The sequence below is a fragment of the Pinus tabuliformis genome, chromosome 8 (genome assembly GCF_031772625.1).
Source record: "Pinus tabuliformis cultivar Carrire ecotype Pingquan chromosome 8, CPIR1, whole genome shotgun sequence".
Classification (NCBI taxonomy): domain Eukaryota; kingdom Viridiplantae; phylum Streptophyta; class Pinopsida; order Pinales; family Pinaceae; genus Pinus; species Pinus tabuliformis.
The window spans coordinates 26,825,733-26,897,821 of NC_142294.1; the positions used below are offsets into that span (position 1 = coordinate 26,825,733).

At 36.7% G+C, this 72,089-nt stretch overlaps 1 pseudogene; it reads right to left on the reverse strand.

Moving 5' to 3' along the window:
* Nucleotides 1-25,206: 25,206 nt before the first annotated feature.
* Nucleotides 25,207-26,413, reverse strand: LOC149233969 (transcription factor ABORTED MICROSPORES-like; annotated as a pseudogene).
* Nucleotides 26,414-72,089: the final 45,676 nt, after the last annotated feature.

The following is a 72,089-nucleotide window of genomic DNA, read 5'->3' on the forward strand; positions in this document are numbered from 1 at the left end:
CAATTAGAGGCTGCCACACGACCCCTTGGAGGAGAGATAAAAAGGCCTTCCCAACCCTATTTTTGCAGGAATTTCATTTGTTAATGAATTTCAGTCCTCCCCATTGATTTTGCACTAAATCACAATATCGCAATCCTGCAAGGTTATTTGGGAGGTAGCCCCTCTATTCTTACAATCGTCGATAAGGAGGGATTGTGGGATGCAGGATACCACCACGTGGAGGAGAGAGAAAGGGGCGACCCAACCTTTGTTTTGTCAAGAACTTCCTTTGTTAATGGTTTTTTACCCTCCCTCAAAACTTTTACACTATACCGCAGAATTGGCCCCTGCATGGTATTTTAATTTTGTAACCTGCCAATATGCCTATCTTGCGAGACTACGCGATGTAGGCTGCAGGATTCACTGTATTTCACCACAAGGAGGAGAGAGAAGGGGGGTCACCCACCCCTATTTTTCATGCATTTCCTTTGTATTTAGTTTCGGCCCTCCCCGGTAATGTCACACCATATCACAAGATCGGTCCCCCACATGGTATTTCAAGTTTAGAACCCACTGATCTCTGGGACTGCGGGATTGCCGAGATGCTAGATGCGGGGCTCTGCAGGATTATGGGACTGGGGGACCTGCAGGATTGTGGTACTGGGGGACCAAAGGGATACGGGGTCTTGGGGATGCGGGATACCACCACGTGGATGATAGAGGAAGGGGCATCCTTGACTTGGTTTTGTTCCACATTTCTGTCGTTAAACTTTTTCGGCTGTCCCTTGGCGATTTCACACTATATCGCAAGATCGACCCCTACAAGTTTTGGAATTTGCTATGACTGTGGGACTGTTGTGATAGCCGATTTATGGGATGCCCTCATACTTAGCCATTTTTTTGGTTTTCTAATATTTCCAAAGGAAATCTTCAACATGCCCTAAATTTTGATCCAAGAGTCCTTTTTTGGATTTCTATATACCATTGGAAAGATTTTTCTGAGAAATAGGGAATGAAGAGGGCCTGATTAAGATCTAAAATCTTCTATGACCTAGGAAAGTGGCTCTAAACTTTGCTGCTCCTGGGCAACCTTGACCAATTGAAATCCATAATGTAGTGAGTGAAAACATTGGCTCCAACTGGGGACAGTGCCTTGCTGGAAAGGTGATGAGGACCTATAGACCAATAGATTTTCCTTCCATTAGGCATGGAGTCATTCTCAAACAAATACAGTTCTGTGAAAAAAGGACTTTCTTGATAATAAACTGAAAAATTCAAATAACAATTTCAACACACACATCGAATATTTACATTGATCAGAAGACAGACATCTCTAATTTTGAAAATAAAATTTTAGGAACTGACCATTTACAGGCAATTCCCACAACTCACCATCCAAGTTTTCTAGCATGTAAGTGTTATTTCCCCTTTCTTGTACAATCTTGAAGGATCAATCCATAGCGGATCAAACTTCCCATGTTTTCCTTTGTCTTCTCGTCAGACATCCCACCTAAGAACTAAATATCCTTGCTGAAGAGGTCTGTCCTTAGCCTTCTTGTCAAATAGAGATTTAATCCTTTGCTGGTAGTTTGAAAACGTGGTCCCCACCTGCTCTTTGTTCTCGTGCAACTCCACTAGCTGATTTATCCTTCTAGTCAAGACACTTGGCTCTTCCTCATATTCTTGTAGCAACTTAGCTACTGGAATTTCTAATTCGATCGAGAAGACAACATCCTTGACATATACTAGCTCACAAGGTGATTTCCCAATGGATTGTTTGGGCATTACACGGTTAGCCCATAGATCAAACTTCAGTTGGGAGTCCCTGTTCCTTTGATTTTCAGTGATGGTATTCTTTAGAACCCTCACCACAATTTTTTTAAAAGACTCAGCTAAGCCATTCCCTTGAGGGTAGTATGTATTGGAATTTCCAATAATGATATTGAATTTATCACAAAAGTTGATGAACTTAGCATATTTTAAGACCTGCACATTATCTGTAATGATTTTAAAAGTACACCCAAAGAAAGATAGTACGTTCTCCTCCATGAATTTTATCACCACTGAGTCAGTATCATTTCTAGCTGGGACAACCTCTACCCACTTGGTGAAATAGTCAATGGCTGTTAAGATCCATTTGTGTTGGCCACTAGAAGGTGGGTTTATTTCTCTAATGAAGTCCAATCCCCATTGTCTAAAAGGCTCCTCTACATGCACAGGAATTGGGGGAGAGGATAAAACTTGTGTCTTTCATCAAACAATTGGAATTTTTGGCATGACCTGACCTGAGAATAAACATCTCCAAATAACGTGGGCTAGTAGAATCCTTCCTTGAGGATTTTGTGTGTTGTTGTCTTCCAACTATAGTGTCCTCCACAAACTCCCCCATGGAAATCCTCGATCACTTCATCGATTTCCCCCTCCACCAAACATGGTAGTAATACCCCCACCGAGTCCTTCTAGTAGAGAAATCCATTGGATATAATGTATTTTTGTGCCTGAAATCTCAGACTCTGGTATTTAGATCTGTCCAGTCCCAATGGGCATCTTAGGAAGAAGAGGTAATTAACAATGTTCTTATACCTGGGCGATCCCTCATATTTGGCATAGATCTTCTGCTCAGCTGTTTAAATTCTACTCTAGTGGTCCTCTGGTCTCTCTTCCTCTATGATCAGGCTTATCCTTAGAGCTTGGCAATTGGATTCAGATAAAATCTTGGCCAACCACTGGCTTTTGATGATCTTGGTAGGGTTTATTTCTAGCTCATATTCTTGTATTTTAAATATCCACCTGCCCCTCTTTCTTTTTTTGTCTCCCTGCACCAGGATGTCCTTGACTGTAGTTGTTGGGATGAACGTTGTGATTTCTAATTGCAGCACATACATACGGAATGAATTTAGTGCCTTGACCACTGCATATTCCCATTTCTCCAATTTATTGTATTTTAGCTCAAAATCCCTTAGGACTTGGCTGAAAAATGCAATGGGTTTCTCATAACCTTCTTTATTTTTCTGTAACGAAACAACAACAATGATATGGGGAGAGGCAAAAGAAAAGATGTAAAAAGGCACTGAATAGTCAGGGCTGACTAGCAATGGGGCCTCAGCCAAAGATTCTTTGATCCTAGTGAAAGAATCATGGGGGACAGAACTCCACTTAACTTCATTCTCCTTCTTGAGCATGTCCACGATACCTTTGACTGTCTCAACATAGTTGGTTATGAATCACCTTAAGAAATTTATCCTCCCCAAAAAGGCTTGGACTTCTTTCTAGTTTCTGGGCAAGGGAATAAGGCTGGTGGCTTTAACTCATTCATGACCAATCCTGACTCCTTCCCATGCTACTATGTGTCCAAGCAGCTTCCCCTCACTCAGGGCGAACTAAGATTTCATAGGATTCAGAGAGAGGCCATACCTCTTGCACTTCTCGAAGGTAAGCTTTAAATGGAGGAGATGCTCTTCATCAGTCTTAGAAAAGATTGTGATATCGTCTAGGTAGACTACCATGAATTTATCTTGCTCGCCCACAAAATCTATGTCCATAGCTCTCTGAAATGTGGGCCCTGCATTTATTAACACGAGTGGCATGCAGGCATACATGAATGTTCCCCATGGGGTGGTGAAAGCAGTTTTTTATTTTTGGTCCTCAGTGTGGACTGCCACTTGGTTATAACTAAAGAATCTGTCCATCATGGAAATTCTGGCTTCACCCACTACCTTCTGCAATATATTATCCATCTTGGGCAAAGGGTAGTTATCTTTTAGAGACGCCCTGTTTAAATTTCGAAAGTCCACAAATAGCCTTATCTCTTCGTTCTTCTTTCGTACAGGGACCAAATTAGCCACCCACTCAGAGTATCTTAAAGGTACTATGATCTTGGCCTGTAGCAACTTCCTTACCTCCTTTTCAATGGAGGGGAGTAAGAGTGCATTTATCTGTCTAAGTTTCCGTTTCCATGGCTTTATCCAACTCTTCAAAGGAATCTTATGCTGAATAATATTAGTATCAAATGATTTCAAATCATCATAAGACCAAGAAAATACAACTTTATAAGTTTTGAATAGATATAAATACCTTTGTCTATATTTCAAGGGGATTCCTTTGGATAGCCTAATCATCTAGGGTTCCTTCTCTGATCCGATGTTTCAGTCTTCTATTTTCTCATCCTTCTCTGGGGCCATTTGTTTGGAAGTTATGTCATCTTTATTTAAAGTCTTTCTAGTGGAACAAGTCCACGAGGGATGATGTTCCCTTTTAGTTGCAAAATGTTTTGCCCAACCACTATGTCTTTCCATGAAGTGGCTTCTTGTTCTTGTTCTTCTTCTTCTTGATTGATGGTGGAGAGGGAAAACTCCCTAACGAATTATATGAATCTTTTCACATGCTCGTCATCTTCGAATACCTGCCAATGTTTGACATTATCAGGTATTGAAGGCCTGTTTCTGACTTCTATCTCATATCTGAGGAGTGGATTCAGTGGGGGCTTGAAAGTGCTTGTAGCTACCACAAGAGAGTCATCCATCCTATTTTCTTCCCTACGCAGAAACTAAATGTTAAAGGCCATGAAGAAATTGGTGATTAAGTCCCACACCATTTCGACACGTCCTTAGCCTGGGGTGTTTACATTGACATTGGTCTCGGATCTGCCTTACGACTAGCTCAGAGTCTCCATAGACCAATATGCATTCAATTTTCATATTTCTTGTCATTTGTAACCCCAAAATAAGTGCTTCCTACTTCGCCACATTGTTTGTCACCTCAAATTCGAGCTTGAAAGAGAGGGGTATCATGCTGCCTTCGGGAGATACCAACAATATTCTAGCTCCATTTCCCTCTTTTGAGTTTTTTCCATCGAAGTATAATATCCATACTTCATTTTCATTTGCTCGCAAGTGCTCTGACTGCCCTGTTAAGTGTACTGATGTTTCCTCTAGGAAGGTCTCATCCTCTTGTAGGAACAAACATGAGATGTCACTATCCTTCCCATGCAATGGGAATTTTTATGAGCCTTTGGCTGGGATCACGGTTTTCACAAACCCGGATTCTCTGTATAACCTCCTTTGTTCACTTCCAAAAGTGGGAATAGTGGCATATGTCAGATCTAGCTTGATAGAGGAACCCACCTTGGAACCCCAAGATCTGGATAAGAGCATTCCAAAATGAGGAGGTATATTAGTAAAAGGGAAAGGAATTCGTTTGTAATTGTAAAAGAAATTATGTTGCTGTGTGATATTGGTAGAGTTATTAAGACTTTAAATCATATAGGAGATAAGGAAACTAGTCATATAAATATATTCTTTCCTTTGTAATGAAAGAATTTTGATTTAAGTAGGAACACACACACACACACATATGGAAAACTGAGTCCCAGTTATGTACAAAATTGTCTCTCTGTAAATATAAAGTAGAAACACAAAAGAGTACTATAGCTTTAATAGTTTTAATTATATTGTCAAGTGACTAGATTCCATGGTATATACATAAATACTTGAATACATATATAATTGTATATCTTTATGAATTACTCATATTTTACTTATAAAAGTAAATAAAAACATACATAAACCTTGTATATGTATATAATTTCGTAAATGAAGGGATGATTACAACAAGAAGTTCAAAACCAACAAAATACATTCAGTGTATACAAGATACTGAGAATATAAATGAGATAGGTAGTAATATAGCTTAGAAAACTTAATATTCGAACATTGTCTGTATTTAATATTAAAGAGAACTAAATATCCATAGTAAAAATTTAGGTCAATATAACCATATCAAATTACAAAAATCAACAGAAGTTTTAGGTTGATGAAACCCATAATTAAGTATAGTCATAAGCCTATAAGTTTGTAGGAATAAGAACCTTCCAAGAAGGAATATAAACTTAATAATTACAACATGAATATATAATCTAGAGGATAAACATCCTGGTGAGTTATCTCGATGTTAATATCACGAACATGTAGAGAAATTTAGTCCAGGGTTTCAAATCCTTCGACTTAAAATGACAATGTCATGAAAAAATTCATGAGTGAAAATGGATCCTTGTAGTAGCACATTGAAAAAGCAAAACCTCAAATATCATTTAGGTGGTTCATTGATACTTAAGACAGTAGAAAATAAGTATTAAATTACAACCCACTCTTGAAATATGTAAACAAAATTAAATGGAAGTATTTGTTTCAAAACACATTTTACCTATTGAGAATCCAAAATATGGGAAACCCAACAATTTATCTGGGTCACAATGTTGACCTAGGTTGTCATTGATGTCAATATGGAAATATTCTAGACACTAGAGGATGACATGAAGCTAAGGGGAATCTGAGGAGATCCATGGAGAGACAGGAGCAAGGCCATCAGGATAGCCAAGCCATAAGCAAGAGGAGCTACCAAAGGAGGCATATCAAAGCATATTATAGGATATCAAAGCAAGAGAGGCATTCATATATGCAAGGAGGTTTTTTGAAAGACACTGCCAATCCAGAGGAGCCATATATATGCCAAAGAAGAATGGAGAAAAAAGAGCATAAACAGAGTCTATCGGAGCTACAGGAGAAGTAATATATGCCAAAGGTTCAGAATCCAAAGGAAGACCGATCAAAGGGTCATAGAGGAAGAGCAGAGGACACAACGGTAGAGCAAACAGAGGAGCAAACAGAGCCATGGGACATAGTAGACACAACTATTGGGAGCTATCGGGAGTCATATATCCACAAATAACACTATTGGGAGCTATCGGAGGAGCAAAGGAGGCATTAATACTATTGGCGGCCAAAAACTATGCATATACGACAAATACACTATCAAAGCGGAAAGGCAAAGTTTATATATGTGTGCAAAGAATACTCTATCGGAGGTGGAAGTGTTAATGCTATCGGGTTGTAGAACCCATATAGCATCGCCTCTATGTATTTACTTGTTTATCACTGGATGCTTTTTACATAGAGAAATCACGCTAAACACTTAGCTGATTCAGGAAAGTGGACTTGAAATATTATGCACGGGAGTGTTGAGTCCTATCGAGTCCAGCACATATTATCGCATCGCTATAAGAAAATGGCCTACGTTAACGTCGAGCCCTGAACCTTTGCGATTTGTGATTGCCGATTGTCGCATCGACACTTTGGGAGCAGAAGTCATAAAGTGTTAAGTGGCCCATTGCAATAGTCGATAGCGATTAGAGATATCACATCAAACCTCCACCAAGGGCAAGCGCCAATTGTGATTGCAAGACCGGACCCGCTACAAAATTATAGATGGGCTTAATATAATATCGTGTCCAGTGGAGGATCAGCCATTGGCCATCGGTGATGCCATGGTGTCGATGTATAAAGGACCCCCGGAAGCCTTGAACGTTGATTGCAATCATACTGCGGACCCGATACAGTATAGATGCGAGTGTATGGATTCTTGAAGTCCGCCCTTTAGTTTTTTGCCTGTTTTCGATCTAAATTCCTGTGTATTTCAATTTTGGCTTGCACGCTGTTTGAAGGTGAAAATGCACTATAAAACGTACCCGATAGTTCAGAAGGCCTAAACGATGGTTCAGGATGCCGAATCAAGCTGATTGCGATTGCGATAGGAATGCGACATGTCTATTACACTGTAAAGCCCTGTGTATGTCAAATAATTATTGATGAAAGGAGCATTGTTATAGGTTTTAACTTGTAATAAGATTTTTTGTGTGTTTTTGGACCTCTCTCATGACTGAACATGTCCTGTGAATATTGGAACACTCGAATAGATAGAGGAAACAGAGGCCGTGTGAGGATCTGGCAGAACAAAAAGAGGATCCAGCAGAACAAAAAGAGGGTCCACAGACCAGAAAGAAGGTGCAACAGAACATAAAGAGGGACGAAGGACCAACAGGACAGTAGAGAGTCGAAGGGGAAAAGCAGCCAACAGAGAAATAGTAATGCTGCAGCATTCACTGTGATAATGAGAAGATAATCTTGAAAAGAAAGTTGTTCTTTATACAGAGCTTAGTGCAACTAACAGTAGACTGACTAAAGCTGTGTGAAGACATTATCAGAGAGCACAAAGGCTATTGGAAACTCTGGGTGGACAGTATGGAGAGTTGTAAAGACTTCTTCATAAGAAGATTGATTGTCATTGATGTTGTAGCATGGAGACTAAAGTGAAGCTATAAACAGACAGAACTCAGTAGAGAAGAGTTTTGAGAGAAGAACATTACTATCAAATGTGCCTTGACAAGATTGGGTTGGAACCCTTGGGGCTAGTGCCTGTTATGAAACCAGCTCAAGAAAAGATAGAAAAGATAGATCAATGCCTTAGAATTCAGCCTCTTTGAAAGGATGATTCAAATGACAAAACCTCCTTTCTATATATAGGAGTCTAAGGAGTCACAATATAACCCAGCCGACCTAACAATAATAATATAAAGCCACAAAAATAACAATAGAGGGATTCTATGGGGCACATTAATAACAATATGGGGATAATAGGGGCACAACAATATTAATAAGGGATGCAACTACAATAGTAATGGCGTAATCACTAGTATTATAGGGACCCAACATGCCCCTCTCCTTCAAAAAAGTGTTGTCCTCAATGCTTGAGTAGTTCTGGATGCTTCTGTATAAAATTCTCATCCTCCCATGTGGAATCTTCAGCGGATAAGTTCTTCCACTTGATAAGATACTCCGAAATTGATCGATTTCATAGCTGTCGAGTTCTTGTTTCTATGACTGCTTCCGGTTCCAATATAATTTTTCCTTCCTCGTCAAGTTCTAGCAAGATTGTTTGAACTGGGAGCTTGTCGCCTATAACCTTCTTTAAACATGAAACATGGAAAACTGGGTGAAATCGAGAAGCTGCAGGAAGCTCCAATTTGTATGCCATAGTACCAATGTTTTGCAACACCTTGTACGGACTATAATACTTTGGTGATAGTTTATTATCCTTCTTAGCTTGCTTGAGGGACATTTGCTTATATGGTTGTAGCCGTAGGAATACCCAATCACCTACATCAAAAATTCTTTCGCTGTGATGTTGATCTGCTTGTTGTTTCATTCTATTTTGTGCCAACACAAGGTTATCCTTTAAGAGTTGGAGGACTTGTTTTTGATATTCGATGTGATGTTCCACTGCTTGAACCTTGGAATTTTCTCTTAAATATGATGTGATGAATGGTGGCTGATATCCATAAAGTGCCATAAATGGGGTCATTTTTGTTGCTGTATGGAAGGAAGTGTTATACCACCATACAGTGAGAGGCAACCATTTGACCCATTGTGTCTATTTATCAGATACAAAGCAACGAAGATATCCTTCCAAACATTTGTTTACTATCTCAGTTTGCCCATCAGATTGAGGATGATAAGATGAGCTATGAGCTAACTGAGTACCAAGACAAGAAAATAATTTTGTCCCAAAAATTTCCAGTGAAAATGGGATCTCTGTCACTTACAATAATCTTTGGGTTTCCATGTAGCTTTTGAATTGTTTCCATAAATGCAGTAGAAACTATATTAGCTTTAAATGGATGTGATAATGCACAAAAGTGTGCATACTTGGTAAGTCTGTCAACTACCACCATGATGACACTCTTTCCCTCAGATTTGGGTAAACCTATGATAAAATCCATTGAAACCTCCTCCCAACATTGGCCTGGAATGGATAAAGGTAGTAATAGACTCGGTGTCTTAATTGTTTCAACTTTATTTTGTTGGCAAACCAAACATTCCACCACAAATTTTTTAATATCCGATTTAAGGCCATCCCAAAAAAAAAAATCCTTCTTAACCTTGTGGTAAGTTTTTAAAAATCCTGAGTGCCCTCCTAAGGGAGAAGTGTGCAATTCCATAAGAATCTTTTGCTTTAGTTGGGAATTCTTACAGAGGTATAAACGATCTTTGTACCACAAAGAATCATTTTTCCAGCCAAATGTATTAGATGTACTGGAATCTTGTTGTAACTTTCAAATAAGTGTCCACACTACTTCGTCATTCTTCCATTCCTCCCTTGCTTCATTTATCCAATCTGGTTGGATAATAGAAATGGCGCACAACAATGCTTCCACATCCTCATCCTTTCTTGAGAGTGCATCTGCCACCACATTTTGCTTCCATTTTTTGTATATGATTTCAAAGTCATAACCCAACATCTTTGTGACCCACTTGTGTTGCTCTTCAGATGATAATCTTTGTTCTAAAAAGTATTTAAGGCTATCATGATCAGTTTTTACCTTGAAGTGTCTTCCCATTAGGTAGGGTCGCCATTTCTTAAGTGCATGGAGTATTGCCAACATTTCCTTCTCATAAATAGCTTTGTGTAAAAACTTTCCCTTGATTGGACGACTTTCAAAAGCAATGGGTCTTTCATCTTGCATTAAAACAACACCAATTCCATTTCCTAAAGCATCACATTCCACAATAAAGGTTTTTGTGAAGTCCGGTGTAGCTAAGACCGGTGCTTGGCACATTGCCTCTTTAAGATGCTCGAAGGCCTTTGTTGCTTCTAGAGTCCATGAAAATGCATCTTTCTTCAATAATGTTGTTAGAGGTGCTGCTATTCTCCCATAATTCTTAACAAACTTGCGATAATACCCTGTCAACCCGAGAAATCCTCGCAGATGCTTTATGGATGTAGGGATTTTCCATTCCTTAATGCCTTTAATTTTGCTAGGGTTTACCTTAACTCCTTCGTGAGATACAATATGACCCAGATATTCCACCTCTTGTACTCCAAAGAAACATTTGGATCTTTTTGCATATAATTGTTTTTCCTCCAATAGTTGTAGCACCCTGTCAACATGTTCAGCATGATCCTTCCAAGACTTGCTGTAGACTAGTATATCATCAAAAAATACTAACACTAATTTTCTAAGGAATGGTTTGAAAATGGAATTCATCAAACCTTGAAATGTTGAAGGTGCATTGGTAAGGCCAAAAGGCATGACCAAAAATTCATAATGACCCTCATGAGTTCTAAATGTTGTTTTCGGAATGTCTTCAGTCTTCATTCTAATTTGATGATATCCTGAACGAAGAACCAACTTGGTGAAGTAAATTGATCGATGCAATTCATCCAGTAATTCATCAATGACGAGAATGGGAAACTTATCTTTAATAGTGAGCTTTTTGAGCTCCCTATAATCCGGACACATGCGCCATGATCCATCCTTCTTATGCACTAATACTACTGGAGTAGAGAAAGAACTTTGACTCAGTTGAATTATACTAGCCTCTAGCATTTCTGCAACCATACGTTCAATTTCACTCTTTTGGGCATAGGGATATCTGTACGACTTGATGTTTGGAGGAACACTTCCTGGAATCAGATGAATAGCATGATCATGATCAAGAATAGGTGGGAAACCTTTGGGAGTCTCAAATACCTTGGAATGATTGTCCAAGACTTTTTGGAGATCTGGAGAAATAGATGATTGCAATGTGGAAACATCTAGCGAACATAATTGTGCAATTACACCTCTTTGTTCCTTTTTTAGAAGCTTTGTCATACCGTTAGAGCTGATTATCTTTCCCGGTTTCCCTGCAATACCCCTTAATTCAACTTCCTTTCCTTCCACAGAAAATTTCATGATAAGCTCTTGAAAATTAAAAGCTATTGTACCCAAGGATTGTAGCCATTGGACTCCTAATACAACATCAGCACCTCCCATTGGAATGGAAAGCATTGGGCTATTCAATACATATTCTCCCATCGATATCTTGATATTATGGCACTTTCCAGAGAAATTTATTGTTCCTCCATTTGCAACCATCACTTGACACTCTGGTGCTGGATATAAGAAGCAATTCAATTCTTTTGCTACCTTACAATGAATAAAATTGTGGGTACTTCCTGAATCAATCAACACTATTACCTTTTTCTTCTTGATTTGTCCTTCTATCTTGATGGTTTAAGGAGTGGTAATTCCCGCCAATGCATTACAATATATGGTCGGATTCATTTCTTCTTGATCTAGGCTTTGTTCCTGGAGTATATCCTCTTCTTTTGACCTTTCTTGCTCCTTTTCTTCTTCATCTTTGCAATCTATGTAGAATAATTTCTTCTCAGCACACTTATGACCTTTAGTGTATTTGCTATCACAACTGTAACAAAGCCCTTTTGCTCTTTTTTCTTCCAATTGTTTTGGTGTCAACCTTATAGGTTGTGGAAGACTAGGAGCAACAACACTTCCATCTTTATAGTTGTGAGTGGTATGCTTCCTAGTTGCCATAATTTTGCTTTCCATTTTTCTTGCTAACCTGAATGCCTTCTCTAATGAATCAGGTTCCCAAAGGTGAACATCATGTTGGATATTATCCTTTAAATTCCCTATGAGCACATCAATCCTATGCTCCTCTGGAATATTTTTTACCCTTATGTTCAATTTTTGGAACTCCTCAATGTGCTCCATTATTGAACCTTTTTGTTTGAGACTTATCAATTGGCTAAAAAAAGTGTTGCTTTTTATATCCTCATAATGTGCTGTCAATTCTTCCATAAAAATTGCCCAAGTGATAATTTGTTTACGAGAGCAAAGTCATTGATACCATAAAAACTGATTTGGTTCCAAATATAGAGTTTCAATACGTACCTTTTGTGTGTTTTGCACATTATTGAGATCAAAAAATTGCTCCATCTGTAATATCCATGTTGCGGGATCTTTGCTATCAAACTTCCTCATATTGATTTTTGGAATATGATGGGTCTTCGATCCCACATTAGAGTCTAAGAAATCATGATTAACATTTCTTTTGTTCACATCATGAGTTTCCTTTACTACCTTTTCACCATTAGTAAGTATTTCTTGTAGAAAATTTGTCAAATCTGTCTTCAAACCTGCCATGTCTGTCTTCAAATCTGTCTTCAAATCCACCATGTCTCTCTTCAAATAATCCATCTTAACTTCCACGCCATTTATCTTAGATTCCATGCCATTTGTCTTAGCTTCTGTAAGCTTTTGTGAGAGTGACATTTGTTGCACTTGTTCTTGTAATTTTGATATATCATGTATCATTTCTTCCTCTTCTTCATGAGTCATGCTAGAGCTTTCAGGTTGCTTACTAGGTGTTTGCATTTTATTTCCTAGGGGCATCAATTACCAATAATAATGCTCTACAATGCCCTTTGAATTCCTTCAAAATAAATTTTCAAACCAAGCTTAAGCAAAAATTTAAAAAAATCTACACACCTTTTTTCACTTTGTAGGAGCTCGATATTGCCTCTGATGTATCTCTGTTTTGATCATTCAGTTTTGAAATTGCAACCTGTAGTATCCCTCTGTGTCCTCTTTCCAATGCCACCAATCTGAACCAAATTGGATTCTCCAAGGAAGAGTTATGCAAAATCTCCCACAGTGACTTGATTATAGACTAGTTCAATAGAGTGAACTTGTACGACGTGCCACGAGTCACTGTTACGACCTTTGGCTCTGAAAAATATCTACAAGAAACTACAGTCTGTCCTCTTTCTATAGCTTCTTACGAAATTTCAATCGATTCTCAAAGAGAAAGTTATGACAATTTTCCCCAGGTCACCTGTTTGGAACGTAATTCAGGAGTCTGCAAAAAGACCAACTTCCTCAGATCATATCTCCGAAAATATAGCGCGAAAAGCCCTGAAATTCGGACCCGAGGTTCAGCGCGATGTCTTCTCAAATGGGTTTTTTTTTGCATCTGAAACGTCGCAGAAAAAAAGTTATAGAGAAAATGCCTCGATGACCTATTTGGAGTAGCAAAACCCTAGAATCCAAAGCTCTAATACCAAATGTTATGAAACCAGCTCAAGAAAAGATAGATCAATGCCTTAGAATTCAGCCTCTTCGAGGGGGCAACCTCCTTTACGTTAAATAAATGAACAATTCTTGGATGATTCAAATGAAAAAGCCTCCTTTCTATATATAGGAGTCTAAGGAGTCACAATATAACCCAGCCAACCTAACAATAATAATATAAAGCCACAAAAATAACAATAGAGGGATTCTTTGGGGCACAGTAATAACAATATGGGGATAATAGGGGCACAACAATATTAATAATGGATGCAACTACAATAGTAATGGGGTAATCACTAGTATTATAGGGACCCAACAATGCCTCAGAAGCAAGAAGGATAGGAGTCCTTGGGGTTGATGCCTCAAAAGTAAGAGGTATTGGAGTCTTTGGGTTTTGGTGCCTCAGAGATAAGAAGGATAGGAGTCTTGTGGACTAGTGTCTCAGGAACAGGAAGGATTGAAGTCCTTGGAAGTTGGTGCTTCTAAGTCCAAGTTGGTGCTTGGTGAGATAGAGTTGGAGCTCTAGAGGTTGGAGCCTCACAAAAGTCCAAGTTGGTGCTTGCAACCAATTGCAACCATCTATGTATTGTATCTACTTTACTGCAAAAATTATATTAATAAAATCATTTATTCTTGTTTCTCATCTTGTGCTCTGAACATATATGTTTAACTGGTAAAACAATAGTAGGAAAAATAAATATTGATTCACCCCCCCCCCAGTATTTCCAACAATTGGTATCAGAGCCAGTACCTTCTTTCAAAACCTAATAGCTTGAAGGTTGATCTTCAGAACACAAATGGCGAAGTCAAGGAAGAAAGTCTCCAATCTTCCTAAGGATGTGTCTCCCTCTACTACTAAAATAGAAGACAATCAATTTGAGGAGGTTCCAAGGCTCAATGGGAACTTTAATATATGGGAAGCAAGAATGAGGAATTTCTTACCGACTCAAGGCATTGAAATATAGAAATCAGTGATTGATGATAGCAATATGGATGAAGAATCCAAGGAGTACAATGCAAAAGCAATGAAGTCAATCTTGAATGGGCTACCTAATTCTGTAAAGAACAATCTAGGAAAATATTCATTAGCAAAGGGTATATGGGACATACTTCATGACCTTCACTCAAAAGGTGCATTGACCATGACCATCAGTCAAGAAGATGATGGAAATCTGGAAAGAAATCCAGAACCCATCATAGAAGCTGAACATGAGAATGATGACATCAAGGCTAAAACAAACCTAGAAGAATAAGATAATGAAAAAGATCGTGTGGAAGAACTCCTCGCTCAACTTATGACTGCCATGGAAGAGATTAACAATTTGAAAAAGGAAAATGAGAAACTTAAGAAGATAGCTCCAGTTGGTGACCAAGATCAAACAAGGAAGAAAGTTGACCTCATCAAGCTTCAAGTACAAGAAAGGGATGAAGAGCTTGCCAAGCTTAAGAAGGAATTTCATCAAAGCAAAAGAAAGCATCATGAAGAAGTCATATCCATGACAAATCAATTGAATAAAGCAAATAAGTAGGAAGATACCTTGTCAAGTCAACTTGAAAAAAGGCACAAGAGCTTGAACAAACTTGAAGAAGAGATTGGTCAGTACAAGGTAGAGGTCTCCTCTCTCAAGTCTCAACTACAAGAAGCAAGGAAACAAGCACAAGGAGCTGAAAAGACCATGGAAGCATTGGAAGTCATAGAAGGACAGGTTGATGAAGCAGGAAAGGAAAGAAACACCATGATCTGTCAACTAAAAGCAAAGGATGAAGAAATATTCAAATTAAAATCTAACATCAAGTTTTTCAAGGCTGAAACATGTAAAGCTACAAGGATCAAGGAAGAAATGGAGAGCAGTCAAGTGAAGAATAAAGAAATCTTCAAAATAAAGTCAAATATCATCTCCCTTAAAATAGAAGCAGATGAAGCTACTCATATCAAGGAAGAAACTGAGAAACAACTTGCTAAGAAGAATAATGAGTGTGAAAGATTGGAAGAAGAGATTGTCTTCCTCAGAACAAAGGTTGAAGGGATGAACAAAATCTTGAAGAGCTCTCAAGCCTTGGATGACATGCTCATCTATCACAGATTCCCATCTGATAAATCAAGTCTCGGGTATGTAGGTGAATCCTCAAACAAGAATGAAAATGCTTTAAACAAAAGAGATGTGAAGAAGCCAGAAAGAAATGGTGATGCTCCCAGTTCCAGCAAAGGCAAGGAGAAAAATCAAGGCTACAATAGAAGAAATCCTGCTCCAAGAAGAAATATAGATGATGTCAAAGATGCGGGAGGAAATGGTTATCATCAAAGGATGTCAAGGCAGAAAGGCTTTAGAAGTACATCAAGGAAACCTCCATCTCCCAGGTACCAAAGTTCATTTTTTGGTTATTTTTATTCTTATACAAACTTTGGTCACATGGAAAAAGACTATAAAGCATATCATAAAGATAGATTTTATGGTCCCCAATCATCTCATAGAGATATATATTATAATCCCCAACAATCTCCAAGAAACAATTTTGCAGGAAGAAAACATGAATTCTTATTCATGAACAATGCAGAATGCTTCAAGTGTCATAACATTGGTCATATGGCACGTGACTGTAACTTAACTTGGGCTCTTACACAACCTATAACCATGCAAAAGAAGAAAGTTACACAAGTATGGAGAAGGAAGGAAATACAATCCGAAAGTCCCTTGAGCTCTCCAGCCAACAACATATGTCATTGGCCTAAATTTTGACAATCTAAGCATTTTATGAGAAGACTCTACCAAAAGAGATGATGCATACAGTTAGGGGGAGCCTGTGATTCTTGATCATTATTGCTAAAGCTATTAGTGAAAGGGTCCTTATGAAATCCTTGTTGAGCTATACTAACTATCATTCTTTGATGAAGATCATTTCTCAGGAGTACTCCATTGAAGAATATGATCCTGTAACCATTCTTTGGACTGTTGTTAAAGATTCTTTCCACTTAATCACTAAGTAGTTTTTGAAGCAATAGAGAAAGTCATCTAATGCTAGAGAAAATAGGGCAAACAACCATGGTGTTGTTATCATAGAAGTTTATGTCTTAACTCAGGGATTTAATATGAGAACAGATAAATTTTGGACACTAATAGAGTCAGTATTCAAACAAACAGATACATCTGGAATGGATTTTGAAGTAAGAGCAGCTGTAAGCATATAACAAACTGAAGCATTGCAAATATATGCAAATCAACAGAATGATTTTAAAAGACAGTCACAGATTGTATATCTAAATCTGCTAGCAGAAATAACATGCAGAGACATGTACAAGAACACAAGGAAAAGATGGCTCATAGAAAGGAGAATGTTGTGCAGTCAAGCATAACTTAAGCTGATACAGATCACTTAAGAAATATAGCAACAGTAAGGAACAACCCCTCACAATTTTGTTCAAATGCAATGATGATTGAATACTAGATGACAGTAACTTAAGGAGAAGCATAGAGACACAAAGGAACTCAGATCTGAAGAAAGATAGCAAGAAAGACAATCTCAGGGGCATTTTCTCTTGATTTGGACTATGAAGGCCTCTCAATTTTACCTATGGAGACAACAATATGGATTGAAGCATAAAAGTCTGGACTTTAACACTTGGTGTATGGCTATGTGCAATATTAATGAAATCATTAAAGTAGAGCATCTTTAAGCATTGTTGAAGTCATGATAAAGCAGTTTAGAGACATGAAGAGGGAATAATGTGCAAATTGATGACAAAACATCAATCCTTCTATCTTGATTAAAAAGAAGAAGAGCACTACGATAGAGGGAGTCACAGACCCATGAAGATCTACCATTCATGAAGAACAGAAGCAGTTTGATAGGGGGAGTCCCAAATCACTCCTTTTCCATTGATGCCAAAGGGGGAGAGAAGAAGAATATTGCCATCAATAACAAAGGGGGAGAATGTTGACCTAGGTTGTCATTGATGTCAATATGGCAATATTTTAGACACTAGAGGATGACATGAAGCTAAGGGGAAACCAAGGAGATCCATGGAGAGACAGGAGCAAGGCCATCAGGATAGGCAAGCCATAAGCAAGAGGAGCTACCAAAGGAGGCATATCAAAGAATATTATAGGATATCAGAGCAAGAGAGGCATTCATATATGCAAGGAGGTTTTTTGAAAGACACTGCCAAGCCAGAGGAGCCATATATATGCCAAAGAATAACAGAGCAAACAGAGGAGCAAACAGAGCATAAACAGAGCCTATCAGAGCTACAGGAGAAGTAATATATGCCAAAGGTTCGGAATCCAAAGGAAGACTGATCAAAGGAGCATAGAGGAAGAGCAGAGGACACAACGATAGAGCAAACAGAGGTGCAAACAGAGCCATGGGACACAGCATACATAGCTATCGGGAGCCATATATCCACAGATAACACTATCGGGAGCTATTAGAGGAGCAAAGGAGGCATTAACACTATCGGCGGCCAAAAACTATGCATATACGACAAATACACTATCGGAGCAGAAAGGCAGAGTTTATATATGTGTGCAAAGAATACTCTATCGGAGGCGGAAGTGTTAACGCTATCGGGCTGTAGAACCCATATAGCATCGCCTCTGTGTATTTACTTGTTTATCATCGAATGCTTTTTACACAGAGAAATCACGCTAAACACTTAGCTGATTCAAGAAAGTGGACTTGAAATTTTATGCACGGGAGTGTTGAGTCCTATCAGGTCTCGCACATATTATCGCATCACTATAAGAGAATGGCCTACGTTAACGTCAAGCCCTGAACCTTTGCGATTTGCGATTGTCGATCGTCACATCGGCACTTTGGGAGTAGAAGTCATAAAGTGTTAAGCGACCTATTGCAATAGCCGATAGCGATTAGCGATATCGCATCGGACCTCCACCAAGGGCAAGCACCGATTGCGATTGCAAGACCGGACCCGATGCAACATTATAGACGGGCTTAATATAATATCGCGTCTAGTGGAGGATCGGTCGTCGGCCATTAGTGATGCCATGGTCTCGATGTCTAAAGGACCCCCAGAAGCCTTGAGTGCCGATTGTGATCATATGGCGGACCCGATACAGTATAGATGCGGGTGTATGGATTCTTGAAGTCTTCCCTTTAGTTTTTTGCCTGTTTTCGATCTAAATTCCTCTGTATTTGAATTTTGGCTTCTGCGCAGTTTGAAGGCAAAAATGCACTATAAAATGCACTCGATAGTTAAGAAGGCCCAAACGATGGTTCAGGAGGCCGAATCAAGCCGATTGTGATTGCGATAGGAATGTGGCATGTCCGTTACACTATAAATCCTTGTGTATGTCAAATAATTATTGATGAAAGGAGCACTGTTACAGGTTTTAACTTGTAATAAGCTTTTCTATGTGTTTTTGGACCTCTCTCATGACTGAACGTGTCCTGTGAATATTGGAATGCTCGAATAGATGGAGGAAATAGAGTTCGTGTGAGGATCTAGTAGAACAAAAAGAGGCTCCAACAGAACAAAAAGAGGCTCCAGCAAACCAGAAAGAGGTGTAGCAGAACAGAAAGAGGGACGAAAGACCAACTGGATAGTAGGCAATCGAAGGGGAGAAGCAGCCAACAGAGAAACAGTAATGTTGAAGCATTCACTGTGACAATGAGAACATAAGCTTGAACAGAAAGTTGTTCTTTATACAGAGCTTAGTGCAGCTAATAGTAGACTAACTAAAGCTGTGTGAAGACATTATTAGAGAGCACAAAGGCTATTGGAGACTCTGGGTGGACAGTATGGAGAGTTGTAAAGACTTCTTCATAAGAAGATTAGTTGTCATTGATGTTGTAGCATGGAGACTACAGTGAAGCTATAAACAGACAGAACTCAGTAGAGAAGAGTTGTGAGAGTAGAACATTACTATCAAATGTGCCTTGACAAGATTGGGTTGGAACCCTTGGGGCTGGTGCCTCAGAAGTAAGAAGGATAGGAGTCCTTGGGGTTGATGCCTCAGAAGTAAGAGGGATTGGAGTCTTTGAGATTTGGTGCCTCAGAGATAGGAAGGATAGGAGTCTTGTGGACTGGTGTCTTAGGAACAGGAAGGATTGAAGTCCTTGGGAGTTGGTGCTCCTAAGTCCAAGTTGGTGTTTGGCGAGATAGAGTTGGAGCTCTAGAGGTTGGAGCCTCACAAAAGTCCAAGTTGGTGCTTGGAAACCGATTGCAACCATCTATACATTGTATCTATTTTACTACAAAAATTATATTAATAAAAGCATTTATTCTTGTTGTTCATCTTGTGCTCAGAACATATATGTTTAACTGGTAAAACAATAGTCGGAAAAAGAAATATTGATTCACCCCCCCCCTTAGTATTTCCAACACACTAAAGAAGTAAAATTAGCTATATCTATATATATATATATATATATAGGTAATAGTATTAACATCTAGATAATGTAAACCAAATATATATACAATAAAACTTTATACAAGAAGAAGGTATTTATATTATATGAATATCAAGATATATACTCAAGAATTATTTACATGAAGAAACAAGGAAAAAAAATACCCCGCAAGCCCTAAGGGTTAGGGTATGAAATTATAACATTTGAACTCAAGTATAAATTAATAAAGTCGAGCCATTGAATAAAAGGTAGAAGCAAAAGCTAGTATGTGGTCATGGGGTGTTTAGGGCTAGAAGAAAAAAATATAAATATATCACAATGAAAAATAGTAACTAATAAAGAAAAATTGTGACCCAATACTGAAAAGGTCATAATTAGATTCTCAAAAGGAAACTATAAGAACTTTACCTAAAAATTGAAAAGTAGCTCAACAGATTACTAACAACTTGAAAATTTGGGGTTTCGGTAGCTTCTCCAATGAGTATGCATTCCAGATAAATTGCAAATGATGCCAAACGAATAGGATTTAAATACCCGAAAGTTGTACTTTGAAAATTCATAGCATAGACCAAGATTGACACAAAGGCTTTACCTCAGAAGATTACCTTGGAGAAATTTCTAGTGAAAATGTGGAAACTATTATGCAGAATGTGAAATTCTTGACAAATTTTGGAATGTATTTCATGGTTGATAGTTTAGGATAAGTAGAAATGACTTGGAAGAGGAATACCTGGAATGTAATAGTAAATACATGTTAAAGTCGAGGCAAAGAGAGTTAGTTCACGAAGAAAAATTAACCTAATCGAATTGTCGAACTGTAATAATACAAATTATGAAATTATAACTTCTAGGAAGGATTTAGTGGTTAGGGTTTCATAAGTTACCAGTTAGTTGATGATTTGTGACCGCTGATCTCTTAAAACAATGCCAAGTTATGGCCAATACCAATGAGGAGAGGGTTAAAATAACCCACAAGTGAAAAGAGAACATCAACTAGCTAAACTATGACTGTAGATGCAAATAAAAAGGAAACCAATTAATCACATAATCATGTAACCAATTACTCCTTAAAGGACATTCATAGAAGGAAAATATAAGCTTATATTTTAAGATGTAAACCTGTAAAAGCGAAGAGAACTCACCTTGAAGGTGGAAAACCCTACATTGTTGTAAGAGAGTGCATTCTAGACGCTTAAGTCAAAAATTGAGAATGCCTAGAGGAAATAATGGTTAATAACAAAAATTAATAACAAAAAAACAAATGTGCACCAAGCAACACAGAACAAGGTGTATAACTACGAGACATGGTCGTGTTACAAAACTTGCAAATTTTTATTGACACATAAACATAATGATCACTGAGAATAGTCTTTATGTTTCATAAAAACCCTAAATGTTTTGGAACCATTGATAAGTACGGTTAGATCACCTATGTAGATGTTAGGGTTTCCATTTATTACCGTGGCACATCAATTTATCAACACATGAAGAAGATTGAATTAGGTTGAAGGTTTGAGAAGTGCCTAGTTGAATCATATAAAATAAATATTCTTACGTGATGATATAATGTGGTTGAGACGGATTAATACATTGGTAACTATTGTCATGTACCGTAATGCTATCAAGGTTGGAGGTGGGGATCAATATTAAAGCATTTTTCATCAATTTTATTAAACGACCTGACCATATGAGTAGGTTCAGAGGTCATATTTAGGATTAAAGCACTTTTTCCAAGTTTAATAAACGACCCAACCACACGACTAAGGTCAGAGGTAGGAGGTTGGGATTAGTATGCTCCCTGCTAAAATAATTGGATTGGGTTCCACCGTTGAACTTTATGGACATATATAAGTTATTAAAGGGTTTCATTAGTTATATAAAACCTAGGAAGGCATAATACATTTAACATCAATAGTTATGATAAATATATATTCATATGGTTGAAAAAATAATAACTATAGTTATAAATATATATTTATATGGTTGATAAAATAATAACTGTAGAAGACTATTTTATTGATAAATGTATAAAGTTACAATATAATTAGCCAGAGAACCAATATGTAAGTATTAAAGTCACAACGAAGTTTAAGAACAGAATGCCTTTACTTCAAGATATAAAATAGAAGAGCTATGTTGAGTTGTGAAGAAATAATATATTATGAAAGATGTCATTAAAAGGATTATAATTGTGTAAGAGTATTAATGTACTTGTTTTACAATTCTCTAGCTTAATAGGGTAGTGATTTTGTAATATAAATATGTTATTTGGCTAAAAATAAAATAAAATAAATAAGAAATTATATCTCGATAATTAATATTATTAAAAAAATAAAATAAAACTAATAATTATAATTATAATTTTAACTACAAAATTATAAAGCTAAAGTAAACTGTAAAATTATCATAACTTACAAGTCCATGGTATTTGTTATGATGAAGCCTATTTAAATATATGAGGAAATTCATTATAGAATACAAGAGTAGCCGAGTAGATCCAAGTGAACTGTGAATTTAATCCCTCTTGACACTTAGTAAATCTAAATTTAAAATAATTTTAGTAGATTATTACTTTATTGAATAAATTTTCTATTAATTATTTATAAATTATCTCATAAAATATTCTTATTTTCAAAGCACATTTTGATTTTCTTCAAAGTTTCCTTTCCCCATTTCGAAATCTAGGGATATATTTTTTAACACCACTTAAAATAACCATCTTTTAACCACCTTTAACATCAAAGTACACTGCGTGCATAACCATTTTTATGTTGTAAGACATTCCCTCTGAAATCAACTCTCCCAATTGCCATAGTGTACTTGTTTGAATCATTCGATCAGATGTTAGATGTTAGACGATTGAAATGTTCCAGACTGTTGGATGTAGTTTAGGTTAGTTTATTATATTCTTTCCGCACAATTTTTCTTGCTGCTTCAAATCTCGCACAATTTTTCTTGCTGGTTCAAATCTTGCTGAGCAGGCCGTGTCTTTGGGCATCCCACTCCATGAGCTTGATGAGCTTTTATCCCTAGTGAGGGTTTTGTAGGCAGAGTTTTTAATGGATCTTCCAAGCTTCAGATTTCATCCAACGGAAGAGGAACTGGTTGGCTTCTATCTGAAGAAAAAGATCCAAGGCGGTCACGGGTTCAGACAGGGCAATTCGCAACGAGCAGCTTCAATGCATCGGTCAGAAGAAATTTCTCGTGTTTTATGAAGGAAAAGCCCCTTACGGACAGAGGACGGACTGGATTATGAACGAGGATGCCAGATTCAGATCCTCCACAGTCAAGGTCATTAGTTTACTTTGATAATCATTTTATCCAGATCTTCTGTAGACCGTCAAATGAATAATTAGGATGGATCTTCCGGGCTTCAGATTTCATCCAACGGAAGAGGAACTGGTTGGCTTCTATCTGAAGAAAAGGATCCAAGGCGGCCACCCAATGATCCACAACTTCCTCGTGAAGTCCATGCGCGGGTACAGTTAATGAATAAAAAATTATTCTGTATTTACTTCGCTTTCCTTGTTTTATTAATTTATTCAGCTAGTTTTTGACTCTTGTGACGTCTGGTTTTCTTTTTTCTACCCTCTAAAAATTAAACCATTAGGGTTAGGGTTAGGGTTTTGAGGATGGGGATATCACAACTAGGTCGCTTCAAATTATCAGTGATAGATGGAATAAGCTTCTTCTGCAAGTAGTTGGCACAGGGTATTATTGTATTTTTGGAAGATGTGTCATGATTCAATGCTCCGGTGATGATGGAAACTATGTATGCTTTAGATTAATCGTTCCAATTACTGAATGCAGAATGTAGAAATGAAGAGACATCTGAGGAGCAAGTTTTCAATCAACTACGGATTCTATATTAGTGCTGGATCTCTGATGGTATGCGTTTGTTTGGGTTGTTTTGTTATCCTGTTTTCTCTGTTATTACCTGTTTCCTCTTATTTCCTGGTATTGCCCTTGTAACCAGTTTTGAAAGTTATGGTCATACGTTTTGTATGTTAGAATGTGAAATGTGTATGAATGGAGTAAAATGAATTGTATGCTCAATACTCTAGAGTCTCTATTACCTGAGGGTCTCAATCCAAAGGTAGTACTTGATGATTTCTGTCTGGAATAAAATTTCAAGACACTAATACAGGCCATGAGCTAAGAAAACGAGTATAAAATAGATTTTATGTCTGTACAGACATGTTAGATTTTGATTGCTTCTTATCAAACCTAATTTTCTAGACACTGAATTGTTGAAATATTTGTTTCTCAGATGGACAAAGGAAAAATTGTTGATGAGGCCATAGATTACATCAAGACCCAACCCAACAATCAGAATTGGAAGCACATCATAGTAGAAGGATTGAGGTCACAATACTTTGAAAATATTGGGCATCATAATCATTGAATATTTGGATCACACCTTATTGTCAAACCATGTTATTCATTGTCATAGTTTATCTAAAAAGTTTAAAATCTTAGTGTCAGGATTTTATAATTGTGCCATGTCGTTTATTACCTTAACATATTTTCTGAATGGGTATCCAATTACAAAATAGATGATCCAAAGTAGTGTCCATTAAACTGCTTTACCAGCAATCTGGTTTGAGTCTGTGAAGTAGTTTTTTTTTTATATAATGCTATGATTGTATGTTGTATTTATGTTCAAATCTTCAGATATTTTCTCACCTCAGTGGAAAAGCACACTGAGGTACACAGATAATTGCTCAATACAAAAATTAATGATTCTCATGTAGATTTGTAGTAACTCTCTGCTTATTAGACTAATAGGCATCCATGCTCTTACAGGGGCTTGAAGTTCTGAATCTGCTAGTTACTCACCACAAAGTATTATAAAACTGCATTGGATTTTTAGGAAAACCAATGTCAGAAGTTTGAAGTATGCATCACATCCTTGGAATGGTTATAGTTTATCGGTATGCATCCCAGCCACAAAGTGTCATAAAACTGCAACGAATGTCAAAATTTGTTTGAGGTATGCATCCCAACCTAGGAATGGATATATTTTGCAGAGAAATTGCACAAATGAAAGAAAAAAATAAATCATTTCTCTTAGAGTAGAAATCCATTGATTGGGATATCCACAGAGATTATCTATTGCCAGCCTTTTGTAAGGTATGTTCTTCAGGACCAGCTATGGTGGTATTAAGTTCATCTATGGTACAGCTCAAGTCCTTGGCTGTGACTTGCTGGTTATTGTTTTTTGACTAAAAAAATCAAATAAAGCACACTTCAGGAAGTAGTTCTATATATAACAGAGAAAATCCGATTAGGAATTTCTGGAAAATAACACTATCAATATACATATCCGATTAGGAATTTCTGGAAAATAACACTATCAGTATACATAGCTCCTAGAATGTATCAAATATCGTAGCTGGTAAAAGGATAGTAAAGTATTTCCACGGTTAAGTTCAGAACTGTTACTTACCTTAGCATAAAGGGTATACACCATGTTGGATCCAACAGCGTTTATGGTGCAATTTACAATCTCCAGTTGATTGGCATCCATGATAGAAAATAATTTGGGCAGAAAACCAGTCTTCTCAGGGGCCCATATTGTGATGAAAGCCTGGCCACCCAAAAGTTTGGATCCAAGAATCTATAGACCTGGATGTGATGATGTTACTGGAACTGAAGGAAGGATGTGAATACCAAGAGAATTTTCAGACATTCTGATTGTTGGGCTTGCAAATCTTTCAAGGCAGTTTGGAGGGTCTTGATATAATCAATGGCCTTATCAACAATTCTTCCTTTGTCCACTTGAGAAAGAAATACTTCAGCAATTCAGTGTCTAGAACATCTAGAACATCAGCTTTGATAAGAATCTATCAATTCTGCAATCTGAATCTAGCACGTCTGTACAGTCATGAAAATCTATTTTAAACTCATTTGCTTAGCTCATGGCCTATATTAGTGTCTTCAACTGTTATTCCAGACAACAATCATCAAGTACTACCTTTGAATTGAGACCCTCAAGTAACAGAGACTTTAGGGTATTGAGCATACAATTCATTTTACTCCTCCTAGCCCTTTCAATCCATACATGTATTTTTTCATCATGGCAACTCTTCAACTCTTCTTTGTTGAGAATGGACCTTGATCATCCTCTTGCAATGATGGACTTTTTGCACCAGCCCAACTCATCTTCCCACCGTTGTTCATAGATTGCACCATTGATTTCTCTTTTTCTACTGGTCTACAGTTTGTTGAAGTGGAGTAAGTAGAAATAATCGTATAGAGATCTTCGAAGTCTCTGTACTTAGACATCATGGGGAAGGGGGTGACAGACAACATTCTGCAAATGGGATCCCAAAGAAAATGGCAGAGAAGTTTATCAGCATTCCAAATTCTGATAAGGTCCTGATTGAAATGTCTTTGACTGTTACATGCAAGTATAGCCATATAACAGAAACAATAAGGCCAGATGGAAGGGCTAGCAGGTACGCAGGCTTTCTATTCATATGATATGGTGTTTATTTGAACACGTACTGCATCATGGAAATGAAAGACATTTACAGATTTTTTAAACATTTCCGAGTATCTTAGTCATAAATCTTGATATCATTATGATTATATCTATATGTTATTGATTAGACATCAAAGGTAATCTCCTGAAATCAATTATGTTGTCTGCCTAATTTTTCAGATTGAGTACAAACCTTCACTTATATTCTTTATTGAAAGCAACACATATTTAGTTTTTATGGGATGGTGATGGAAACAAACACTTCTCATCAATCTGATAGTAATAATTTTCAAGCTGCTTTTCATAAATTTCTAGATAATAGGTTGGTTGGATTGTGTTTCAGTGTTTATAGTCTTTATTGGATTTTCGGAGTATTTTTATGATGTTTTAATTTTTTTATAATTAAAACTATTGAATTTATGTTGATTGCAAATTTTAATATTTAATTATTTGTTAGAGATTTGTAAATGGTAGTTTTTCATTTTTCATTTTTACTGGATGTGTTTGGATTTTGAATTTTTAATCTATTTCTTACATCCCAGAAGATTTTGGACAGTCAACTTATTTCTTTACATCTGAGAAAAAGAAACTGCCAAACTAAAACAATTTTAGACCTACTCCACCCAATTTAATTGCTATATATGAAATATACAATCAATTATCTGTATAAAAAATGACATATTTATATATATTTTTTTGATTATACAAAAATGGATATGTACATTTTGTTTTGACTGTTGGTACTCCCCCTCCATAAATATTTAGAATCATAATATTTTGCAAATGGAGATATTTGTCAGATCCCTTTTGATAAAAGGGAACAATGTTCTTTTAAATCTGTGGGTTAAACGATTGCAATGATGGAATGGTTTGACAATAAGGTGTGATCCAAAGATGCAATGATTATGATGCCCAATCTTTTCAAAGTATTATGACCTCATTCTCTTGTCACCATCCAGTTCAATAGCTGCACTTAGTAAGCCTTTTGGTGACTCCATATCTGCAGCTCAATTGTTTACTTGGCCTTTGAAAAGTTCTGGTAACACAAATTCAAACATGGTTAGATGCCTGCACCGATTCAAAAGTTATTTAAAGGTATTGCAGATTTTTGTCAAATTCTCTAACTCCTGCTAGGATTAAATAATAATGGAATTACAGACTGAGAACCATTCTAGATATTGTACTAACCTACCTATTTAAATTTTTAACAAATCTTGTGTATTAACCTACCTATTTAAATTCTTAACAAATCTTGTGGGACATTATTGGGCAATTGTCATTTTTATTACTCTGGAAAATATAAAAATAATCTAATAATAAATTAGAAGTTAAATTTTAAAAATATATTAGTAAAATCATATTAAAAATATTAATGAGGTTATATAACTGAAGGCTTCATAAATATAATAAAAAAAATTATTGCAATACAAAGAAATGCACACAATTCCTTGATTAACCATGTATAAAAAGGTTATGGGTCAACTTTAACTTGAGAATAAAAAGGTATTATAGATCTTATTGTAAAATTGACCATTTTGCTAAATAAAATTTGCTTATATATTAATTTCCAAATCTAATTAGAATATGAATTTATTAGAATTGGAATGATCTTAAATCCCTAGGAAATTGGTGGGCGGGGAGCCACCTGGCATGAATCTAATTTAACTTGAAAAAAAAACATTACACATCTTATTGTAAAATGGACCATTTTGCTAAATAAAATTTGCTTATATATTAATTTCCCCATCTAATTAGAATTAGTAAATTGGTGTGCAAGGAGCCACATGGCACAATTTTTTTTAATTTATTAAAGTCATAACCTAGTACAACCATTGATAAGCACTTAGACGAAGTATATGGTGAGCATATTCCCTTGAGAAGCAATCTAGGCACTCAATTAAAAAATAATAAAAGTCAACCAATCCTCATCCACGCTAAGTTGAAATAGGAAGTCTTAAGCAATTATGATATAACAAGAAACTCACTACAACCATTGATAAGCACTCAGACGAAGCATATGGTGAGAATATTCCCTTGAGAAGGAATATAGACACTCAATTAGAAGTCAACCGATCCTCATCCACAGTAAGTTGAAATACAAAGCCTTCTGCAATTATGATATAACAAGAAACAGGAAGCCTTACTCAATTATGAGATAACAATAATCATATAAATAATACATGTTTTAATGATTATATAGTAAGTTTTTTTTTTTTTTTTGTCGGTTAGGTTAGGTTAGGTACATTTAATCTTAGTTTAACTCCTTAATTGAATATGTCAAAACAAAAGCCAATCTCCACACAAATTAAAGCCAATCTCCACACAAATTAATGATTATTGATGTTAAAATAACTTAAAACTCAAGTTGAGTAGTGACACAGGGAATCAAGGGAACTAATAGTGTAATTACTCTAATATGAAAGACAAAATTGAAACCTATAGTTTTGGAAATCTAATATAAGTGCAATTACCTCAAATGCTCCAACTTTTCCCATCTATGAAGACTATGAATTTAGTTGTCATTTTTTTTAATAAAACAACATATTTTGGGGAAAACCTCTGAGCATTTCCCCTCATTCTAAATATTGGCACCCAAGGTAAACTCTACATCCTTCAGGGCACAAGGCTCTAGCACTACTACACAATATGGGTAGTTAAGACATTTATTTAAGACAATCCAAACAAAGTCTAACTTGTTCAAAGATGAATGCAATTTCTTTTGTTCTTTCAATTGTTTAAATGTCTCTGCAACAACTCGATACATTGTCATCAAGCTCAACAATAATACCCTGATTCTCCCGAATTTCACAAGCTTCATAAATAATTTATTCAAGCCCTAAATTGATAACTCGCATAGTGTCATTGATGATCTATTTACTTAGGCAATTCTCTTCCACTTGTACGTTTGTCCACATCTAGCAACTGGTTATTTTATTTTTGATATTTTAACAAGTTTTCCATTACAAGTATAGAATTGTCTTCTTCCTCAATTATGCGAATTGGATTCTGTTGCGATTGTGAGTTTATCATTTTTGCAAAAAGAAGAGCTTTGTGTCAAGTACGATATTTTTTTAAGCTCAAACATTTATTTTTGTGCCAGAGAAATTAAAAAAATGTTTTTGAATCTTTAATAGAATTTCTTGGGAATAAAAGCTAGAGAAATTCAATAGACAGGTATTACATCTAAGACATTTTTTTATCAGAACAAGGAAACCTTATTTTGAAAATTGAAATTTATTGATGGCACTAGAAGGATACAATGGTCCAAAGAGAATAAATAATACCATTATTTTATAGTTTGGACATATTACATGACTAAAATAAGGATAAGAAGCAACAAGTAGCTAAATTAACAACATTATATAACAAATGATGAGGGAGTTTATTAATGTTCCTCTTACTACTAAAGTCTTTCTATTAAGCTTTCCTCATAAAATTAGACCAATTTCTAATGAACAAAAACTATTATCCATTGCATTGTGAATTAAGGTGATATGAGATTACTTTGTTATGAAATGTTTGATTTAAAACATTTACTTATAAAGATTCCATAATCTTAATGAAGAGCATTTTCATAAATCTTTTCGAGTGAAGTGTTGTGCATTACCTTCACTTTGAACATATCTTGGTTGGAATCTCCCTAAAACATAACATATGATAAAAAAGAAACACCAATAAAGAAACAAAATCACTAATGTTTCTTATGCCATTGCCTTACGGCGTTTCCTTTGCAACATGTGGTGCAAATGCTAGTTTTATAACCAATGGATATATCGAAGAACGCTAACCATTTTTTTGATAGTCATGTATCACTTGGAAGAAATGAAAAATGAAATAGGTACAATTATGTGATATAAATGGATGGTAGAGATTTATTTAGTGCACCTTACAATGAAAACACATATAGTGTAATCATGAATGATGTGTGTTGGACACTGCTCCTTTTTTCCATATGCATATTTGCTTGTTTTCGTAAGAATGTTGAGGCCAAGAATATAGTGATTGATATTTTGTTTAATATGTATTATTTTTTTAATAAGTGCACTCTAATTAAAGTTAAAAATCAATATTATATTTAAAAAATAAATAAATAAAATGGTATATCTGGTTAAAAACTGATATTATATTTAAAAATATTAAAAATTGTATATTTGATTGGTTTTTTTTTTTTTTTTTTTTATTTGAAATAGATTTGAGTCTTATTACCCTTTTTAATTTTCTTAATGTGTTCTCCCAATATAATAGTCTTTTTCTACATATAATTTTCATTGAAAAAGTTATCCAAGAGGAAGAATATTTTAACATTCAAACTTATGTCTCAGATCAAAACCTCATCTCTATGTCAAATCTTGTCAGATGTTAAATCTCTATGTTAGATGTCATAAGATGTTAGATTTGAGTTTCATTGCTTCACCGCTTCATTTCATTACTTCATCACACCTTAACACATTTCTTCATCCCAAAGCATTGGATCTATTTTAGTACCACCTCATCCCATCAAATAGGTTCTATTTCATTAGAAGATGATTTGTTGGCTCATTAACACAACCTATGTTGATGATGTTCAATAAGAAGCAAGAGTAGCTAGAGTTACAAAGATAGGAGCAAAACCACTAACAATGACATGAAAATTGATGATACTATGATCTAATAATAGTTTATCATTTCAAATAAGTAGCACATGTACAATCAGTTATAATGTCAGTAGTCCATCTAGTAGCATTATATGAAGCAACAATTAGTTTATGCATAAGGTGAGTCACTCAATTGTTCTCATTTCTACTACTATGAGCATAACTTCCCTCTACATTTGAATACAGAAAAATTGTATTGTGTTATGTAAAATAATTCTCATTATGAATAAAAACTCACAAGTTTTCAATATTTTAGCTTAAGAAAAAAATGCTTTTGTTATTTATTTCCCATATGATACTATAAGTGTCAAAACTTCCCACTCCAATAATAACATATTGCAAACAACAACAATAAGGATAGTCTAGGTAATGTTGTGCTTGATGTTGTCTTGTTCTTTTTTCATATACAATACTTTAATTGTTAACACTCCCTACATCAAACAATCATAGATTGCAAATAACATTAATAAGAATCACCTAAGTGATGTTGTGCTCAATGTTGTCTTGTTGAAGGAGGATACAATTTATTTATTATGGATAAAAAGCCAAGATTTTAGCTTGAAGAAAATATGTCTCCATTCTTTATTACCTATGTGATACTCTAATTTTAAAATCTCCCCACATATAACATTAACCTATTGCAAATAAAAACAATAAGAATCACCTTGATAATGTCGTGCTTGATGTTGTCCCATTAAAGGAGGAGGATACAAATTACTTGCAAGCTATGGATATGCAACATATTTTATCTTCCATTTTAGAACAATAGTGGAAAACCTCAAACCTAAGGTATCAATATGAATTTCAAAGGAGCTCTTGGTTATTTAGAATAAAGGCCCATTTCAGGAACCATAACTATAATTACCAAAAACCGAATTGTAGAATTTTGAAAATTTTTGCTAGTTTAATTTGTTGTTCCACACAAGCCCTAGAATGCAATACCTAGTTTAATTTGTTGTTCCACACAAGCCCTAGAATGCAATACCTAGTATCATCCTCAATCCCCAAAAAAACCATAGAACAAAATCCCATACCTATAATTTATTTCTTTATGTTTCTCAACTATCAACAAAATGCAACAAGAAACATCCTAGGATTTAATTTTGTAAGCGATGGAGCTTCTCCTCAACTTAGCTATGGAGCTATACTGGCAATTGGTGGATATCGTTATGAGAGAAATATATGAGCTTGAATCCACATACAAACCCTCGTATTCCTTCATGAAATTTTCAATATCACCCTACATAAAGTGTTAAACACTGTGTTTCCATTGATGTCAAAGTGATTCCTTCTTGAAATTTTCAATATCACCCTACATAAAGTGTTAAACACGGTGTTTCCATTGATGTCAAAGTGAAGGGAGGCCCATGAGAACCTTTTTTGGAGTACATTTATAAATTAGGGAGAGACCATTAATATGGATAATGTTGATAGAAAATAATTTTTATATTTTGTCTCAACGACACTTGGGATTGGTTAAATATGTAAAATAGTGTAAATAGAAAATAAGGAGAGCTAGGATATGAAGTCCAAGGGTCTCTCTTTCCATGTATATATCTGTGATTAGCCTTAATACAAAAACACAATTCATTTTGAGGAATTACCTCCTGACCTGACATGGTATCATAGCCAACTTCCTTTTTGGCTTTGTAGAATTGACACATCTGTGATTGCTCCATTCTCTGACGGTTGCTAGAGGATCGTGCTGCCTGGAGATGTTGTGGTGCATTGAAGTCGTGGCTGTGGTGTGGTGAGTGCATATTCAGATTGTCATATTAGTGAACATTGTGGTATTGTATTATGTTGTACGTTACGGTATTACTCAGTTGAGCGCATACCTCTGCTCCCAAACAACGCTCTCCCCATTACGCTCCAAACCGCACGACAGTCATAACTCTGGCCCTGACATATGAAAGTTTTATCGCCTCCCCCATCTCGCCTCCTCCCTAACGCTGGCCACTACATAATGCCTGTCCACTATATAACGTTGTCCATATAAGATTTCTGTATAGCACCGGTTTTTTACATTGCGTTTTCCCACGCTCCCAATCCCACTCCATACCATCCACGTTGAATAATACACTGCCATACCACACTTTGAACGTTGCTCTTGACGTTGGTCTCTGAGTGTTAGAGTGGTATTACCACACTCTATGCATATACCGCGTTGTGTGATACCATGCTGCCCATACGACGCTGCATCCATATAATATTACGCAACTCCCGGTTTCATATATACCACTCCATATATAACGAGGCCAACTTTGGTTGCCTGAATGTTGTTGGTTGCCAATCCGCTGCATACCATGGAGTCCTGTAACTGTCCCTGCCCATACCTATGCTCCCATACCAATTCGCTCCCACTCCCATTAATTTTACATTACGTTGGTTAACAACCGGTTTTATATAACGCGTGGTTTTTTATATAACGTATGGTAGTTGATTAATATAAATCCGCCCCATACCACAATACTCCCTCTGTCACGTTCTTCATACACCATGGATCCAGCATACCATAGTTCTCCGTCTGTCACGCTGCCTCCATGTCACCGTGGGGCCCGAACCCATCTCTCTCGTATAAGCCCGCATACCATATATAACGTGTCCCGTGTATTACAATTTTTAATATATAATGTGTGCGTTGTATTACCATGGGGCGCCCCTTCATATAAGCCCTCCCCCCATATAAACCTCCCTCGTATAATACCTTTGCTCTATATATATCAAAATTGTCATTTTTTACAAAATTACCACTAGAAGTGCATTTCATGTCAACGGAAGTAAATTGGTTTACAATACAAATATTTTAAAACACATTTATTGATATCTATTGTTAGAGTAGTTCTCTCTGGAAAAGAGAACTATCCTGAATGGTTACGAAAGATAAAACAAATTCTCATTTTCAATGAGTTGTGGAAAGGAGTTTGGGCAGGAAAATGAGATAATGAATCTGCGAAGCCCACATCAAATAAAGAGATAACTATTTGGGAAAACAAGAACAACAAGGCCTATGCCTTGATTGCAACATTTGTAAATGAAGAGGTGAGACGCCATATTTCACCATTTTAAAATGATTTTGAAGCCTTATAGAAGTTGAAGGAACTCTATGACTCACACTCTGAACTTGAATTTGTCCAATTAATCATTAAATTGTTCAGTCTTGAAATGAAAAATGATGACCCTCTTGCTTTCACATTAAAAGTAAGATCTATTATGCATGGTATCAAAACCACTGGTGTTCAAATAGACATTCCTCTTGTAGCTTATGTCAAGGAACTATATCCCACTTATTCAAATTATCTTAAGTAATTGCAAGCAAGTGGAAACTTCAAGGAGATTACCTTTGACTCCCTTGGTAAGAAGTTTGTTGAGAGAGAGAAGACTTTTGAAAAGAAGACAAATCCTCAGTATTATGAAGAAGTTGTGTGTCTTACACATAAAGAGAAGAATCATGCACAAGATTCTTCAAGAGGAATCGGTGGCCGAAGAGGTAGAGGAAGAAGGAATTTTAGAGGCAAGGGGGGTAGATAGTTCCAAGGAGAAATGTCGGCTCTTTATTGTATACGTTGCAATAGAGATGGAAATGATGCATCCACATGTAAGTTGCCTTGGGACAAAATTGAACAGAAAAGAAATGAAGCCAAAGGTAAAACCAATGACAAAGGGAAAAGTAAAGCACCTGAATCCACTCACTATGTTGTGGCACATTGTAATATTAAAGTAACTGAAGACTTGTTTAATGCTTCACTTGCTTCTTGGAAAAATGATTGGTTGCTTGATTAAAGAGCAACTTGCCACATGACTTGTAGAAGATATATTTTTGAAGAATTTATTGAAAATTTTGATGCAGCAATATACTTTGCATACAAATCAAAACTCAATCCATCAGGGCTTGGCAAAATCAGGCTCAAACTTCCTAGTTTTCTAAATTTCTTCTACATGATGTTTTATATCTCCTGGAGCTGAGGAGAAAATTGTTGTCTCTGATCCACATCCACCAGTAAGGAAACTCCATTCATATGTTTGATGGAAAGGTTGAGGTCAGAAAAGCCTCAGATTGCTCACTTATCATGATGGGGATAGAAGAAGAAATACTTCTGAAGATGCAAGGTACCTCTGCTTGTGACCAAAAATTCTCATACAGTTCTCATTGTGATGAAGGTACATTTCCATCAAGTATTTTATGGCATGCTAGATTTGGAAACTTGAATTAAGACAACCTTCGTATGTTGAAGAAAACTGGTGTTATTGGTTTTCCTACAATTCCTAGGAAACTTAAGCAATGTGATTCTTGTATTCTAGGAAAGCATAACAAACAGTCTTTTCATGGTTCACATTCCACAGCACATAGAAAACTTGAACCTATTCATTCAAACTTATGTGGTCCAATGCATGTTCCTTCTGCAAGTGGAAATAAATATATGATGACATTTATTGATTAGTACACTAGAATGCGTTGGGTTTATTCATTGAAGAACAAATCTGATGATTTTCAAACATTCAAAAACTTTCACGCATGGATTGAAAATGATGCACAATCTCATATTGGCTCTATTCACACTGATAATGGAAAATAATACACTTCAAATGAATTTGAAACTATCTTCTCCGACATGGTATCAAACATCAAACAACTGTGCCTTATACTCCCCAACAGAACGGAGTAGCTGAAAGAATGAATGGGACAATCTTAAATATGGTACGTTCCATGATGTTTTTCAAGAATGTAAAATTGATATTTTGCGCCGATGTAGTTCTATGTGTTGTGTATATAAAGAATAGGTGTCCATTTAATTCTATTAGAAACAAGACTCCTTTTGAAATGTGGTATGGAAACATTCCTTCAGTAAGGCATCTCAGGGTCTTTGGTTCCACCTGTTATGCCTTGATACCAAAGGAACAAAGAAAAATGCTTGGTGCAAGGAGTCATAAATGTATCTTCTTAGGGTATTCAAATACCTCTAAAGCATACTGTCTCTATGATGATGTTAATAAGAAGTTTGTAGTGTCTAGAGATGTGATATTTCTTGAATCTTCTACGGCTGACAATGTTGTTGAGCGACATCTTAATCGCTTTGATAGATTCAGAGATGCCAAATCTTTTCAAGAATTTGATAATGAGATTCCACATCTTGAAGGGGGGATTCCTATATTGGATCAATATATCGAATCTTCTTCTGAATCACTCTCTCCCCCACATGAAGCTCCAACAATTAATGACACTTTGAGTGATGTGATTGACATAATTGGGAGACTCAATCTTGATTCAACCCCAACTCAGTCAACTAGGCAACCTGGACCATCGCAGAAAGGTCCTCAAAAATGGCTAACAAAGACACTTGAAAGTGTTCATTCTGATGGGGTTGGAAAGACAGGAATGAGAAATCAAACTAGGCAAAATGGAGGTGATTTAGATGATTATGATCCACCTGTTGATATGGATGTTTCTTATGATTGTGAACTGAGTTTGTCTACATATTTGAACCAAATTCCTTCAAATAAGCCTCTTGTCATGGAAAGAAGTGATGCAAAAAGAGTATGATGCGTTGATGAAGAATGACACTTGGACGCTGGTTGATCCTCCATTGGGAACCAAACCAATAGGCTGCAAGTGGGTCTACATGAAAAAGTATAAAGATGATGGCTCACTGTACAAGCACAAAGCTAGGCTTGTGGAAAAAGGTTTTGCATAGAAGGAAGGGGTCGAATATGAGGAGAATTCCCCCCCCCATAGAAAAATGGACTACCATCTAGACACTCATTTCCTTGGCAGCTCATAATGGTTGGAAAGTCCATCACATGGATGTAAAAACTCGTTTCTTGAATGGAGATCTGAAAGAGAATTTTTTTATGTCTCAGCCAGAAGGATTTGTTGTGAAGGGTAAAGAACATAAAGTATGCAAGATTTTAAAATCCTTGTATGGCCTCAAGCAAGCACCATAAGCCTGGTATGAGAAGTTAACGAAACATCTTCTGAAACTCAACTTCAAAAATTATGATCTTGATGATGCAACTTTGTTTGTTAAGAAAGTTGGCAAAACAATGGTATATCTTGTGGTGTATGTAGATGATCTTTTGATTACAGGTAACAATGAGAGTTATATTGCATCCATAAAGAAGCAATTGCGGAAAGGTTTTGAAATGACAAACTTGGGATATGTTCACTACTATCTTGGTATTAAAGTAACTCAACATCCAAAGTTTATATTCCTCTATTAGAAGAAGTACATTGGAGATTTGTTGAACAATTTTGGCATGGAGGAGTGCAATCCTTTGACTACTCCAATGGATCAGAACTTAAATCTCACATCCACTAAAGGAAACGAATTTGAGGATGCAACAAAGTATAGAAAAATTGTAGGAAATCTCAGCTACCTGACTACTACCAGACCAAACATTTCATTTTCTATTGGAATCATCTCCAGGTTTATGAAAAAGCCTTGTGAGGGACATTGGTATTCTACGAAAAGAGTTCTAAAGTACTTGAAGGGAACTCAAGACTTTCAACTTAAGTATACACAGGTGGGCGACTTCAGCTTGATTGGATACTCTGATTTAGACTTTAATGGAGATAAATAAATTGGGGTATCTACTTTAGGTTATGATATGAGTCTTGGATCAAGAGTTGTCTCCTAGAGGTCACGCAAACAATCAGTTCCAACATATTCCACAACAGAGGCATAATATGTGGAAGCAGTTGAAGCAACAAAGGAAATTGTGTGGCTCAGGAAAATTCTGGAAGATTTATAGATGAAACAAGTGCATTCAACTCCACTCATGATTGACAACACTTATGCAATAAAGTTGGCCAAGAACCCAAAGTGCCATGATCAAACGAAGCACATCAATACAAAATACCATTTGATTCAATATCATTTTTAGGCCAAGACAATCCATCTACGCCATTATTCCAAAAATGAGCAGATTGCAGACATCTTCACCCAAGCACTTGGAAGAGAAAAGTTCGAAAGATTCAGAATGATGCTTGGACTCACCAACATCCCTTTAGATTAATGGGGGGGAATGGTGACATCTAATCATTTGGATTGGGTGAATATGTAAAATAGTGTAAATAGAAAATAATGAGAGTTGGAATATGAAGGGACACTGGGAGATGAAGCCCAAGAGTCTCTCCCTCAATGTATATATCTGTGATAAGCCTTAACGCAAAAAAATAATTCATTTTAAGGAGTTACCTCCTGGCCTGACACATGGCTATAAGTCCACCCAACATTGAGGAAGAGCAAGAATTCACATCTATGTGTATAAATAACTTGTTTTGCAAGCACATTAGTGGATGACATTGATAATCTAAGAAAAATAAGAATGAGAATGAGGAGAAAAGAAGATAAGGAATCTATGTAATCATAAAACGAAGGGCCATAGTAAACATGACATATGAGGTGCGAGAAATAAAGAAGTGGCAAGGAGTGAGAAGCAAGATTGGTGTGCAAAATAAACTATAAGTATTGTTTTTTTTAACTTCAAATGTTTTTCTAATGTGAAGTAGTGCTGCAAATCCTTTGTTTTTAAGCCACCTTCATTAGTAAACATACAAATATTTTAGAATTTGTAGATGGTTCGTCTACCAAACCCTTGGAATTTTGGGACTTTCAGAAAGAAAATTCTTTGCATAATCACCAATTTCCTATTATAAGTAGCCCCTGGACTCGCTCCTAGTTGCAGAGTTTCCAAGGTGTAGCACCCAAGGAATAAGATCCCTTGGCATATGAACAAATTTCCATTTATAAAAAAGGAATGGCTCATGTAAATTCACTAATATCATAGTATACTAGTCCCTTATCATTGCCCCTAGTCACAAGGAGCTTAAATTAGTAGTCGAGGGCTAATCCCCCTCAACATATTTCCATATCGATGTTTTAATCAAGAGGGACATGTTGGAGATTATTTGATATCCTAGTACACAAGTTCCTAGTAATAACCCTCAGTCACAAAGAACTTAAGGTTTAGCACCCAAGGGCTTAGACCCCTTAACATATCACCATATCAACATTTTATTAGATATCACAGGCTCATGGAATCACTGATATTCTAGTATATTGGTGCTCGTTCTCATTCTTGGTCACAAGGGTATTGAGGAATAACACCTAAAGGCTTATATCCCTTAGCATGCCAATAATCATAGGTTTCAGGGGTGTGGTGAATACTGAATTCACTGATATACCGATATATGTAATATGATGGGCCTACTAGACAAAAAAATTAAAGGTATGTGATACAATTATTTCCCATCTTCCATAATCTAAATGTCTATGTTCTGTAGGGATTTCCTATGTTAAATTTTCGTAGACTTTTCCAATATATTGATATAACTATCCAAATCTGAGGTTCATCCCTTTACAGTGTGATAACAATATTTGAAATGAAATTTGGTTGTCCACAGGGAGCCCACAATATTGACACTTTTGGTTAAAGTAATGCTTTGAGATCTCCCAATATCTCGATACACTGATATCTATTAGATGATAGGCCTGGCTAGAAATTTATCTAGTATTTAATGGAAATTATTCTCGTCAAAAGGGTTCAAATTTTTTGGTTTTGCAAGATATTTTAGTGTTTATTTTTTTTAGTATTTCTCCAAATATTTCGTTATAACAACACCTAGACGTGGTTTTAAGGTATATTTCATAGTGCTAAGGTGAATAATGATCTAGAATGGATCAATGTATTGTTTTTCATTCATCTTGATGCTTTAAGAGTGGAAAGTGGAGGAATTAGCTCACATGACCATTTTTACTAGCATGACCCAGTTTGGGAAATTGGGGTTTGAAATCTTTCGAAAGCTGTTTGAGGAATAAAACAATATATTTTTCTAGGTTATTTTTGTTTACTTAAGGGAGGCACCACCTAACATTATTATACACACAAATACCTTTTTGACGGTGCAAAAATTTCCTCAATCAAATTCTGTATGCAAAAGTTGTGCCATCTAGAAGTTGACCTTTTTGTTTTGACAACCATGATTCGAGAGGATGACATGTAAACCCCCATTATTCATGGAAAAGCAGTTATTCACATTATCATTGTTGATAAATCAATTCAAGTAGACTTAGGTTTTTTATTCCTCTTTCTTGATAATTACTTGTGAATTATGTTGGCTTCTTTTACTTCTTTGTTATATTATATTTCATCAAGAAATTACCAAATTATGTGTGTATGAAGATCACAAAACAAGAGACACAATATGTAGGCACTCTGCCAGGGAAAAACCCCTATCTAGGGGAAAACCCAGTCAAAATCTCTTCCTTCAATAGTTGTCCTAAGATAATACAAGACTCTTCGACCTAGACATTGACTTTCCCCAACCACCAAGTCATCCCTTCCTTCCAGCAGCTTCGATCTAGACCTTCGACCTTGCAACAAAAAAACTTCGATCTATGCAACAACAACACTTCAACCCAAAAAAATTCGACCTCTTGCAGCTTTGACTTCCTACAACTTTGAACTACTCCAGTAGAAAATTTTCGATCCTACAACTTTGATCATGTAACTGCCCAACAATTTTGTAGAGAGAGAGATAAGTAGCCCAATAACTTCGATCCGGCAATTTTCCTTCTCCTTCCTGCACTTCACACTTTTTCCTACATTTCTTCTTTTATATCAAACTTGTTGATTTGGTGAGCAAGTAGATCGAATTGCACTTGTATATATAGGTTTCTTATGGGTCGAATTTCTCCCTTTTAGGATGACTTCATGAGGCAAGGGCCAACTTAGTGTGGAGGTGACAAAATTCATTTTTGACTCAAAAATAATTATTTTTACATTATTCAAAAGCCCAAGAAGGGTCTCATAAAATGTACAATGACTCTAATGACTCAATATAAATCCTAGGAGTCCACAATGGGGACTCTGAATAGTAAAATATGACCCAAGCATGAAACCCATAATTTAATAAGTCATTGTAATAATAATAAAAACTTTATTTTTCATTCTTTTGGTAATTACATTACATAATGACTAAAACACATTTATGCACACCGAACTTAGTTACTTTCTTTAACACTCCCTCTTAACTAGGGAGGTATTCATATCTAAGTACAAGGAATATCTCAAAACATATGAACTATGTATTTTAGGAACCATAATGCCATGGACTAGATTCCTGACCAAGGCAATCTATCCAAGGTCCTTCAACAGTTTAGGCACTCACGGTGCCACAGGCTAGACTCCTGACCAAGGAAATCTATCCAGGTGTGACTAAGATGGACTAAAGCTTTCAGCCTCTCTAGGTTCCATCAAACTTACTTGTTAACCATTAACCTAGGAATCCAGGTGCGTATCCGAGCTCAGAGCTCTATGACTGACACTACCGTCCCTACTTCGGGATCTAGACATCATCACATAGTGCCAGCCAGATGTCCTCCCAGAAATGTGTCTCACACACAAAGCCTCAACAAATCTCTTCCGGAATTTATCATCATCATCATCATCAAAATTAGCAATATCTACTAAACTAAGCATGATTCTAATAAATTCAAACTTCTTAGTAGGAAGAGACTTTGTTAGTATATCAGCTACCTAACCATCGATCAAGAAATACTATAGCTCCATGATCCCATCCTACACCAAGCTCCTAATGTAGTGGAACTTATAGTTGATATGCTTTGTCCTAGTATGAAACAAGGGATATTCTGACAGCTTGACGCAACTTTGATTGTTATGGTTTATTATAGTAGGACCTAGAGTCTTCTTGAACAAATCTATCAGAAGCTTCCTCAACCATACAACCTCCTTTCCTACTTCAAATGAAATCACATACTCTTCTTCAGCACTACCCAAAACAATGAGATCTTTCTTTTTTACTAATCCATGAGATCATGGTAGATCCCAAACTAAAGCATCCACCTGTAGTGCTTCTTCCATTGGTCTCACTGCCACCCCAATCAGAATCTGTGAAGCCAGTCAAATTGAATTCCTTGCTAACGTACTTTAGGAAGTGATGTATAATGCCACAAAGATATCTCAATATACACTTGGAAGCTATCTAGTGATCATGATGAGGCTCCAACTGAAACTGACTAAAAATGTTCACAGTAAAACATATATCCAACCTAGTATTTACCAGATATATCAGAGAACCCACCAACTTATGATAGGAGGTAGGATATACGAGACTTGAGTCAGAGCTGCACAACTTATTTAGATTAGTGATCATGGGAGTAGTCATGGGCTTGGAACCCATCATCCTAAATTTATGCAACAACTTGATTATATACTTTCCTTGCCCGAGATATATCTCGCCACGATTTTACCATACTTCCATACTTAGGTAATAGTGCATTAGTCCCATATCCTTCATCTCAAATTCGGCTGCTAGCATCTTCTTGCATTCTTGTATCCTTCGTTCCATACCTGTGATGAATATATCATACACATATGGAAGAATAATGACTGGCTCATTATCCACAACCTTGATGTAGAGATTTGGATCAACACTACTCTTCACAAACCCAATTCTTAGAAGGTATGCACTCATTCTTGCATACCGTGCCCTTGGAGATTGCTTCAAACCATATAGGGCCTTCTTGAGTCTACAAACATGAGTGTATTTTCTATTTACTTCAAAGCCTTCGGGTTGTTCAACGTATACTTCTTCTTCGGTGGTCCCATTTAGAAATGTTGTCTTCATGTCCATTTGATGGATATTCCATCCCATTGTAGCAACCAATGAAACCAAGGATCTAATAGTAGTATACCTTGCGGTAGGTGCAATTTTCTATTCATAATCTATGCATTCCTTTTGATAGAACCCCCTTGCAACAAATCTAGCATTGTACTTGTCTATAGCTCCATCAACAATGTTCTTGATATTGTAGATCCATGTAGAGGTGACAACCGATTTGTCACTAGGTATAGGAATGATTTCTTAAACCCCATTCTTCATGATGGATTGATATTATTCCTGCATTGCCTTCTTCCATACTTCTTGATGAGAAACTTCTTCAAATGTAGATGGTTAAACTTCAATTAGTTTTGTCATGTATTCAACATATCCAGAATATATTTTTGGTCTTTTTCTTTCTCTAAAGGTTCCTTTCGCAGCTCCATGTCCTTCAAAATCTTCAATAGTAACTTTTAACCAGTTCGGCCTCTTCCTTATGTTCAGTATGATCATTGGTTGAATAGGCTCACTTGGTCCTTCTTTGTCTTCTTGACTTGTAGTAGGATTGTCGTGGTGTACTTCTTCTTCTTCGAATGTTGGTATATCTTTGTCATTAGAATCAATAGGAATATATTTGGATCTTTTGTAGGCATGGTTTTCATAAAAAATAACGTCCATACTTACTTCAATATGTCTTCCTTCCTTGATGTAGATTCTATATGATTTTGAAGAGAGGCTGTAGCCAATGAAGATCTCTTTGATGCTTGTAGAATCTAGCTTCTTTCGCTTGTCCTTTTGAACATGGATATAGGTAGGACACTCAAAGATTCAAATATGGTTCACACTTGGCTTCCTCCCTGTGAATGCTTACCCGAGTGTCATATTCTCAATAATTATACGAAGACTTCTATTTTGAATATATATTGTTGTCAGTGTCGCTTCTCCCCATAGAAATTTTGGTAAGCCTTGATCAAATATCATTGTTCCTATACCTTCTTCAATTGTCCTATTATTTCTTTCAACCACTCCATTTTGTTTGTGATAATAGGGAACAATGAGCACCCTCTTAATTCCCGTTTCATTACAATATGCAATCAATTTTTTAGAAGTGTATTCCCCACCATTGTTGGATCTCAAAGTCTTTATTCTTCTTTCGGTTAGGGTTCCCACTTCAGATCTAAACTCCTTGAATTTCTCAAATACTTCATCTTTTTTCTTAAGAAGGTAGAGCCATGTATTTATAGAGTGATCATCAATTAATGTTACATATTAAAGATGATCTCCAAGTGATTTATCATACAGAAGTCCACACACATCAGAATGCATGAGGTCTAATATTTCTTTAGACCTTGTTTCACTATTTGTAAAAGGTTTCCTTGTATTTTTACCCAAATCACATCCCTTGCAAATTCATTCATGATTTTCTTTGATATTGGGGATACCATTAAGCAGTTGATTAAGAGAGGGAATTACCTTGTAGTGTAGATGACCATATCTTCTATGTAATATGTCAATTGGATTGATTTCCTTATGAACTAGGGCTTGAGGAGATGGTGTTATGACTCTATATAAACTTCCTTCACAAGCTCCAATAATCCTAGCTTTATTGATACTTGAATATTTTCCCCAAACCAAAACCTTTCCATAAAAAAATAAACTCTATCCCCTTTATCTTCTAAGAATAAAATTGAAAGAAAATTATTTTTCAAACTTGGAACATATAATATATTGTTGAGATGTAGCTTAGCTCCATTCTCCAACTTCAAAGATGTTGATCCCAGGCCTCTAACAACATAGATTTTGTTGTCTCCTAATTCCACTACATGAGAAGATGGTTCCTTTGATAGAGTGTGAAGTTGTTTACTTTCCCCTATCATGTTCCTTGATGCTCCACTATCAATAATCCATGCATTGTCATCATTAAGTGAACCTGTAAGTGCAACCAAGAACCCTTGGCTTTTGACCTTGTTGAATAAGTAGTAGAAGATCCTCTTGATCTGGCTTCCCACAATATTGAATCCCATTTTCATATAACTTATCATAGAGGAAGTAACCATTTACTTCGAGTAAACAAAGTGATCTCCAATCTTCCTTGACCTTAGATCTGACACCATGTTGAGAAATCAATGTAAGTAGACTTAGGTATTTGATTCCTCTTTCTTGATAATTACTTGTGAATTAAGTTGGCTTATTTTACTTCTTTGTTATATTATATTTCATCAAGAAATTACCAAATTATGTGTGTATGAAGATCACAAAACAAGAGACACAAGATGTAGGCACTCTGCCAGGGAAAACCCCCTATCTAGGGGAAAACCTAGTCAAAACCTCTTCCTTCAATAGTTTTCCTCAGATAACCCAAGACTATTCAACCTAGACATATAATTCCTCCAACCACCAAGTAAGCTATTCTTTCCAGTAGCTTAAATCTAGACCTTCAACCTTGTAGCAAAAAAAAATCGATCTATGCAGTAGTAGCACTTCGACCCCAATAACTTCAACCCTTGCAACTTTGACCACATGAAACTTCGACTTCCTGCAACTTTGACCTACTGTAGTAGAAACTTTTCAATCCTGCAACTCCTGCAACTTCGATCCTACAACTGCCCAACAAATTTGTAGAGAGAGAGAGATAAAATAGCCCAAGAACTTCGATCCTGGAATTCTCCTTCTCCTTCCTGCACTTTGCACTTTTTCCTGCATTGCTTCTTGTATATCGAACTTGTTGAGTTGATGAGAAAATTGATCGAACTGCACTTGTATATATAGGTTTCTTGTGGGTCAAATTTCTCCCTTGTAGGCCGACTTCATTAGGCAAGGACTAACTTGGTATGGATGTGACAAAATTCATTTTTGACTCAAAAATAATTCTTTTTACATGATTCAAAATCCCATGAAGGGTCTCATAAAATGTAAAATGACCCTAATGACTCAATATAAATCCTAGGAGTCCACAATAGGGACTTTGACTAATAAAATATGACCCAACCATGAAACCCATACTTTAATAAGTCATTGTAATAATAATAAAAAAATTATTTTTCATTATTTTGATAAGTACATTACATAATGACTCAAATACATTTATGAATACCGAACCTAGTTACTGTAGGAATTTGCAGCGTAAGTTCCTCAGGCAGAACACCAAAGGACACTGCTCACAAATAGATCACAGATCAATACACCGATATTCTTGACGTGGTTAAAACCCTCAAAGAGGGAAATAGTCCACGGTCTGAGCCAACATGGCCACTTCAAACAATTTATTAATCAAAGAAAGAAAATTTACATAACTTCTCTCATGAACGATCACCTTACAAATGACCCTCCATGCTCTTTAAATAGAGATCATGGACCAATCGAGTATTAAGCCACGGATCAAGTGTCGATAATACCAAGGAGAGAATGAACCGTCAAATCACTTCATGTCTAGAATATATCGTGACCATCGGATTGTAAGTTACAAAAAGTACATAGTAAAGAAACACACTTTACCTAACTCTACACTAGACCAAGTTATACTTAACTATTTCCTATGTGTCGTAATATCCTAACATCCCCCCTTAAGAACAACTTGGGATAGGATTAAAGGATGTACAAATATGACACAATAGGAGAAGGAAGGAGGCATTAGAGCCTATCCCCCTTTAGTGACAACTTCCTGAACGCCAACCATAAATCGAAGTTTAGTAAACTTCGCCTCTATGAGAGCCTTTGTAAGGATGTCTGCAACTTGATCATCAGTTGAACAATATTGCACTTCAAGAACATGGTCATGAATGAGCTTTGTGATAAAGTGCATGTGTAGTTCAATGTGTTTGTTGCGCTGATGTTGGACTGGATCTTTGCATAGTTTAATGGCACTTTAATTATCACACCAAAGTGTAGTCGTATGCTGCTGCTGAAAACCAAACTCTGACAGGATCTGACGAAGCCATAGGGCCTCCTTACTAGCTTCTATGGAAGCACGATACTCTACTTTTGCTAAAGAAAGAGAAATGGCACTTTGTTTCTTGCAAGCCCACGTAATAGGTCCAGAACCAAGAGTGAAGATATAACATGCAGTAGACTTCCGATCATCAGGGTCACCATCCCAATCAAAATCAATGAAACCAACCAATAGAGGAGATTCTTCTACACTATAATGAATCCCAAACTGAACTATACCTCGAACATAACGAAGTATTCTTTTAACTTCTTTCCAATGACTTTCATGTGGGTTTTGCACAAACCGAGCAATAAGGCCAACAACAAAGGAAAGGTCAGGATGGGTATGGGTTAGATACAAATTTTTTCCAACAAGCTAATGGTATAAGGTAGCATCAACTTCAGCGGAAGTACAAGTGATTGAAAGTTTGGCTCCATACTGAAAGGGAGAAGGGTTTGGATTACAGTCTTCCATGTGAAAGTGGCGTAAAAGATCACAGGCATACTTGGACTGGGAAAGGGAAATACCTTCCTTGGATTGCAAGAATTGAAGACAAAGAAAATAATGCAAGTGTCCTAAGTTTGTCATTTCAAATTGCTTTTTAAGGCTAGACGTCATGTGGTTTATAAGGTTGAGATCACTACTAGTAAGGATAATATCATCAACATAAAGAACAAGAATGATAAGAGACTTATCCACTTTCTTGGTGTAGATAGTATTGTCAGAATGACACTCAGAAAAGTTAGTATCTAAAAGATAGCTATCCATTTTGGCATACCAAGCCTTAGGGGCTTTCTTGAGAACATAAAGGGATTTCTTAAGATGACATACAAGGTTGGAATATGTTTGTATAAAGCCATGAGGTTGTTCCATATAGATTTCTTCATGCAAGTCCCCATGCCAGAAGGCAGATTTAACATCCATCTGATGGAATTCCCATTTGAAAGAGGCAGCAAGGGAAAGAACAAAGCGGATGGAGTAAATTTTGGCAACAGGGGAGAAGGTTTCAGTATAGTCAATGCCTTCAACTTGTGAAAATCCCTTAGTAACAAGATGAGCTTTATGTTTATCAACTTTTCAATCTGGTCCAAACTTGGTTCTGTAAACCCATTTACATCTAACAAGTTTTCTTCTCTTTGGAGGAGGAACAAGATCCCATGTATCATTTGCTAATAATGAATGATATTCTTCACTCATAGTTGCGTCCCAATATGGATGGCCTGAAGCTTCTACAAAGGTGCCAGGATCATAATTCGCTGAAGCTTGAGCCAGTAAAGAAGAGGCTCTATCGAACTGAGAACGTGTACATCGTTGATCTATAGGATCACCTACAAGAGAACTTGCTGCATCCCGAGTATAACGGATCCATTTTAGAAGTTGAGGAGATGAAGGAGGATCCTGAGAAGGTGGGGGAGGAGTGTCATCCTCGCTATCATCATCTGAAGAAGAAATATTTTCAAAAGTAGTATGGATAGAGAGAGGTGGCACATCCACCGAACTAGGCTCGTAGGCCGATATATTTTCAGCAAACTTTACATCTCTTCTAATGATAAGATTTTTGGATTTAGGTGAAAGAAGTCTATATCCTTTGACATCTTTAGAATATCCAACAAAAATACATTTTTCACTCTTAGGTTATAAGACTTTATGTTTCCCATCTGGAATATGGGCCCATGCTTCACTTCCAAAAAAAAAAAAGTGACTTACATTTGGTTTAATTGAGCTCCATAGTTCTTCTAGAGAGATATTCTTTAAAACCTTAGTAGGAGTGCGATTTACTATGTAATTTTCATAGTTAATTGCTTCTGCCCAAAAATTAAGACTAAGTCCTTTATATTGAAGCATATAATTAGTCATTTCCTTTAAGGTGTGATTCTTCCTTTCAGCTACACCATTTTGTTGTGGAGTATATAGAATAGTATGTTGCATTTGAATTCCATGTTCACTGCAAACGTTGATGAATTTGTGGTTAACATATTCTCTGCCATTATCAGATCTTAGCTTGTGAATTTGATGTCCAGATTGTTTCTGAACAAAGGCTTTAAAGGCCAAGAACATGCTAAATACTTCACTTTTGAGTTCTAAGAAGTATACCCAAGTGCGTCTAGAGAAATCATCAACGAAAATTAAGAAATACTTGTAGCTAGAGAATGAAACAATTGGAAGTGGACCAAATAAATCATTATGCACAAGCTGTAAAGGTGTTGAGGCGTGCCAAGAGGCACATTTTTCAAAACTATCTCGATGATGTTTTTCGAGTACACATCTGGAACAATCACCATCTCTGCAAGATACCATAGGAAGACATGCCACTATATTTTCTTCACATAGATTTTGAAGGGAGCGATAATTTAAGTGACCAAATCGCTCATGCCAAAGTTTGATCACTTCATCATTATGAGAAACAAATAACAAGGGAAGAGTTGATGACCCAAAGTTGTTAAACTTATACAACCTTGTAGAATCATCAATAATGGCAGTAGCTGAAATATGTGTAGGATCTCTTAGGTTCTTAATTACAACATCATGAGGTGAAAATTCAACAATTTTACCTTCACCTGAATGAGTTATCTGATATATAGATAGAAGGTTGCAGGATAAGGTTGGAACACATAATACATCATTAAATTGACCATTTTATAGATGAATAGTTCTAGTCCCTACAACACCAAGAGATCTATCATCACCAACATATATATTTTTGGTGTTACAATCATTTAAAGAAGAAAACATGGCTTTGTTTTTGGCCATGTGATAAGAAGCTCTAAATCAATAAGCCACTCATGAGAATGAGAAGAAGAAGATACATTTAGTGCATAACCAGACCTAGATGCTTGATAACCACATGCAGAAAGTGATATTCTTGAAGATGAAGTTGAAGTTGAAGAGTTCTCCAAATGGATGTTATGCTTCTTCATTGTTGCTTCGAAGGCATCCATCTTCTTAAATCATTTGGATTCTAAGTGGCCATCTCGATTACAAAAGTTTCAATGTCTATTAGTCTTCTTCCCTTTGTTTTTATTTGCCTTATCATTTTGTTGAATTTATTTTGCATTTTGAGACTGGAAGTGCTTAGGACCCTTGGTTGGTTTAGGACCATTTTTTTAAGGATGCTTCTTCTTAGGATTCTTTGAACTTGGTTGTTGTTGGGCAGCTAAGGCTTTCTTAGAAGAGTTTCCAAGATTAAGAAGACCAAGATGTAAGAGTTTTTCTTGTTCTCTTATTAAAGAATCACAAAAGGCATCAAAAGAGGGGGACTTGTAGGCTTGTCCTTGAGAAATAAAGACTTCACTAGTAGAATGGAAGGTGGAAACAAACACAGAGTAGACTGGTCCTAACTTTGTAAGAATGGAATAGATGAGGCTACCATCTTTTTTCTTAACCTTAACACCTTCCAGGAGAAGTCTAAGGGTATTGAACTTGGACAAAAAATCTTCAATGGAAGAAAAATTATTGGGGTCTAAAGTAAGCAACTCATTTTCGAGTTGATGGGCTTTGATTTCATTTTTAATTCCAAAAACTTTAGTGAGTTGTTACATTGCTTCATCAGGGGTATCAAGTTCTGCAATATAGAATCTAAGGTCTAGAGAAATAGACATCCCTATCAACCCACGTGCTTGATCTTTCCTATTTTCCCATTTGGCTATCTTATCTTCATCTTTAGGTTTAGATTCTTGGCCTAAGGCTATTCTATAAAGACCTTTATTTCTAAGTAAATCCACAATGTAGGATAACCATTAGAAGTAATTGGTGTTATCAAGAATAAATTGGCATGGAATTTCCATTTTAATAAATATTGAAGCTGCAGATGCTGAAACTAAGTGTTCCAATGGAAAGATCTAGAAAAAATGGCCGATTAAGAAAAAAACGACTTTGAAAACGGCTTCGAATGAAGAAGTTATGGCTTTTTGAAGAAAAGTTGTTGAAGATGCCGATGAAGTACGTGAATGTGCGGAAGTGAATGATAATGTTATATTTAAAAAAAAATCCCCCCTCCCCCTTCCAAACTTAATCTAATTAGCTCACTTTAAAAAAATATATGTGACCCACTTTTATAAATAAGTGAAAGTCATTTTTACAATGGTACTTTATGAGCTACCCACTAAATTGTAACTTGAATAAAAGATAAAGAGACTTTAGAATTATAAGTGACTCACTTTTTATAATGGGTGAGAACACTTTACATAAAGTAACTTTAAAACATAAGATACATGTGCTTTTTGAAAAAAGTAACTCAACAAAAAGAAAGACTTGAACCCAAGACCTCTATTCTCATAAAGTAACATTGGACCAAGTGATCTAGTTTAAAAGGTTAGTAATTTTTGGAAAAGAAGAAGGGGTTTTTTTTTTTTTTTAGTCACTGAAGCTTTGGAGTGCGTTCTTACTTGAAAAGCCCCTTTTTCCTACAAAAGAAAAAAGACACACACCTCAACATGGACATGCAAAAAAATGAACCTTATGCCTTGAAGTTAGCTTTCGCTGGAAACTAAATATTTTATTCAATGTTTCTGATTTTCTGAGATCACACTAAGGCACGGCGGAAAAGAGCATACACATGAGAAAAATCCTTCCTTTCTGTTTCTGATTTTCCCGGATCGCACAGAGTCGTGAGGCAAAGAGCATACACAAAAATGAAAGGTATAGATCCGGTAATAAAAAACAGAGAGATGAATAACTAAAACTACAAATAAAGACTATATACCTCAAGATCTTAAAAATGACGTACCTAGGGCTACCAAAAACCTTTTCGCTTGAAACGAAAGGGGTTCCTCATTGGAAAAAATGCTCCTAACATAATAGAGTAGTCCTCTCAGCCTGAAAGGAGTCAAAAACAGTAGATATAGGAAACGATAGTCAGATGCAGTTGTACCAGCTTTGGATTTGGATCACCAACGGATGCGACCCTCAAATAGATCTGATACCATGTAGCAATTTACAGGGTAAATTCCTCAGATATAACACCAAAGGACACTGCTCAAAAACAGATCACAGATCAGTACACCAGTATGTTAATCTAGTTGTCATTGATGTCAATATATTGAAGAAGGCAGGTACTTGGTGGAAATCAATGAAGGAACCAAACGATGGAGAAGCCCAATACTCAAAGACACTCTGCCCTACCTCCATTTCTACACTAATGATGATCAGTCACATTAAATAATATTTTTCTCCATCTTATAGGAAGAATATCATCATGAGACCCATACCATATTTTAGAGCATACTTTTAGCTTTCTAATGAGCTATCACATGCCCCACAACTTCAAATATTTTAGGAGATATGATGTTTTTAAGAAAAGGGTATAATTATGGTCAATAAGCCGACCTAAACTTGTCAAACTCATGTTGGCTTAGATAGGAGACAAAAACTTTCGTTTTTCATACGCAAACAAGTATATATACAAAAGGAACTCCACATTTTTGAAGTACACAACAATTTGGTGTGAAAAGATAAGGATATACAATTCACATCTCGTGAACTAAGGACAAAACTAGCCACTTTAAGAACTGATTTGTGGATTGTTGTGCCTAAAAACTGAAGTGCGGGTAAGGGGTTTGCACTTATACTTCACAAGGGTCTACTTAACTGTGGGTCCATCCAACTGCAGATTAAATCAATGAATTGTGGACTGTAAAAAGTTGTGGAGAAGTATTTAAGGACTGCAGGTAGAGACGTCATCTTAAAACAAAACTGTATATAGTTTAAGCATTAGACCATCTTATTCAGGCGCAGATTGCAGTGCAGAATTGATCATGACAGATACTTAATCACAGTGGATCATAACTGTGCCTCCATTAACATAGTGATTCTGATTTTTTGGCTCCAGTATTGCTCGGACTATGGAAAGGTATTTCAAATAGAGACCTGGACACTCTTCTCGGGTAATAGTGATAGTGGAGGATTCTCTATGATGTAGTGAAGTCAAATCACCAATTTTTACAGTGGCTTGGAGCTTGTTATGTAGCTAAGCTATGGTTTATGAACTGAGATTGTAGAAACAATGAAGTCTAGTGGTGGATAATGTACAATGAAAATTAAGTGAAGTTAATTTCAAGTATTTCTGGAATAAGAACATTCAAGTAAGTTATATTTATACTTTCTATTAAGAACAACAGGATTGGTGTCCTTGGAGTCGGTGCTCCTAAACACAAGGTAGGTTCCTTTGATTAGATAAGGTCGAAGCCCTAGAGGCTGGAGCCTCATCAAAACCAAGTTGGTGCTTTGGAATAATTATCATACATTGTATTTATCCTTTTATACTCAATAAAATTATTCTTATACGTTTCTTTGATTAAATTGTGAAGAATCTAACTGGCAATAATAACAATTGAAAGAACATATTGATTCACCCCCCTCTCAGTATTTCCAACATTTGGTATCAGAGCTAGCTTCTTCATAATCAGCCTAACAGCTGGATGAAGGATTCTTAGTCACAATGAAAAATCAAGAAGTGTCAGGACGACTTCCTTTGTTCGATGGCACAATTTTGGTTTGTGGAAAAAAAGAATGTCCTACTACTTAATGCCCCTTGGTCCTGAAGTTTGGAATTCAGTTTTGAATGGGTACACTGCTCCTTCCACTCTTCCAACTGATCAAGATGAAAGGAAGGCTTACATTGCAAATGCAAAAGCCTTAAAGTCCATCACTAGTGGAATCACTGATTCTGAATTTACAAAAGTCATGAATTGTGACTCGGCCAAAGAAGTATGGGATAAGCTGGTTAGCTTATACGATGGGGACTCCAAAGTTAAGAAGGCAAAGCCTCAAACTCATAGAAGGCAATTCGAAGGTCTGAAAATGGATTGTGAAGAAGATATTGCATCATACTTTCTCCGAGTAGTTGAAGTGGTCAACTCTCTTAAAGGATTGGGAGAAAAGATTGAAGAAAGCAATGTTGTCCAAAAGGTCTTAAGATCTCTCCCTGATAGATTTGACTCCAAAGTAAGTGCTATAGAAGAAATGAAGGACCTAGATACTCTCAAGATGGATGAACTTCATGGAATCCTCATTGCCTATGAGATGAGAAAAGGAATCCCAAGTTCCAAAGATGCAGCATTCAAGGCCTCAAAATCAAAAAAGGGGAAAGGATGGAATACCAGCAGTGATGACTCTAACGTTGAACTTGAATTGGCGCAATTTGTATGAAGACTAAAGAAAGGATCCAAGCTAAAAGGTAAGTACCCTCTTATTTGTTTCAAATGTGGAAGAATAGGTCATTATGTTGCAAAATGTCCTCATAAGCATGATAGTGATGATGAGGAGGATTCTAAAAGGATGGTATACAAACAAAAAGGGTTCAATAAGAAGAATTTATTCTCTAAGCAAGATGAGTCTGATGAAGATGAATTTGTAGTCATCAAAAGGAAATCAACTAATCAAAAAGGAGGTAATGATGAATCAGATGAAGAAAATGACTATGCTAGAAGCCAAGAAGTATTATTCATGGCATTCACAAATAATGATGATTTAGGAAATGTAGATTGATCGTTAATGGGTGCCATTGAAGAAAATGAGAAATTACGAAATAAAATCATCTCTCTCAAAGTAGAAAAGGAGGAAGCAAAAAGAAGGGAAGACCTCTTCGAAAATAAGCTAAAAGAAAAGGAAGAAATTTGTGAAAATCATGAAGCTAAAATAGTATCTCTAAGGAAGGAATTGGAGCAAGTCAAAAAGAGTTGGGAAAGCTCTCAAACACTTGACATTATCCTAAATGCTCAAAAACCTCAATATGACAAATCTGGGATAGGTTTTAAAGGAGAATCATCAAGTACTAAGGATAATGTGAAAAGCTATGCCGACATACTTTCCAGCAACCCAAAGGAAGAAAAATCATTTCATCAAAGGCCCATCTCAAATCCAAAGAATGAAGAAAGAGTAACTCCAAGGAAGAATGTTGATTCAAATCATGGCTATTACAACAGGTACCAAACTATATTTTTTGGGCATTGTTATTATTGTAAAAATTTTGGTCATCAAGCTAAACATTGCATGGCTCGTAAGAATAAAACACCAAAATTGAAGGATCAAACAAACAAACCATATGGTCTCAAAGGGCAAGGACAAATCAAGACCTACAACTCTTTTGATCCTTTGGCCAAATTTGATCCAATCTTCTCATTATGTAATGATAATGGACATAATGAACAAAATTTCTCCCTCAAAAGAAGAGAAGAAAAAAATGAGAATCCCAATACGAATAAATGTGGCCTGGCCCTATGTGCTCATAGTGATGAAAATCATTGATTTGTGGATATTGGGTGCTCTCGAAATATGACAGGTGACAAAAGGAAGTTTATCTCATTGAACAAAAAGGAAGGAAATGTATCCTTTGGAAGTGGATCTGCAAAAATTGCTGGAAAAGGAATTGTGACCCTTATTAATGGAAAAGTAAAGGCTCAAAATGCTTTGCTGGTAGATGAGCTCAAACACAATTTCTTGAGTGTTAGCCAAATCTGTGATCAAGGACATAATGTTGTCTTTAGCACCAAAGATTGTGAAATAAGGAACTCTTCCTCAGGAGAACTTTTGGCGAAATGAGTTAGAACATCGAATAATGTATACATTATGAACAAAATTCAAGAAGATAAATGTTATCTAAGTCAAACAGATGAAAGTTGGTTCTAGCACAAGCGACTGGGACATACAAGTTTCGATAACTTGATCAATATCAACAAGATCAATGCAATGTGATACATCCCAAAGTTATTCAAGCCAAATCAAGGTGTACATGGTCCATGGCAACATGGAAAGAAAACTAGAATCGACCACAAGACCAAGGAGTTCTTTACATCAAAGCCTTTGGAGATCATTCATGCTAATTTATGTGGACCAACTAGAACTCCAACGCTCCAAGGAGAAAGGTACTTTGCTTTATTTTTTGATGACTATACTAGAATGATGTGGGTATATTTCATAAAATATAAATCCAAAGCATTTGAATGTTTTAAGAATCTTAAAGCTCTTGTAGAAAATGAAAAGGATCCTAAGATTAAATGTCTTATAACCAATAGCAGGGGAGAATTCACATCAAAAGAATTTGATGAATTCTGTAAAGTACATGGAATTGAAAGAGAACTCTATGCCGCTAGAACACCCAAGCAGAATGGGGTAGTTGAAAGAAGAAATCGAACTGTTCAAGAAATGGCAAGAACAATGTTACTAGCAGCTGACTTGCAGCCAAAATTTTGGAGAGAAGTAGTTGGGACAACAGTTTATACCTTGAATCGAACTCAACTAAGACCAAATAATGAGAAGACTCCTTATGAATTATGGAAAGGAAGACCTGCTTCAGTAAAATACTTCAAAATTTTTGGAAGCAAGTGCTTCACAAAAATCAATGATGACTCACCAGGAAAATTTGATTCTCGGGTTGACAAAGGAAAATTCCTTGGATATTCTACAAGGAGCAAAGCCTACAAGTGCTACAATAATCGACTACGGAAAATAGTGGAAAGCATTGATGTCAAGATTGATGAATAACTTCAAGAAAATGAAATTGAATACCATGAAGTTGACCCTCTCATTGAAGAAAACGAAGAAGAACTTGAAAAAGAGGAAAAAGAGCAAGAAAAACAAAAGGAAAAAAAACCATCTCAAACACCTTCAAAGGTGATGTTACTCCAAAAAAATCACCCGGAAGAGCAGATTATTGGCAATGTAGATGAGGGGATACAAACTCGAAGAAAGGTGACAAGTACACCAAGGAAAAATGATGTTGCTCTCCTATCTATGATAGAACCAAAAACTTTTACTCAAGCAAGTAAGGATACTCATTGGGTGGAAACCATGGAAGAAGGAATGTCTCAAATCGAGAAGAATGAGACATGGAAGTTGGTATCTCATCCAAAGGATAAAAATATAATTGGAACCAAGTGGGTGTTCAAAAACAAAATGAATGAAGATGGACAAATCATCAAAAATAAGGCAAGGCTTGTTTGTAAAGGTTATTCACAAATTGAAGGAATCGACATTGAAGAAACCTTTGCACCGGTAGCTCGTATGGAAGCTATAAGGATGTTCTTGGCATTTTCTTACTCAAAAGGATTCAAAGTCTATCAGATGGACGCAAAACCAACATTTCTGAATCAAGAACTCAAGGAAGAAGTATACATGGAACAACCAAAAGGAAAAGACTTTGTTTGTAAGTTGAAAAAGACATTATATTGGTTGAAACAAGCTCCTAGAGCTTGGTACGCAAGATTGGATCACTATCTACAGCAAAAAGACTTCAAGAAGGGGGTGGCAGGAAGTAATCTCTACATGAAGATAGATGAGGATATGTTATTAGTCACTCTTGTATATGTTGATGATTTGATTTTTGCTAGCAATAATGATGAGATGAGCCATGAGTTTGCTCAAAATATGTCAAAAGAGTTCAAAATGTCAATGATAGGAGAGTTATCTAACTTCTTTGGACTACAAGTATCTCAAACCACAGCAGAAATATTCATATCTCAAGGAAAATATCTTAAATACATGCTTAAAAGATATGGAATGGAAGATTGTGCACCCATGAGCACACCTATGACCACAGATTGCAAATTAAGCAAAGATGATGACTCTCCTCCAATAGATGCAACTCATTACAGGTCAATAATTAGAGCCCTCCTATACTTGACTGCTATGAGACCTGACATTATGCAAGCAGTATCAATGGTGGGAATATTTCAATAAGCTCCTAAGCAATCCCATTTGTTGGTTGTAAAAAGAATTCTCAGATACTTCAAAGGAACTCCTCATTTTGGTCTTTGGTACCCTAAGAGCTCAACTCTTACTGTGACTTCATACATCGATGTTGATTGGGCCGGAATTGTCGATGATCGAAAAAGTACTAGTGGGAATGCATTCTTCCTGGGAGATTGTCTAGTATCTTGGCTCGGCAAAAAAAGAACATCCATATCACTATCTACAGTTGAAGCCGAGTATATAGCTGCTGCAGATTCTTGTACTCAAATATTATGGATGAAGGAAGCTCTGAAAGATGTCAACATAGGTACCAATCAACCAAGCTACCATATATTGTGATAACACAAGTGCTATTAGTCTCAACAAAGATCTGGTGATGCACTCAAAAATCAAGCATATACCAATCAAGTCTCATTTCCTTCGTGAACAAGTAGCTGAACAAATCATAAAGTTGGAATATATCAATACCAATGAGCAGATTGTTGATATTTTCACAAAACCTCTTCCTCAAGAAGCATTCAAACATATTCACCAAAATATGGGGGTTATTGCTCTAGCATTACACTAAGTTGATTCTTAAGATGCGCATGATAGGGGGAGTCCTTGTGCACTCCTTTGCCATTGATGTCAAAGGGGGAGAGAAGAAAAATATTGTCATCCAATGACAAAGGGGGATATTGTTAATCTAATTGTCATTGATGTCAATATATTGAAGAAGGCAGGGACTTGGTGGAAATCAATGAAGGATCCAAACGATGGAGAAGCCCAACACTCAAGGACACTCTGCCTTACCTCCATTTCTACACTAATGATGATGAGTCACATTAAATAATATTTTTCTCCATCTTAGAGGAAGAATATCATCATGAGACCCATACCATATTTTAGAGCATACTTTTGTATTTCTAATGAGCGATCACATGCCCCAAAACTCCAAATATTTTAGGAGATATGAATTTTTTAAGAAAAGAGTATAATTGTGGTCAATAAGCCGACTTGAAATTGTAAAACTCATGTTGGCTTAGCTAGGAGATGTGACCTTTCATTTTTCATATGAAAACAAGTATATATACAGAAGGAACTCCACATTTTTGAAGTACACAACAATTTGGTGTGAAAAGATAAGGATATACAGTTCACATCTTGTGAACTAAGGACAGAGCTAGCCACCTTAAGAACTAATTTGCGGATTGTTGTGCCTAAAAATTGAAGTGTGGATAAGGGTTTCACACTTATACTTCACAAGGGTCTACTTCATCGTGGGTCTGTCCAACTGCGGATTAAATCAATGAACTATGGATTGTAAAAGGTTGTGGAGAAGTATTTAAGGACTGCAGACAGAGACATCATCTTAAAACAGAACTGTATACAGTTTAAGTGGTGGACCATCTTATTCAGGCTCAAACTACAGTGCGGAAAATCTGATCGTGATAGATACTTAATCATAGTGGATCATAGTTGTGCCTCCATTAACACAGTAACTCTGATTTTTTGTCTCCAGTATTTCTCAGACTATGGAAAGGTATTTCAAATAGAGACCTAGACACTCTTCTAAGACAACAGTGACAGTGGAGGTTTCTCTATGATGCAGTGAAGTGAAATGACCAATTTGTATAGTGGCTTGTAGCTTGTTATGTAGCTGAGCTATGGTTTATGAACTGATATTGCAGCAACAGTGAAGTCTAGTGGTGGACAAGGTACAGTGAATAGTAAGTGAAGTTAATCTCAAGTATTTCTGGAATAAGAACATTCAAGTAAGTTATATTTATACTTTCTATTAAGAACAATAGGATTGGTGTCCTTGGAGACGGTGCTCCTAAACACAAGTTAGGTGCCTTGGATTAGATAGGGTCGAAGCCCTAGAGGTCATAGCCTCATCAAAACCAAGTTGGTGCTTAGGAATAATTATCATACATTGTATTTATCCTTTTATACTCAATAAAATTATTCTTACACGTTTATCTGATTAAATTGTGAAGAATCTAACTGGTAATAATAAAAATTGAAAGAAAATACTGATTCACCCCCCTCTCAATTTTTCCAACAATTGGTATCAGAGTTAGCTTCTTCATAATCAACCTAACAGTTGGAAGAAGGATTCTTAGTCACAATGAAAAATCAAGAAGTGTTAGGAAGGCTTCCTTTGTTCGATGGCACAAATTTTGGTTTTGGGACAAAAAGAATGTCCTACTACTTAATGTCCCTTGGACGTGAAGTTTGCCATTTAGTTTTGAATGGGTACATTGGTCCTTCCACTCTTCCAACTGATCAAGAATAAAGGAAAGCTTACATTGCAAATGCAAAAGCCTTAAATTCCATCACTAGTGGAATCACTGCTTGTGAATTTACAAAAGTCATGAATTGTGACTCAACCAAAGAAGTATGGGATAAGATGGTTATCTTATACTATGGGGACTCCAAAGTTAAGAAGGAAAAGCTTCAAACTCATAGAAGGAAAATCGAATGTCTGAAAATGGATGATGAAGAAGATATTGCATCATACTTTCTCTGAGTAGCTGAAGTGGTCAACCCTCTTAAAGGATTGGGAGAAAAGATTGAAGAAAGCATTGTTGTCCAAAAGGTCTTCATATCTCTCCTTGATATGTTTGACTCCAAAGTAAGTGTTATAGAAGAAATGAAGGACCTAGATACTCTCAAGATGGATGAACTTCATGCAATCCTCATTGTCTGCCTCAAAATCAAAAAGGGGGGAAGGATAGAATACCAGCAGTGATGACTCCAATGTTGAATCCGAATTGGCACAATTTGTATGAAGTCTAAAGAAAGGATCCAAGCTAAAAGGTAAGTACCCTCTTATTTGTTTGGTAGAATAGGTCATTATGCTGCAAAATGTCCTCATAAACATGATAGTGATGATGAGGTGGATTCTAAAATGATGGTATACAAAAAGAAAGGGTTCAATAAGAAGAATTTCTTCTCTAAGTAAGATGAGTCTGATGAAGAAGAATTTTTAGTCATCAAAAGGAAATCAACTAATCACAAAGGAGGTAATGATGAATCAGATGAAGAAAATGACTATGCTGGAAGCCAAGAAGTATTATTCATGGAATTCACAAATAATGATGATTTAGGACTAGAAGGAAATGTAGATGAATTGTTAATGAGTGCCATTGAAGAAAATGAGAAATTACGAAATAAAATCATCTCTCTCAAAGTAGAAAAGGAGGAATAAAAAAGAAGGTAAGACCTCTTGGAAAATAAGCTAAAAGAAGAGGAAGAAATTTGTGAAAATCATGAAGCTAAAATAGTATCTCTGAGGAAGGAATTGGCGCAAGTCAAAAAGAGTTGGGAGAACTCTCAAACACTTGACATTATCCTAAATTCTCAAAAACCTCAATATGACAAATCTGGGATAGGTTTTAAAGGAGAATACTCAAGTACTAAGGATAATGTGAAAAACTATGTCGACATACTTTCCAGCAACCCAAAGGAAGAAAAATCATTTCATCAAAGGCCCATCTCAAATCCAAAGAATGAAGAAATAGTAACTCCAAGGAAGAATGTTGATTCAAATCATGGCTATTACAATAGGTACCAAACTATCTTTTCCGGGCATTGTTATTATTGTAAAAATTTTGGTCATCAAGCTAAACGTTGCATGGCTCGTAAGAATAAAACACCAAAACTGAAGGATCAAACAAACAAACCATATGGCCTCAAAGGGCAAGGACAAATCAAGACCTACAACTCTTTTGATCCTTTGGCCAAATTTGATCCAATCTACTCATTATGTAATGATAATGGACATAATGAACAAAATTTCTCCATCAAAAGAAGAGAAGCAAAAAATGAGAATCCCAATATGGATAAATGTGGCCTAGCCCTATGTGCTCACAGTGATGAAAATCATTGGTTTGTGGATAGTGGGTGCTCCAGACATATGACAGGTGACAAAAGGAAGTTTATCTCATTGAACAAAAAGGAAGGAAATGTATCCTTTGGAAGTGGATCTGCCAAAATTGTTGGAAAAGGAACTGTTACCCTTATTAATGGAAAAGGAAACGCTCAAAATTCTTTGCTTGTAGATGGGCTCAAACACAATCTCTTGAGTGTTAGCCAAATCTATTATCAAGGACATAATGTTGTCTTTAGCACCAAATATTGTAAAATAAGGAACTCTTCCTTAGGAGAACTTGTAGTGAAAGGAGTTATAACATCAGATAACATATACATTCTAAAAAAAATGCAAGAAGATAAATGTTATCTAAGTCAAATAGATGAAATTCGGTTGTGGCACAAGCGAATGGGACATGCAAGTTTCAATAACTTGATCAATATCAGCAAGGTCAATGCAGTGCGAGACATCCCAAAGTTATTCAAGCCAAATCAAGGTGTATGTGGTCCATGTCAACATGGAAAGCAAACTAGAACCAACCATAAGACCAAGGAGTTCTTTACATCAAAACCTTTGGAGATCATCCATGCTTATTTATGTGGACCAACTAGAACTCCGGTGCTCCAAGGAGAAAGGTACTTTGCTTTATTTGTTAATGAATATACTAGAATGATGTGGGTATATTTCATAAAATATAAATCCGAAGCAATTTAATTTTTTAAGAATCTTAAAGCTCTTGTAGAAAATGAAAAGGATTCTAAGATTAAATGTCTTAGAACAGATAGAGGGGAAGAATTCACATCAAAAGAATTTGATGAATTCTGTAAAGTACATGGAATCAAAAGAAAACTCTCGCCTAATAGAACACCCAAGCAGAATGGGGTAGTTGAAAGAAGAAACTGAACTGTTCAAGAATTAACAAGAACAATGTTACTAGCAGCTGTCTTGCAGCCAAAATTTTGGAGAGAAGCACTCAGGACAACAGTTTATACCTTGAATCGAACTCAACTAAGACCAAATAATGAGAAGACTCCTTATGAATTATGGAAAGGAAGACTTGCTTTAGTAAAATACTTCAAGATTTTTGGAAGAAAGTGCTTCATAAAAATCAATGATGACTCACCAAGAAAATTTGATTCTCGGGTTGACGAAGGAATATTCCTTGGATATTCTACAAGGAGCGAAGCCTACAAGTGCTACAATAATCAACTATGGAAAATAGTGGAAAGCATTGATGTGAAGACTGATGAAGACCTTCCAGAAAAGGAAATTGAAGATCCTGAAGTTGACCCTCTCATTGAAGAAAACAAGGAAGAACTTGGAAAAGAGGAAAAAGATCAAGAAAAACAAAAGGAAAAAGAACCATCTCAAACACCTTCAAAGGTGAAGTTCCTCCAAAAACATAACCTGGAAGAGAAGATTATTGGCAATGTAGATGAGGGGATACAAACCCGAAGAAGGATGACAAGCAAACCAAGGGAAAATGATGTTTCTCTCCTATCTATGATAGAACCAGAAACTTTTACTCAAGCAAGTAAGGATCCTCATTGGGTGGAAGCCATGGAAGAAGAAATTTCTCAAATCAAGAAGAATGAGACATGGGAGCTGGTACCTCGTCCAAAGGATAAAAATATAATTGGAACCAAGTGGGTGTTCAAAAACAAAATGAATGAATGTAAAGGCTATTCACAAATTGAAGGAATCGACTTTGAAGAAACCTTTGCACCAGTAGCTCGTATGGAAGCTATAAGGATGCTCTTGGCATTTTCTTGCTCAAAAGGATTCAAATTCTATTAGATGGACGTAAAATCAGCATTTCTGAATGGGGAACTCAAGGAAGAAGTCTACATGGAGCAACCAGAAGGATTTATTCTAGCAAAAGGAAAAGACTTTGTTTGTAAGTTGAAAAAGGCATTATATGAGTTGAAACAAGCTCCTAGAGATTGGTACACAAGATTGGATAACTATCTACAACAAGAAGGATTCAAGAAGAGGGTGGTAGGAAGTAATCTCTACATGATGATAGATGAAGATAAGTTACTAGTCACTCTTGTTTATGTTGATGATCTGATTTTTTCTAGCAATAATGATGAGATGGGCCACGAGTTTGCTCAAAATATGTCAAAAGAGTTTGAAATGTCGACGATAGGAGAGTTGTCTTACTTCCTTGGACTATAAATATCTCAAACCACAACAGGGATGTTCATATCTCAAGCAAAATATCTTAAAGACATACTTAAGACACATGGAATGGAAGACTGTGCACCCATGAGCACACCTATGACCGTAGATTGAAAATTAAGCAAAGATGATGACTCTCCTCTGGTAGATGCAACTCATTGTAGGTCAATAATTGGAGCCCTCCTATACTTGACTACTACGAGACTAACATTATGCAAGTAGTAGTAATGGTGGGAAGATTTCAATCAACTCCTAAACAATCCCATTTGTGGGTTGTAAAAAGATTTCTCAGATACTTGAAAGGAACTCCTAATTTTGGTCTTTAGTACCCTAAGAGCTTAACTCTTACTGTGACTGCATACACCGATGCTGATTGGGCCGAAAGTGTCAATGATAAAAAATTACTAGTAAGAATGCATTCTTCTTGGGAGATTGTCCAGTATCTTGGCTCAGCAAAAAACAAACATCCATATCACTATCTACAGTTGAAGCCAAGTATATAGCTCCTGCAAATTGTTGTACTCAAATATTATGGATGAAGGAAGCTCTGAAAGATGTCAAAATAAGTGCCAATCAACCAAACACCGTCTATTGTGATAACACAAGTGTTATTAGTCTCAGCAAAAATCTGGTGATGCACTCAAAGACCAAACATAAAGCAATCAAGTATCATTTCCTTCGTGAACAAGTAGCTAAAAAAAACATAAAGTTGGAATATATCAATACCAAGGAGCAAAGTGTTGATATTTTCACAAAACGTCTTCGTCGAGAAGTATTTGAACATCTTCACCAAAAGATGGGGGTTATTGCTCTAGCATCACACTAAGTTGATTCTTAAGATGCTGCATGACAGGGGGATTAGTTTGACAAGGGGAGTCCTTGTGCACTCCTTTGCCATTGATGTCAAAGGGAGTGAGAAGAAAAATATTGCCATCCAATGAAAAGGGGGAGATTTTTAATCTAGTTGTCGTTGATGTCAATATATTGAAGAAGGCAGGGACTTGGTGGCAATCAATGAAGGAACCAAATGATGGAGAAGCTAAACACTCAAAGACACTTTGCCTTACCTCCATTTCTACACTAATGATGATCAGTCACATTAAATATTATTTTCTCCATCTTAGATGAAGAATATCATCATGAGACCCATACCATATTTTAGAGCATACTTTTAGCTTTCTAATGAGCTATGACATGCCCTGAAACTCCAAATATTTTAGGAGATATGAATTTTTTAATAAAATCGTATAATTATGGTCAGTAAGCCAACCTAAACTTGTTAAACTCATGTCAGATTAGCTAGGAGACACGACCTTTCATTTTTCACATGCAAACAAGTATATATACAGAAGGAACTTCGCATTTTTGAAGTACAGAACAATTTGGTGTGAAAAGATAAGGATATACAGTTCACATCTCGTGAACTAAGGACAAAGCTAGCCACCTTAAGAACTGATTTTCGGATTGTTGTGCCTAAAAACTGAAGTGCGGATAAGGGATTTGAACTTATACTTCACAAGGGTCTACTAACTGTGGGTCTATCCAACTGTGGATTAAATCAATGAATTGTGGACTGTAAAAGGCCATGGAGAAGTATTTAAGGACTACAAACAGAGACATCATCTTAAAACAAAATTATATACAGTTTAAGCAGTGGACCATCTTATTCAGGCTCAGAATGTGGTGTAGAAACTCTGATCGTGATGGATACTTAATCACAGTGGATCATAATTGTTCCTCCATTAACACATTAACTCTGATGTTTTGGCTCCAGTATTGCTCGGACTGTGGAAAGGTATTTCAAATAGAGACCTAGACACTCTTCTTGGACAACAGTGACAATGGAGGATTCTCTATGATGCAGTGAAGTGAAATGACCAATTTGTACAGTGGCTTGGAGCTTGTTATGTAGTTGAGCTATGGTTTATGAACTGAGATTACAATAATAGTGAGTCTAGTGGTGGACAAGTGTTATAGACATTTTTGTGCCTTACAGCTCTAAGAATGAAATGTCCATAAACCAAGGGATCCTAAGTCCCTAAAAGTGTTGTTCCGACCCCTAAAGGAACAAGGTCAACAAATTACAGCTTCTCCCAGAAGTTCCCCACCAGAAACTGCTCAGAATCAGTCAAATAAGGATCATTTCAGCTGCTCCATTGGCTAGCTGCGTTGCATAGCACCCAAATACACTAGCTAGGTGCATTGCAACGCACCTAAATGCACTACCAGGGTGCGTTGAGCGGGAAATGACAAATGGCAGTGTCATTCCACGAGGTGGACAGACAATGGAAGCTTCCAGAATCTTCCCCAATGACACTTGCCTCACTGAGTTCGACCAAGGATGAGTAAGAGGCTCTCAGTCTCCAAGTGGAAGCAAGAACTGACAGAGAGAAGACACTAGTCAAATCATAAGCTGACTCATCCTCTTTGCATACATCTATATATGGATCCCTCATCCCAGAGATCCAAAGGCTGGAATTTTGTACATTGCAGAGAATTGCTGTTGGTTTTGAGATAGATATCAGAGTATTGGGTGATTTATGCTTTGTTGGAGGTGAAGAGGGGCTTTTTTGCTGGGAGGTTGATGCCGGATCAGGAATCATCGGTTGTAACTCCTCTTGGATCTTCTTGTTATATCAATAAAACTATTTGAGTTTCTCCTACATGCTTGTGTATCATTGATGTTTGTTACATTTGTATGTTTAGCTTAAATCTGATCCTAAGCTATTTATGAATATAAATCCATGTCTTTGTGTAGTTTTCTTCTTCTGTGATCTTACAGGAACTTGGTGAAGCTGGGCAAGTAAGGGAGCAGGTAGCTGGAAGCTGTCAAAGAGGAGAGAGATTGGATCAAAGGACTAGCGCAAGACACAGGTTGGTTCATCCTATTCCTCTTCGTTTATAGTTCATAAAGAAGAATACAAAAGTAGTTTTCTCTGTTTGTTTCTAAGGTCACTGTCACACCTTAGTGGGATAGGGTCGTTCTGAATAGACACTTTTCCCGTTAAAAAAATGGCGACTCCACTGGGGAACGTGTCTAATTAGTTTGTTTGTGTCTCTCTTGTTGTTTGTTTCATAAACTTAGAAGTAGCAAATCGAACTGCATTTGCCATTAACAAATGCAAAGTAGACATCTGCTGCTTCAATCCATTCACTGGATTTGTTTATGATTTGAACAGCTGATTCACAAATGATCCGATTGCCCTTTGTGATAGCTCTTAGACCTCCTTTAAATCTACCCTCTGATTGTGCATTACTGATTGCTTTTACTCGGCCAAAAACCATAGATTAAACTGCAAACCGTGACCCAGAACCCGGATAGAATTCTCGTTTCTACCCCAGCGCAGGCTCTGTGAAGAGGTTCTGCATTTCAATGCACTTCCCGAGAGGGCTACCTGTGCTGAAATGCAGTTTCTCTGTGTAACAGGTGCGCTGATCAGCCTCGCCTTGTGCAGCTGAGGTTCTGTGCTTCATTTTTTCAGTTTTGTCTTTGATTTTTGCAGCCTGTGATCAGTATATGTGTCTGTTTAAAAACCCCTTTTCTTTGCCTTAATTCCGCCTCCTTTGTATAAAAAGATTGTAGATGTTTTTATGTGTTTGTTACATCATTTACAGTTTTCCATTGCAAAAGTAGAATAGTCATACTGTCGTCCTTTGATTTAGATCTGTCGTAACTGTCGATTTTGATCTTAGGAGAAAGTTTATTTGTTGTTGACAGTCGATTATACTTTTACTTTTGCCTTTGGTTTGAATTTTTGACTTTCTAGTGTCGAAAAAAGTATTTATTTCAAAATCATAAAGTGTCGTAATCATCTCTACCTTTTGATTTCGAAAAGAAGCTTGTTTGTGTTTGTCACTTGAAAGCAAATTCAGATTTGTACATCAACTTTCTTTTTAGGCATCAGTATTAAGAAAGTGAAAAACAAATACATTCACATGTGCATTTGCATTTGCATATTGGCAGTCTGTTCGGCTTGATTTAGGAAAGTGCATTTACAGTGTGCTATTTGCTCTTTGTGAAAAGATTGTCTTTCTTTTCCCCTTGTAGCTAGGATTTTCATTGCTGAAAAGAGATAAAAGTTTGCTTATCATCTTTAGATTGCATTTTAGGAATTACATCTACATCTCGTGGTGATCCCAAAAGGAAAACTTCTAAGAAAGATCAACTTAAAATAAATTGAATGAATCTAACAACGCTTTAGAACTTAACGCACAACATTTAGAGGTCTAGGCTAGAGACGTATTCCGGCGTCGTAAAGCCTGGTAACTGTTGTCCTCACTGATGGTTGGGTGATTCCTCCACTTTGAGACGATAAGTGCCAGTACGGACTTGTGCTCCCACGTACCATCGAGTATATATTGGGAGACCCCTATAGGCTTAAAACCTTTTATCCATAGGAAGCCGTGTCAGCCGCCCTACTGATCGCAATGCACTGAACACAGCATTCGGGAAGATCGACTGCCGTACCATAAAAAGTATTCTGCGGTTTTGCGATTGGTTTGGTACTCCCTCTACCTAGATCTCCAGAGCAGTCCCTTTCGTTCCTTTTCAGACTCCTTAACGGAAAAGGTCCATCTGAGCACTTGTCACTTCAGGCTCATTAAAAATCGAAGGAGACTAGAGTCATCTTTTGTTTTTTCTCGACTCTTAAAAACTGAAAAAACAAGTTGTGTCAAAAGCGTCTAAAATTCATTTAATTCGGAAACATTATTCCCCTTTTTTATTTTAGTTGGTCGAGTAATCCGCAATCGTGGAAGAAAGTCAATTGAAACCCCGTCGTTCGCGGAGGCTTACGAGTCAACCGTCTTTGTCTCCGGAATCGAAACCAGTAAGGACAAAGCGAACTCGTTTAACCGGCTCAAAATCTCCTATCAAAGTTAGAACAAGTGTTCCAATGACATCAGAGACTCCGGTTACTCCAAACATTTATGGAATCCCTGCCTCTACAGAAGAAGTTCAACGGCTACAGAGGGACAGTGATACTGATCCTAGTCTGAGAGTAAACACTTGTGTTACCGAACCAGTTCCATCTACAACTGGTTCGGAGAGTCTTGCTCTTCAAACATCTGTTGCTGTCGATTCCACAACTTCTTCGGCACCAGAAATATTTTACGGACCTGACGGTCTTCCCCTTCCACCTGGTCTGATTGCAATTGAAGAAATTGTAGAAGATCCTCAAACAAGTACTCCAATGCACTTTGGAGTCGGGATCACTCTATATCCTTCTTCATCAGAAGTTAGTCTACCACCAGCGGAAGTTCCTGTAGAATCGCTAGGTAATCTTTTGGATAGACTACAAATGTCTGAACAACCGTCAACATCTAGGACTGTGTCGTCTGACACAGCAACAGCAGAACTCCCTGTTGTCACTCCGACAATGTTCGCCGGCATACCATCTGTCCCGACTAGCTCTCAACCGCTAGAAGGAGCCCACTCAGGGGCTATTTCGACAGTCTGGTCCGTTCCTGTTTGTTCATCCAGAATAATATCCGGAAACTCTTATGTTGAGTCTCAACAAATTGATCCATTTGGAGGTCAATTTGGGCAGTCCGGTCCCCAAGGGCAAACAATTCCCTTGAGTTCTGGATTACCACCGTATGGGGGGCAGTATGCCCTTTCATTATCTCCTCCGGGAGGATATCCATACGGGAGTTCACAACAATATTCAGGTTATACTGGAATTACCTCAAGTGGTTGGGTACCTATACTACCTCATCAACCAAGAGTTGTGTATTCGATGCAACAATGTGTACCTATGTCGAATATCCCGACTACACCAGCTATTGTGACGATGTCACAAGTTCAAACGCTGCCTATTGTATGCCAACCTCATATTTCTCAGGTTGTAATGCAACAGCCCCTTGACCCTGCGACTCAACCACAATCGCCAACTAGTGGGACGACACAGGTCCAGACGGGTACAATTACCCCACACCTTGGTCCAACAGTTAGTATAGCGCAACAGCACATGGCTTCACAACCATGGCTGGTGCAATACCAACAACCACAATTCCAACAAGTATACCAAGGTTCTGAGCAACAAATATTTGCGAACAGTGGACAATCGTACATTCAAAACGGTCAAAATCAACCATTTTACAATGGTCAAGTCCACCAACCTTACCAAACATACCAGCATCAAATGCATTATGCGGGTATGCAAAGACCAACTGCTCAGGCGATTCCATCGTATCCTGGGTATGCTTCACCTTGTTAACACCCAGGTTGTTCCCTTTGACTCCCAAGGGAATACGGCCAGGGTAACCACTAACCAATCTCTGGATTACAGTTTCAAGCCAAACTGTAGTCAGAGAGGGCTCTCTCTTTATGATTTGTCTCTGTTTTGATAGTATTTTAGGCTAGCTATAATGTTCAGGGTTTTGTTTTATGTTTTGGTTGAGGGATGTCTTCTGCATCTAAGGTGTAAGTTTTCAGGCAGTATTAATCCATTGGGCAATGGAGTCTGTGGCTATAGGTTGTCTGAAATATTGAGTTGAGTTACTGAAATTACAGGGCCATTTAAATATCTCATGGAACAAATCTGAAATTGTGATTATGAGGTGTGTTCAACCAGTGAAAGAAAATTAAGAATTTTCCACTAAGCTGAGTGTGAGAAAGAGATATGTTGCACAGGAGCAAACTTGAATTCCTGAAACAACGATCACTGTGAAAGCTATAGTGTAGAGGTGCAGCAATTAAGAATTACACCTTTATAACTGTAACTGAAGAAAACATTTGTAATAGCATAGATTGAGTCCAGGGTAATCTGTGATTAAATCCTATAACTATTCTTTCTCCTTGCCATTAACTGTAAACACAGAATATGAATGAGCTATGAGAAGATGACAAAACACATAACGAAGAGTTTAAAGAGGACTTATTGTGCCATGAAATACGCAGGAATCCTGTATCATTCAGCAAAACACCACAACGACTCAGATAACGCAGAGCTTTGGAAATTCCATCAGCTTTTGTATTAATAGTCTGGAAATTTACAGCATAAGAAACTCTTGAAGAGAGATCAACAACAACCCCTGCAAGATTATGCGAGGGGGGAATATATACAATTGGTCATACAAAATATCTGGAGCCTTGAGTCATTCTAGAAATGAATACGTTCACCCACTTTTCAAGATAGTAGATAAGAAAGTTATTACATCATTGAATACAAAATAAGTGCTCTTTATGTATGTCAGAAGATATTTTGACCTTTGGAGGCCACTGAGTCGGTCTGAACGTTCTGCTTTAACTCTGGAAAAATGTGCCTTTATGGATGTCGTGCTGTAGTTTTTTGGCCCTGTCATCTGTAGTTGTCAATCTTGCTTTATTGGCCGATTAGTTCTGCTGAGTTGGCCCAGCCTTTTCCTTTTCATGCATGCTGGTGTTATCAAATTTTCTTGTGCATGATCACCTATGAATTTAAATGAAAATTTGATTTACAGGCTCTGGTTTATAATATCAACTGTATCATTTTGGTCCACTATTCCTGTGTGGGCAATTGATGTCTCAGAATTGCCTCTAATGTCTCATCTGCCTCTGTGTATTTGTAGAAATTGGGAGGCACTTCAAACAGAGGTTTGATCTCATCCATGATAAAAAATAAGTTTTCTACCCTGTTATAGAGACTTTGTCCTGTAGCTGGCCCTGTTTCCTCTGAGGTGCTGGGCCTTTCAGTGATCTGATTTGTGGCGAATGTGTTGACCCTCTTGGCATACTGCTCATGTGTAAGTAGCCTTCCTGCGCTGTTCAGTAAGCCAGGGAGACCTCTGTTTTGCAATGCCACAAATTTGTCCATGAATCTATTGACCTCTGTCTGCATGTCCTGGGTCCTTCTTTCTAATGTCTGCACCAGGCTTCTTAGTGTTAGGACCCTCTTTATTAACAAAATAGTCTCAGTCCTGTTGGAGATTCCCATAGTTGCTAACTGAGCACTTGTTCTATTATTAAGCACATTGATCATCCTATTGGCAACTTCAGGCATATTGCCTAGAGAGGCCCTTGATCTCTGGATTTCCCTCTGTGCTTTTGCAATGAGCTCCAACTGCTCATGAATTGTCTCAATATATTGCCATTGATCAGTGATGGATTGGCCAATATTGGCCCATAGCACTGTCTTGAGCTCAGCCACTACTTTATCCAGTGTGAGCTCCTTCTCCAGCTCCTTTATCCTGTCTTTGAGGGCTTTTATTTCCCTGCCCTTTTCTGCCACAGTCTGCTTGGATTTATCATATCTTTCATTTACCTTGGCTAAATTCTCCCTGGCCTCATTTAATTCTGTCATTTGGGCTTCCAGGGCCTGAATCTCATTTCTCAGCTTTTGCATGTCCAGGCTTGGGGCCTGCTCTGTTGTTGGTGGTGGTGCTGAGGTAGAAGGTGCTGCCTGTTCTGTTTGTTGAGTGAGGGGAGCAGTAGTTGGAGGAGCTTCCTCAAGGTTAATTATTTCTGGAGGAGGCTGAGATGTTTGACCTCCTTCCTTTTGCTGTAATGCTGCTTGCAATGCTGCCTGTGCAGCCTCTGATTCTCCCAACTTTTCTTGAGTCTGGATCAGCTGTTTGTATAAAGACACCAGCAAAGCTGCAGCATCTTGATCATGTC